Genomic DNA, 72,089 nt, shown 5'->3' on the forward strand with positions numbered 1-72,089 from the left:
GCAGGTTCTTTTCTGATCAATAAACACATTGCATTGCGTTCCAGCTCAGCCATGAGAGTTCCTGGTTCCTCTCCCGTGTTGCTGAGTAAGCAGCAGCCTAGGTTGGCTCCGGTTGAATTCTCTCCAACCAAGAGAGCAGGTGCCCGGGAAGAAACACCCTCAGGCTAACCCGGCATCCTTCCACCAGGGTTACCACAGGGGCTTTGTGCCCACATGAAGACTCCTCTGTTCCCAGTGGCCATTTTTTATTCCTTTTTCTTGATAGATACAGAGAGAAATAGAGAAGGAGTAGAAAGAGAGAGAAAGAAAGATACCTGCATCACTGTTCCACCATTTGTGAAGGTTCCCTTATAAGAGGGGACCCAGGAGAACATCTAATGTCTTAGTCTCTGATATGGAAGAGGTGTGTCCGTAAGCTTCTGATAAACAGCGGTTATTCATATGCTGACTTTAAATCTACTATTTTGAGATTCAGTTACCACACCCAAAATTTAAACTATTTAATCATTTATTCCCCTGCTTGTTTTGCTTCCTACCCACACCTTTTCATTTTATCTGAAATTCTTGATGTTTTGTAAACTTTGTTAATACAGGGACCATGGCCCCACTGGGAGGGCTTTTTTCTGTGTCATTTTGACTCCTATAGTGGTGTGTGTCTAAAAGAAAGTGACCTCCAGGTAAAACTCCTCTATTTCTGAGTAATCTTTTGAGATTCTGCAACTCTGGATCTGACAACACAGTATTTAAAATTTTAGACTAGCTAATCATTTCAAATTCTCTCTAGTCTAAAACTCTTTATTGAAAGTGTCTGCTATGTAAAAGATTGAATGATTCTGAAAATTATTAGTCTAGTGAGGTAGAAATCTAAATTAATGATCTTAGTAAATATCTTTAACCTGTATTAATTTATCAAAAGATCCTATTCAATAGATCTTTGATGTTGTCCATTTTCTTTTTATATGTTTACCCAGATATATAAATAGATCCAGTTATATAAAATAGACTTTGGGGGGGGGTCAGGCGGTGGCATACAGGGTTAAGCACACATGGTATGAATTATAAGGAACTGCACAAGGATCCTGGTTCAAGACCCTGGTTCCCTACCTGCATGGAGGTGACTTCACAATCAGTGAAGGAGGACTGCAGGTGTCTTTCTTTGTCTCTCCCTCTCTGTTTTCCCCTCCCCTCTCAAGTTCTCTCTGTTCTTTCCATAAAGTCAAAAAAGTAGCTCCAGGAGCTGTGGATTTGTAGTGCAGGCACCAAGCCCCAGGGATAACCCTGGAGGCAAGAAATAAAAAATAAAATAAAATAAAATAGATTTTGTATTTTAGTAATAGCTTGTAGAAAATGGTACAGATTGGATCATAATACTGACTTGAGAAGGGAATGTTTATAGATTATTCAATGAATTAAAACAAAGTTCTCATCAGCTTAATTTCATTTCGTAGTTAACAAAAATTTAAATAAAAAACAACCTAAAATAGTGTTCAATTTTTGTTTTAATTTCAGATTTCTTACACTGCACAATATTTACAAGATACTTATTTTAATAATTTTATAACTTGAGAACAGAAACACACTTATTCTGGGTGATTAAATTCACTCAAGACTCTATGTCCTCATTTACATGTTGAGAACTGTAAGAAATTTGTAGTATCAGTCTAAATTCTAAATAAAACCGAATATCTTGTTTTGCTCTCATGCTAAACATTCAGGATAACATAGCAATGACAACAGAAAAAGAAAGCTTTATTACTAAGTTAATACTGTCTTGAAATCATACTTGACTATAGGAAAACTGATAAATTTATTTACTAAAACTGAACTGACAAAAATTAGCTATCCTGTAAACTATTTTTTCTCTTTCTTTTTTTTCTTTCCTTTCTTCCAGATATATTTTAAGAGAGCAGTCATACATAGATATGTTTAAGAATAATTGCCCTTGAGGAACAATGGAATACACATGCTAGACAAAAATAAGAAAGAACATGCTGTATGGAATATTTTATCATATAAAAGTCTTAGACTGTTGAGACATATTCAAACATTATTCACTGTGACCACTGCATTGCAGAAACTAAAATAACAGTATATATTTATTTACTGAAAATTCCAGAGTTCAGAAAAATAGCAACATACACTAAATATTCACTGTCAGAAAACAAGTCAAAAGACTTATGAGTTACTAGTTCAGTGAACTGAAAAGAAACAGACATGGCAACTAGTTGCTGAAATTTAGTACTGAAATTTTAGTTAGTACCTTCCTTTAAAAGGGTAGCCACCCATGGAAGTAGTCTCCTTACATAATGGCATTGAGGACCAACTATATGGCATAGTCAGATCATTTTATAAAGGCTAATATGAAGTTGGAATTCATAACAAACCAGGAATCGTGTCTGATCTATCAATTCAGATAGGGTAAGTCTTCAAAGTTTTAACACCTATTTTGAGGTCAAACTCTCCTCTGATGTTTACTTATTTGTCTTTGAACTGGCAGGACCTAAGCCCTAAATAAAGTGCTTTTTTCCAATTTCTAGATTTAAATCTTATTGAAAAGTTATACCTTAGGAATAAGTTTGGTGTTAAAGAATGTTTCAATTCAAGTGAATTGGATTTATTGACATTACTTTCCTAACAATATAACTAAGGACTGTAAAAAGAAACTAAGTCCTTATAAGCACAAAAGGTGTGTGTGTGTGTGTGTGTGTGTGTGTGTGTGTATGCAGGGCTGGTGTAAAGATCAAAGTTTCATTATCCCATAATGGCTCACAGAGTTCAGTTTTCTTTGCCTGGTCCCTCACTGCTTATAAATCAGGGAAATCAAGGAACAAAGTTATAATTAATTGGGAAAATATCACCTTTCTTAAGAGACTTAAGGAAAAAATGAACAAAAAATGTGTTTTTACATAGTAATGTCCAGCTTGCATGGCTACATTTCAGTTTGAAAGCTCCTTTTATTTGTATTATACCATCGTGAATCTTTTTAGCCATTTTCTGATTTCCTTGCAATAAGCACCGGACTCAGGAATCTGGGAAGGCCTTGATGATGGACTCGTAGGCGGGTGGGGGTGGCGGTGTAAGGCCGAGTCGAAGACTGTTACTGGACCAGTGGAAATCTGGGCGATTCAAACTGTGGGAAGGGTTGATGGTGGAAGAGAGACTTGTAGAAGGGAGAGTCATCAGGTGACTGTCAGTTTCTACCGGAAGTGGTGGGCTTTGCAAAAATGGATGGAAAGTTGAAGCCCGGAAGCTTGATTTTCGTGGGAAGGAGTTTGCTAGTTCCATGGAAGCTTGTCGCTGGAAAGTGAGACTGGCCAGGCTGAGGTTGCTTCGGCGTTCACAGCCACTGTGGCGGTAAAATCCAGTTCTGTTGAGGCCATGGGTGTAAGAGGACCTTGGTCTCCGATGTGAACTCCACTGTGAGATAGGGGCACTAGCTCGTCTCCGAGACAAGCAAACCAACAGAGCCCAAATGAATCCTCCAATAACAAGCCCAATAGCCATAGACACCGTAAAGGACATGATAAGATCCTCTGAAACAAAGAAAACAGATGGGTAATCAGAAGCATTAAGAGACCTTCGACCAAACCCACAAGCCAGAGTACGGTTAGTAACTATGGTATACGTGACTCATTCAAACCTATCTTGAACTAGTGAAATAAAAGAAGGAACTAGGTGAATGTGAATACATGACAGCTAAGATGGTTCCATTTATTAAAACAAAAGGATGTAAAATAACATTTTCAGGAGTCATAAAAATGGCACAGTGACAAAGCCCAGGACTTTCAAGTTCATCACCAGAGCTACATATGCTCCAGTTTTCTTATGTTTTTCTTTCTTTTTCAAATAAAAAAAATCTGAACTGTGCTACTATGAACATAGATGTCCATACATCTCTTTGGATGGCTACGTCTGTTTCCTTGGGATATATCATCAGGAGAGGAATTTGCCAGGCCATAGGTTAGGTCCATGTGGAGAGTTCTCCAGACTGTTCTCCCCAGGGGTTTAAATCCATTTTAAAACAAACTTTGTTTATTTTATTTGACAAGACAGAGAGAATTTGAGAAGAAAGGGGTATAGAGAGGGAGAGACACAGAGAGATACCTGCAGCACTGCTTCACCACTCATAAAAGCGTTCCCCTTGCAGCTGGGGACCAGAGACCTGAACTTGGGTCCTTGGCATTGTAACATATGTACTTAGCCAGGAGAGCCACTGCCCGGCCCCTAAATAAATCTTTTAACATAAACCTAGTAGGGGCTAGTTGGTAGTGTATGTGGTTGAACACACATATTCCAGTGGGCAAGGACCTAGTCAAGTACCTAGTCTCCGCCTGCAGGTTGTAAATTTCTTCATCTCTATCTTCTCCTTCCCTCTCAATTCCTCTCTGTCTCTATCAAAAAAGAAAAAAAATTAATAATTAAAATAAAATTTAGGGCTGGAGAGATAGCATAATGGGTATGCAAAAGACATTCATGCCTAAGGCTCTGCGGTCCCAGGTTCAATCCCTAGTACCACAAAAAATCTAGAATTGAGTAGTGATCTTAATCATAATAATAATAATAATAATGTAAGACTAAATCTAGACCCCCAGAGCCACTATAAGTCAGAGCTGAGCAGTGCTCTGGTAAAAAAAAAAAAAAAATCTAGAAAAATTAAATCTTTTAGTTGTATTCCATATTGTGCTATTATATGACCTTTAAGAAATAAACAATGTCTTAAGGCTTTATTTTAAAAGGCCATCCTTTTGCTCATAAATTTTATACTTTTGAAAATATAGTCCTGGGATGATTTTTCTTACTGAGTTACAGCTGTGACGGGTGTGCTAAAAACTGATAAAGAATTTCAGAGCACGTAGACTTTGCTTTTCCCTCTGCCTTCAACATCCCCTCTGATGTCACCCACCTGCAGGCGTCTTGATGTCTCACTTCCGGTGCTCACTCTGAGATCAGAAATACTGGGCTAGATCCATCTGGTGGGCTGACTGATTTATATTATATTTCCTGAATTGTCACCTCTACCTGACTCATGGAGGGCATGACCCATGCAGACGACTAAGTTCTTCCATGACCCTGTTTCCAGGTCATGCTGCTGTCCATCCTTGTGACATGAAATTCCTGCAGCAGTATCCTCCAATTCACAGAACCTGTTCTTTATTCAGATTTCCTGTTCTAGGGCTGGAGGGAATCCTTTCCTCAAATGGAAATTCTACCTACTACTTCTGTTTGTGAACTAAAGGCATATTCTTTGAATGACCTGGGCCCCAGGGTTTTTTTTAAAATAAATTTTATTTACTTATTATTGGATAGAGACAGAAATTGAGAAGGGAAGGGGAGATAGAGATGGGGAGAACAGAGAGACATCTGCAGCCCTACTTTAGCACTCATGAAGCTTCCCACCCTCCCCCCCTTCTCAGGTGGGGACCAGGGGCTTGAACCAGGGTCCTTGTGCACTATAATGTGTGCACTTAACCAGGTGCACCACTGCCTGGCCCCCTGGGTAGCAGTTTTTAAATAAAAATATTTTGACTTGTAGAAAACATTTCCAGCTTCACCAGCCACCACATTTTTCCATTCTCTGTTCCATGACATATTCTAGTCACCATGCTGATTTTCTTGCTATCAAAGTTTACAATTCATTTCGAGTGTTGCCTTCCCATATATTTTCACTGCATATGTATATAACTTTATTTTTATCATTCTTTTACTTTTGAGGGACTGAGAGTCAGGATGAGGAGAAACATCAAAAGTACCACTCTATCACCTTTGGTTCTTCTGCTGTCACCCAACATATTCCTGTGTGGTGCTGGGTTCAAACTGAGGCCCTTCCTCTGATAAGGAATGTACTTGACCAAATAAACCATCTCCCAGCCCGTCTGTGTGGAATTTTTAAAATTTATGTCTGGAGAAACTCATTCTTCATGATCCCTTTTCAAGTATGACATTTTGATAAAGATTTCTAAATCTGGGAGCCAGTGGCACATCCTGTTAAGTGCACATAGTACTACGTGCAAGGAGCAGCTCAAGGAGCCAAGTCCGAGCCCCCACTCTTCACCTGCATTGAGGAAGCCTCTCAAGTGGTAAAGCAGGTCTGCAGGTGTCTTATCTCTCCCTTTCTATCCCCTCTCTGCTTTCAATTTCTCTCTTTCCTATCAAACACAATGGGAAAAGAAAAGAAGAGAGAAGGAAAGGAAAGGAAAGGAAAGGAAGGGAAAGGGGGAAGGGGGAAAGGGAGAGGGGAGGGGGGAAAGGGGAAAGGGGAAAGGGAAAAAAGTGGCTACCAGGAGTGGTGAAGTTGTGGTATCAGCACCAAGCCCTAGCAATAACCCTGGAGGAAAATGTTTTTCCTGAATTTCATACACCAAAATTAACTACTATGAAGTAGTGATAGAAGTTATCTTATCTAGTTTTTATTTGTATTGATCATACAAATGAATTATATTATTATCTCATATTGAGAATGGAGAAGGATCATCAAATACTTTGAAGTTTCTTTCATAAAAAGTAGAGTGCATCGCTATCTCTTGAGTCAAGACTAACATCTTGACTTCCTTGACCAATAGGATGCAATGGAAATGAAGCCATGCAAGTTCAGTCAGTTCTAAGACTGGAGAGGTCTTTGAGCCTCCATTCCTTTCTACAACTGAAACCCCGTAGCCATCAACATATGAGCAAACTTGTACTAATCTCAATGATCAACAGAGCAAATGGCGTAGTAACCCCATCTGTCTTGCTAACTAACCTCCAGATGTGATCATCCTAGATAATGCCAATAATAGTCAATCCAACAGAAAATTAATTACACACTGACCTCAGGCCAAACTGTCAGCCCACAAAACTGAAAACTAATTGAATGATAGCTGCTAATCAGTTGTTTTGTGGTGGGTGGTTATACAGAAATCAACTACAAGAATCTCAACTCAACTTTATTCCTCTGTGTTGTGTGTTTTTCAGGAAATCTGCTTAGATTGTTAATATAAGAGTTAGAGTTTATGCTTTCCAAGTTCTTTCCAGTTTATTGCTGTAATTGGGATACTATTTAAAAGCTCTGTAGTATAGAGATAGTACAGCAAATGGTGTTCATAGATAACACAGAAATAATTTTTGATTCTTAATTTTAGAACAGAATATCCTTTACCTGATGTTTATCTCCTGTGGAAAGACTGTGTTTGTTTATATCTTCACAAATACTTAAGTACAAATCTTTCAAAAACAATTCTTCATTCTAAAACTAAGAAATAATATGTTTTCAGAATAGGAAGGTGAGTTCTGAACTACAGGATGATTCAGGACAGGTCTATAGACCTACTTTTGCTTCTTTTCAAACTTATGGATCCTAACAGTAATTATGAGTCATAGCCTTAAAAGTTAATCTGTTGAGCTAAGGGTTACAAAAAGTTAGATTCTAGTTGAAAAAGGCAAATAAGTACAATCAAAATTCAAAATTAGCCTTGTTAGTAATATAGAAAATTCCAACTAAACTTAAAAATACCAAATCCCTGTATATTTGAAATCTGAGGAAGTGTTTGAAACTCTCACTTGCTAAAACAATGGAAATCATGTCAGTTAGAATTTCCTAAAACTCCTTTCATATAGACAATAGGGGACAACAGGATAAGCAAAACCATAAAAAAAAAAATGCCTTCAACATATTAGAAAAAATAAAGGAAATCTGAATTTCAAGTCAAATAGAAAAGGAACAATGGAACCTCCGCACCTTGGGCATCTAATTTTTGATAAGGGGGCCCAAACTATTAAATGGAGAAAGAAGGGTCCCTTCAATAAATGGTGTTGGGAAAATTGGGTTGAAATGAGCAGAAGAATGAAACTGAATCACTTTATCTCACCAGAAGCAAAAGTAACTCTAAATGGATCAAAGACCTGGATGTTAGATAAAAAAAACTATCAAATACTTAGAAGAAAATATTGGTAGAACATTTTTCCATCTAAATCTCAAGGGAATCTTTGATAATACAGACCCAATTGCAAGGAAGACTAAAATAAAAATAAACCAATGGAACTAAATCCAATTGAAAAGCTTCTACACAGCAAAAGAAACCATCACCTGAACAAAGAGACCCCTCACAGAATAGGAGATCAGATATCTGGCTTATGGTGATTTTAGGGACTGAACCTGGGACTTTAGTGCCTCAAACATAAAAGTACCCTAGAAAATTTACGAGTTAATTATACTATGAGAATCATTTTATTTTAAAAAAATCTAAAGTACTTAGAAATTCTGTATCCTTCATATTTAGAATAAATGAGCTGAAGATGTATGATAGTCCTTCTAGATGTGGTTTTGAATAGGAAAATCATGCATTAGGGAGTTGGGTGGTAGCACAGCGGGTTAAGCGCAAAGCGCAAGGACCAGCAGAAGGATCCAGCCCAGCTCCCCACCTGCAGGGGAGTCGCTTCACAGGTGGTGAAGCAAGTCTGCAGATGTCTGTCTTTCTCTCCCCCTCTCTGTCTTCCCCTCCTCTCTCCATTTCTCTCTGTCCTATCCAACAACGATGACAACAATAATAACTACAACAAAAAACAACAAGGGCAACAAAAGGGAATAAGTAAATAAATAAATAAATAAATATAAAAAAAAGAAAAATCATGCATTAGGGAGTTTGCTGGTAAACTGTAGATTCCTTCTAAAGTTGAATAAAGGACATACTTCTAATTTATAATGTATATATCTGATATAAAGTGCATATGCATTATATGTTATGTAACATAGCTGACTTTTACAGTGTATATTCTGATATCAGAAAACAAGAGTACTATCCCCAGATTCAAAGGCTGTGGAGACTCACTGGGTGGAGCACATGCCTTCCACGCATGAGACCCTGGATTCTATCACTAGCACCACGTGGGCAATAAAGACAAATGAGTGCCACTTCATGGATGGTGGGGGTGACTGGCACTTTGGGATCTTTTCTTTCTTTATTCTCTTTCATAAAAATATAAAGTAAGGGGAGTCAGGCGGTAGTGCAGCGGGTTAAATGCAGGTGGCACAAGGACCGCTGTAAGAATCCCAGTTCAAGCCCCTGGCTCCCCACTTGCAGGGGAGTCGCTTCACAGGCGGTGAAGCAGGTCTGCAGGTGACTATCTTTCTCTCCCCCTCTCTTTCTCCTCTTCTCTCCATTTCTCTCTGTCCTACCCAACAACAATGACATCAATAACAAGAATAAAACAACAAGGGCAATAAAAGAGAAATGAATAAATATTAAAATATATATATATATATATATATATATATATATATATATATATATAGTAAGAATTAGGCCAGAGTGGTGGTTTAGCATTTGAGCACAGTTTCAAGGCTCTGCATTCTCTTCTCCACATTGAATATAAGTATATTTCTGTATACTTATGTATATTTGACATCACATGCCAGAATGCTGCTCTGGTCTCTCTCTCCGTGTGTGTGTGTGTGTGTGTGTGTGTGTGTGTGTGTGTGTGTGTGTGTGTGTTGGTAGGGTGAGTGTGTATGTTGTGTGTGTATACAACCATCAAAAATTTTCTTAAATGAAAACTTTTCAGGTTTGTGCTCAAAATATTAGTTTAGTGTCACTAAAGCTTTATAGATTTAATTATCAGTATTTGTGAGGACAATAATTTGACAATAAATCTATTGCAACTGTTTTTCCTCTATGGCTTAATATCTATTAATACCTATATTATGTGTCAAAAATATGGGAAAATGGCAAACAAAACAGATAGTTGTTACTCAAAATGTTAAATTACTATTATAAACAGAAGATTATATAGTGATAAATGAAAAACTTAAAAGAATTAATAATAAATGTCAAATGTATGTACAATTTTAACACAGAATCAAGTTTCCAGTAAGGCTAATCAATGACTCAATGCTTTCCATTAAATACTAAAGTTTAGTAGAGATCTCCATCTAGTGGCCTGAAGTTGAATTGTTCTAATGTCTGAATAGTGATTTTGCCAGTATCAATAGAAGAGAACATTGATCTCATCAATAAATCCCCCAAGCCTGTAACAATTTATAAGAATCAAAAATCCAGATTTTTCCAAAGTGGTTTGTACTGTTCTTTAACTTCTAGAGTTTAAAGAGTAGTTCAGTCAAGAAGGTGATTTGGGCAATACCCTTTTTTTTTTTGCCTCCAGGGTTATTGCAGGGGCTTGTACTATGAATCAACTGCTGCTGGCGACCATATTTTTCCTTTTTTTTTGTTGTTGTTGTTGGATAGGACAGAGAGAAATAGAGGAGGGGAAGACCAAGAGTGGGGGAGAAAGACAGACGTCTGCAGACCTGCCTCACTGATTGTGAAGCGAACCCCCTGCATGTGGGGAGCAGGGGCTCAAACTGGGATCCTTGAGCACATCCTTGGCTTTATACTCTGTGCACTTAGCCCCAGCAATAGCTCCTTTACAAAGAATAACTTTTAGGGCACAAAAAGCTTAATTACAATAATTTAAATGAGTATTTTTCTAAGTGTATCTCATCTGTCAAAAAAAAAAATCCTATTTAATCTATGTTCATGATATATTCAGAGTTCAACTTTCTAAAAATATTTTTTAAATATTTTCTTCCTTTTTGCCAGTTTATTGGAGGAATGGTTGTTAGTTTACTATATAGGTTTTGACACATAGATACAAACTCTCAAACTCCCCACCATAGGTGTCTACAAGAAATTCTGTCCCCCAACCTAAGTCCTTTCTCACCATCATGCACCAGGACCCCATGCCCCATCATCCTATCTTTTTCATTCCTTCCCCAGAACCCTTTACTTTGGTGCAACATACCATGCCCAGCTCAAGTTTCAACCTATGCTTTCTCCTATTGTTTTTGCTTCTTAATTTCCACCTATGAGTGAGGTCATCCAGTACTCATCTTTCTGGTTCACCTCACTCAACATAATATCCTTGAGGTTCAATCAAAATACAGTAAAGGAGATGAGTTCATCATTTTTAATGACTATATCATAGTTTTCTTATCAAATGCCTAATAAAAGATACTTATTTTTTTTATGAGAGAGATGCCAGAGCTCTGCTCAATTCTGGCATTTAATGGTACCAGGGACCTAACATGGGACTCGTGACATGCAAATCCTGGACTTACCCACTGAACTACCTTGCTGGTCCCAGAATTCAATCTCTCACTATCTGGGAACTTTGCTGCCTCCCTTTATTCAAAAGGCTCTCATCTCTGACGTAGAATATCACAATAGCTTTTAACCAGTCATCCTGTTTCTTTCCTAGGCCTCCCAAGTACATTCTATTCTTTTTTCTTTTTAATTGAAAAAAAAATGGGGGAGGGGGGAGTAGGGCAGTAGCACAGCGCATTAAGTGCACGTGGCACAAAGTACAAGGACTGGCATAAGGATCCCAGTTTGAGCCCCCGGCTCCCCACCTACAGGGGAGTCGCTTCACAGGCGGTGAAGCAGGTCTGGAGGTGTTTTTCTCTCCCCTTCTGTCTTCCCTCTTCTCTCCATTTCTCTCTGTCCTATCCAACAATGACCACATCAATAACAACAACAACAACAATAACTATAACAACAATAAAAAATAGCAAGGGCAACAAAAGGGAAAATAAATAAATAGGAAATGTAGGCATATATTAGAACAGTCTCAGATTGTATTAAAATTGTCTGCCATTGACTAGATTCAGAAGGAAAACTAATCCTTTCCAGAGAAATAAAAGTTTGCTCAGGATCTTAAATAGTTTTTACAAGGACTAAACTAGCACTGGTCATAAATAGTAAATTACCAATCATTCCAAGGATAAGGTCAAATGATAAAAAAAAAAAAGAGAGCGATATATACAATAGAAGACTTGTAACAAAGCATTGTTAAGATACCGTTGTTAGGCATGCAAATATTAAATAACTATGTTAAAGGAAATAATAATAAGCTGGAAATTTTCATCAGGTAATAGAGTATAAAAATAAAAAATGATAAAAGTAGAATGTATTTTAACAGAATTGTATTAAGATATGAATAGCAAGATATTTGAAATATATATGAAGTTACATTTAGAGGATTGAGGCACGTAGTTAAACAAATACAAAAAGTGAAAGGCTTAAAAGAGAGAGATTGATGCTTCCATGACAAAAATCTGAGTAAAAAGGCTAAGTCATACATAAGTAAAGTAGGCTAGAGGATATAAAAGATTTAAAAATTTGATATAGGAAAAAAAAGAAATAGAGAATTATGCAAGTCAAATGTAGTTTCTAGGAAAATCAATAAGGGCAGAGTGAAGGGGACAGGATTAGAGAGAAGGAAAATTATTGTTATTCTTCGGGGTGAAAACATAACAGTAGAACAGGTTACATGCACAATGGGAATCTGTGAAACAGATTCCCAACATAGCTATTATTAGCTGATCCTTCTGGGTCTAATGACTATAAACACTGGAAATTAAGTCCACCCAGCACTCCAAAAATAAATCCTGCATACAGGCACTAAGGAATCATCAAAAGTCAGGTTCTGGTGAGAAACATGTTTCCTAATTTTCAGATCACTTCCTTCTCATTATGTCATCATATGACTTTTTCCATTTCTTCCTTTTCTAAAAAATTTTTTAATCTTTATTTATTTACTGAATAGAGACAGCCAGAAATCAATAGGGAAGGGGAAGATAGAGAGGGAGAAGACAGAGAGACACCTGCAGCACTGCTTCACCACTTGCAAAGCTTTCCCTTTGCAGGGATTGAGGGCTTAAACTTGGGTCCTTGCGCACTGTAATGTATGCTCAACCAGGTGTACCACCACCTGACCTGTTTCTCCTCCTCCTCCTCCTTCTCCTTCTCAGCATTATTTTATTTGACAGGACAGAGAGAAACTAAGAGGGAACTAGAAGAGAGAGAGAGAGAGAGAGGGCTGCAACACTGCTTCACTGTTTGTGAAGCTTCCTTCTGTAGGTGTGGACAAGGAGGTTGAGCCTGGATCCTTGCATGTGGTAACACATACACTTAATCAGGTGCAACGTTGTCCAACACTTTTTTCTTCTTTTTATAACATTCTAACCCCATCATGAAGCTAATTAATTCCCAAAGGTTGCATCTCAGAAATATTATCACAGTGGGTGACTAGTGGGTGACTCCAACATAGGTATTTAGGAGTGGAGGAGATAAAACATCCAGTCCAAAAACCCATCTAGCAGAGGATAAAGATGGAGTTTTGGAGAGAGAACTACAAAGTGTGTGACCAGTGAAGGTCATGATCCCTTGCCCATGATGAATTACAGGATGACTTAGGGAATCCCAGAGAAACTGCTATTTATTCCCAATTTTCTGAGGTCTGGTAGTGGAAGATGAAAAGCTCCTTTGAGAAAGCCTGGGGACTTAGGCGCAGTGAAGGAGTCAGGGTAGGGAGAGTGTCCATTAGTAAGTCTAGACCTTTCCTGACATCTAGTCCAACCTCAAGAGGTTTCCACAGTTCTTTGGGCTAAGTGCCACACACACAGCTAGAAAGGTGTTTGCTTGGGAGTCAGCCAGTAGTGTAGCAGGTTAAAGCACAAGGACCTATGTAAGGATCCCAGTTTGAGCCCCTGGCTCCCCACCTGCAGGGAAGTCGATTCAAAGTGGTGAAACAGGTCTGGAGGTGTCTCTCTTCCTCTCCCACTCTCTGTCTTCCCCTTCTCTCTCCATTTCTCTCTGTCCTATCCAATAATGACATCAACAACAACAATAACTACAACAATAAAATAAGGGCAACAAAAGGGAATAAATAAATATTAAAAAAAAAAGTGTTTGTTTATGGATCAATAGACCAAAAGAGACTGAAAGGAAAGCTATAGCATTAACAAATACTGCATAAACAAGCAAGGTAAGAGTTCCCATCAGTAAAAGAAAGGAAAAAAGGCAATGCATCTGGTGTGATTAGAAACCCTGTCAGTGAATGTCAGTAGAGACTATTACTTGGTTAAGAACCAAAGGCCAACTCCCTCTAAGACTCAAAATAGTGTATAGCCCCAAACCCACTTCACCCCTTTCTAACTTCAGAAGAAAGTGCAAAATGGCTGGGGGGAAGTACCAAGGCAATGCACCAGACTTCCTTCCATGCCTCCTCTGAAGGTCACAGGTTCATTCCCTGGTACCATTATACGCCACTATATGAATAATGCTCTGGTTTCTTTCTTTCACTTAGGAAAATGAATAAGTAACATATTTTTCAAGTAAACTGCATGTTAAGAGGAAATTCAGGAGACTTAAAATCACTGAATTGAAAAGTAAGTTAAATTAGGGCAGGCTTTTATGCTGATATTAATAATAATACAGAAATCTGCCTGAAATCATTCATTTCTCTCTCTCTCTCCCCCTCCTCTTTATTTGTTGGATAGAAACAGCCAGAAATTGAGAGGGTAGGGGGAGATAGAGAGGGAGAAAGACAGACACCTGCAGCAAGGCTTCACCACTCACAAAGCTTTCTCCCTGAATATGGGGACCGGGGATTTGAACCCGGGTCCTTGCGCATTGTAACATGTGCCACCACCTAGATCCAAAGTCATTCATTACTCTACAAATGGCTGGTACTTATGCACACATGCTGATAAGTAACATTTCTCCTCAATTCCCTGAAATTCTCCAACTCTGCCTTATTTTAAATACCACACCTAACATGTAGATAGGCAATACATGTCTACATAGATACATACACATATGTACATATGGAATGGGTGATCGATCACTCAGCCTCTGATAAAACTAGTGAACTGGGGGGGGGGGGGACTAGTGAACTGGAAAGACTAAGTCAATGTAGGGAAAATGAATGACGATACTGATACTGTATATTGGGGGTGCTAGGTGGTGGGGTACACCTGGTTAAGTGCATGTATTATCATGCACAAGGATCCAAGTTTAAGCCTCTGGGCTCCCCACCTGCAGGTATAACAGTGCTGCAGGTGTCTCTCTGGGTCTCTCTCTCTCTCTTCTCTACCTCCCCTCTATCTCCCCTCCCTCTCATTTTCTCTCTGTTTTATCAAATATAATAAAGTTTAAAATTCTTTTAAAAAAACAGACATTCATTTTTTCTAAGGATTTAGGGATGGCTTCTGCCTTGTTTGAAGCCCACAACATGCTATCAACCATGGCCAGTTACACCTATACTCTCTGAAGCCTTTGTGTAACCACTTAGTATATTTTGGCAGGAGTGTGGACACATCATCTCTAAGAATACAGTATTTGGCAGACAGGTATTAACGTATCGGTGAAATGAGTAGACATAGATTTCAAAACCAGTGACTCCTTCAAGTTTCCACAATGCTTGTCAAAAGGAAATTAAAGACATGATAAGATAGGAAGAACAGGCAACATTTTATCTCATGTAGGACTTTAAGCACATGTAGGATAACTAAGTTTGCTGACTAGGAAAATCATTTAGATTCAGTATTTTTTATGAAGCTCACATGTGTTACGTAGAGGAAAGTTATATGATTAAATGTACGAGTTGTTTACCAAGTCTGTTTTTTAAAAAACTTACTTTAAAACTGTTATATTTATTTTCCCTAGCTAATTTTTAATTATCTTAGTTCAAGATAGCAAACAGATGCTTGATTTTGAACGCTATAGACAACTGCACTTTGCAAGATGTTCAAGTCAGTACATATTTTTAGATCAGTGATGAAAATAGATATTAACTAACATTCAAAAAAAGAAAGAGAGAAAAAGATGGTCATTTATCCTTTATGAGTTTTTTTTAAACTTTATGATATTTAAATTTTCTGCATTTTATTTTTTTACTCCAAAGCAAGAAACAATATGATCCTTCACAGACTTCCCCAAGTCATCAGACATTATATCTGCACATTTTTGTACTTGTTTTGCTCATGGTTATCAAGGTAACCCTTCCCTTCCTGGCTTTCATTTTTTTCCATCTATTTTCCATTGTATTCACATACTAGCACATAGAAAAATACCACCAAAAACTATTTCAGAACAATGAGTTTGAATTACCTCTCTGAATATTCTTGTGTTTAAAAAAAAAACACCAAAAACCTGTGTTTTAGAGTTGGTAAAATAAACTCCAGTTAAACATCCTCTTACTGATTGAGATTTATCTCATTATTCTTCTTCATGTTTTAGTCAATAAATAATGATCTATTTTCTTTACATAAATGTAAAATGCAACATTTTAGATCTGACTTCTGCACGTCACTTTATGTAATCAGTTACTACACAAAAGCAGCTACTTATATTTCTTAGTACGTTAGTTTAGACACACTTGAAGATTTTCAGTGTGTTTAACATATACTCTTTCTTTGTAAATGAGGGCTACCAATGTTATTATAGCAGCCGTACATAATTAGACTCCCACAATTTACAAGCTTATTGTGCATTGATGTCCAACTGGAACAGTTTTTTCCCCAAAGCCATTCTTCATATGTAAACTTGATTAGTTTTCCTCTTCCTTTGTTAATGATATTAAGATGCTCACTAATCTCTCTCCTTTTCAGACAGGAACCAAGCAGAAGTGGCCGATGGTAACAACTGAACTGATTCTCTTTGTGTAAGTTTCCATGACCCTGTAGAGTGAACTGACAGTGAGGAAAGCCAGTCTTGCTGCAGACGTCTCACCTAAGAGTCTGCAAAACCTCCCTCAGTCACAACACAAAATCTGCACTTCTGTGAAAGAATTAAAAACTTGTTCTGGACTTAGAAGTAGGGTTATAATTATTTTCAAATACTCTTTTTCTTCCTTTCTTTCTCTTTTTTCTTTCTTTCTTTTAACTCAAAGGCCTCTTTGCTTTTTAAAAATATTTGTTCATTCTAGAGTACACATGAATTTGGCAACTTAGCCTTTGTCCGTGTACCCATAACTGTGTGTAGTGGGAATTCTGTCCTCAGTGCCAGACAGCTGCTAAGACTGTATCTCAACTCAGCCAAAAATCACTTTTATATTGTTCCTTTCTCTTCCCTGTCATAGGGCTTCCTTTGTTGTGACATGTGCTATTTCCACTTTTTTTTTCTATTTATAGTTTTTCTTCTAATTTACTTTCCTGAACAATCACTCTAAATTCATTGATTTAAGTCCAGATTTGCTACTTAGACCCACTTCGGGTGTCAAATAAAAAGATGGCATTTTCGTTAAAACAGCTTGTAATAACAGCATGTCTAGAAATTCTTGGTTTCATGAAACAGAATGCATATTTTATGACCTTAAACAAATAAAACTCAATGTTTCAAAAATATTCAGTTTATTCCAAACAACTGCTTTCAAAACCTTTTCCCATTTTATCCTCATTATTTTCTAATTATATTTTGTGAAACCAGCTAAATTATTATACTGCTTGCCTAAATTATTTCAGAATGTTTTCCTAGCTCAGGCCAGAGACATTTAATGTAAATACATTTTAATAACAAAGCTATGAACATTTTTAAGTAATCATCTTATGATAAGAGAAATGTCTCTGATTTCTAATGTTACAATACATTAAGCAGTACATCATAATTTCCCATAAAAAGTAGTTAAAGTAAATATCTTACCCCAAAAGTTTTCTGGCCATGGACTCCCTAAACTTGTTGTATTATTTGCCATTATATCCACAAGAAATCGTAGCTAGATGGACAAAAGAAAGAGAAGTCAGTATGTCTAAAACAAGTACTTTGATTCTATGTCCTTGTGGTTCAGCAAGAGAAAAGAATAATTTTCATACAACCCCTCATATACTTGTGTTTGCATAAAAGGAAATAAGTGTATCATGTTTCCTGCTTTTATACTCAAATTAGCAACTGTTTTTCTTATCTTGGAATTCCACATGGTTCCCGAGACACAAAGCAATTTCCTTCTCGTCATTTCCTCAGTTAAATTATTAAGTACCCTCCTCTTGGTCACCTCCAAACTGCTTTTGGGATAAGTTCTTTTTCTGATTCTTCTTCTACTGGCATAGAAAATTCTAAACTCTCAGTGATAAGGTTTTGGGTTAAACTTATGTGAGATAGAGACTGCTTCCCAATGTTTAGAAGGTGTATCAATATTAAGTTAGGGGGAGAGAAGCTATTCATAGTCCAGCACAATTAATTTTTATCTAATATTCATTCTGTAAAAATCTCAGGTCCAGTGGTCCAGGAAGTGACACAGTGGATATAGCACTAGACTCTCAAGCATGAGGTCCTGAGTTCAATCCCTGGCAGCACTTAATACCAGAGTGATGTCTGGTTCTTTCTCTCTCCTATCTTTCTCATAAATAAGTGAATAAATAAAGTATTTAAAAAAAATCTCAGGTCCAATAAATAAATAAAATCTCAGGTCCTTGTTAAGCACTTTTAACTCTTTCTAGTTGAACAAATTAATTTTGAGAAGTTGTTCTATTATTTTATACATATGTACCTATTGCTTTTTAAGTAATCCATTTGTTATTTGAACATCCAAAAGACAATTACTGCTCTGTACAAAAAAAATTAAATTAATTTTTCCAAGTGGAGTAAGTCATACGATAGAACAATATAAACAAAGGAGAAGCATTTCACTTCACACCAGTTATATTGTAAGTAAAACTCTAGGAAAATAAAACCAAAGGAAAGAGTTACATGGAACTTCTCAGAGAGACAGTTTATTGAATAGTTAAAACTACAAAACACTTTTTCTGCAAAGTTAATAAACTAGATCTTCTGAGCATTCAGAAGCTCCAGGAAATATTGATGGAAATTGCATTAAACTGCATTCAGTGATCTGACTCCCTCAATATTTGATAAGCTTGACTTAACTCTCTAGAACTCTTGCATTCACCCCAAATGGCCATTATGTTTTTTTAAACTCATATGTATGTATGTGTGTATTTACTTACTTATTTAAATCAGATCGTTGCTCAGCTCTAGTTTATGTTAGTGCTGGGGATTGGGACCTAGGCGCTCAGAGCCTCAGGCATAAAAGCAATTTTGCATAACCATTATACTGTCTTTCCAAACTCTTAATTGCTATTCAAATGTGATTTAGTGTGAGGCTATAATCAACTCCTGTGAAGGCTATAGAATACTCCTGAGTCTCTTTGGGAAGTGGGGAAAAAGAAGAAGAATAAAGGGTATTTATTTTAATCATTACAGTTTTAGTTCTCTAAAACTAGATTATCTCTACTCTATCATTTTTTTAAAATTAAATGAAGGTACATTTAAGTATTATTCCTGGGTATTTGCCTCGATAAATGCAAATTTCAAAATCAGTTACGATTCCATGAAGCCATGCAAAGTCCATTTGTCTTAAAAATGACTAATCAGTTTGGCTTTGTCAAAAGTGCCTTCTTAGCAGAAACAACTCAGTCCACCTCAGGCCAGGGATTCTGCTTAGACGTCCTTTCTTTGTCCCATGTGCGATCGTGGAGATTTTCTCCTGTGCGGTTCTACTTTAGCAGATGTTCAAAACCCACCCCCAGCCCGTATCCATTTATGACCTAAGTGTATTTTTCTTCCCTGTTTCGAAGCTTGTTGAGAACATTGGTCCTTATCTGTGTAGATGATTTTGTTTGGTAAGGATTCATACTTTGCCTTGGCAGAGATCCATATGAATGAGTGCTTATGTCTATGTGATTTTCAAGTCCTATGACTTTGTGATGACAAAACAGGAAGCTGATTTTTATCTTTGCGAAAATGTTGTCTGCTGTTCTGCAGTGTATTATTTCACAAGTTGAGTCTTTAGATCTAGATGGTCTGGGAGCTATTCAACACACTTGGGGTTTTGTTCTATGCTTAGTCACCAAAGGTCTTTCCCTTTATTTAGTTCTCTGCCCAGAAGTTACCTCCTCACCAGACATTTGCTGATCACCTAGTATCAAGTGTTCCTGCTTGAACCACTCTCTTAACCCCACAGTGTCTATTATTATTATTATTACTTATTTGGCTCCAGGGAATATCACTAGGGCTTGGTGTATGCACTATAAATCCACTGCTCTTGGTGGCCATCTTTTTTTTCTTCATTGTATTGGATATGACAGAGAGAAACAGAGAGGAGAGGAAGATAGAGAGGGAAAGAGAAAGATAGACACTTGCAAACCTGCTTCACTGCTTGTGAAGCATCCCCCCTACAGGTGGGGAGCCAGGAGTTCGAACCCAGAGGCTTGTGTGGGTCCTTGCACTGAGCACTATGTGCTCTGAGTGCACCACCCGCCCCTGCAGTGTCATTTCTAAGAAGGTTGTGCTCCCCAACATCATGGTAGACTTGCTTTGGCCTTCAGTACATGCACCTAAGGTCAGGTTTTTGGTTTTTTTTCGTCTATCAAAGATGAGCATATTATGTATGTCAGTGCTTTCCAAAATGATTTATAGGCTTAATAAAATTAGAATCAAAACCACAGCAAGTTTTTGTTAAGGATAATATTACTCTAAGAATTATGTAGACAGGCACAAGTTAAATTAACAAGTTACAAAATAACTAGAACAATCTGCAAATGTAGAGTGAGAGGAATTGCCCTACTGAATATTAAGGTTTACTATTAATTATAGCAAGGGAAGACAGTGATTTATGGACAAGGAATAGGCACATAGATGAATGGAGAAGGGCAGAGAAAGCAGAAACAGAGCCATATAGATAATTCTAGTTTTTTTTGTGTTTGTTTTTTTCAGGTGCAGATACATTTACATAAATAAAAGACAAATGGTGCTGGGAATATTGTACATGAAAATTAAAAAAAAAAAAGTAAGAAAAAAACTAAATCTGAGTCTCACATTTTACATAAAACTAAACTGAGAATAAACCACAGGCTTGAATATAAAGTTATACAAATTTAAAAATATATTACTGTTAAGCATACTTTTAAATATATATATACGCAAAGGACAAAATTAAGACTGATTAAACACTGAAAATATAACTCATAAAAGGCAAACCTTGCAAATTAAATCTGATTAAAAAGTTCACGTGAGTAAATTTGAAGATCTAGTTGGCTTTACTATTAAGTATTATTGAGTTAGTCAATGTCCCATGGAATATACTGAAAGGTACTTCAAGGATCGAAACAGAAAAGAGTTATAGGCAGAAATAAGGGGTGGAGGGTAAATTCAATAGAAAAATAAAGGATTATGTAATATAGCATAACCATCTTTGAGGGCAATGGCTGGGATCTTATCAGATAAAATGACCTTACAAATATTGATAAGAAAACTGCAGAATGATTGGCATAAAATTCCACTCCAGGGAGAGGTTGAAACCGCAATTAGATCAAGTTAATTCTTAGGAGACTTAGCTTAAGTGAGACCACTCTAAGTCTGTTATCTCTTTTTCAACAGACCACATCAAAATTTAATACTCTTTGAAAAATCCCAAGACAAGCTATGGATCCAGAGAAAGAATTTGCAACCTACATATCCACGTAAGGATTGGTAGTATCCTACGGTATGTAAAGATTCTCAAAACTCACAGGTAATATATATACTTTGAAAGTGAGCAAAAGATGAGACTAGTCATGTCAATGAAAAGGCTCTTCAGATTACAAGTAATTACATGGAAAAATGTCTATTGTTATTGTGATTATTATTAAAGATACCCAAGTAGAACCACAGCAATTAGTAAAATGACTTCACTTTAAAAATAAGAATTATTTGAATGTAAACCATTAATCCCCCCAAAAAAGAAATAAAAAAAAAAGAATTATGGCAACACCAAATGGATGTTGAAAATATGGATTGCCAATAAATGTGTATTAAAAATGATGAAGTCACTTTCTTCACCTCATCTTAATTTAAATTGAAGGAATCCTGTTAATTGAGATTAGCCAGAAACAGGAGGATGAATGTGAGTTGATCTCATCACTCATGGGCAGAACTTGAGAAACAAGAACAGAAAGGGGAAACAAAGTACAACTTGCGCTGGTTTGGTGGATTGCTCCAAAGCAAAAGACTCTGGGGAAGAAGGGGATAGAGAGGTACAGGAGAGGGCTGGGGTCCTTGTTCATGATGGTTGAAAGAAATCTAGGCTGCAAGTCAGAGTGTTTTGCGGGAACCTATCATGGTGAGAGGAGAAACTGTACCCACGTGTCGTCAGTTGTCCTTCTTCTAGCGTTTGCCTTTCTTCCATAGCCAGTTCATGGCTTTGAAAGTGACTGGGATCCATGTGGATTCAGTCGGCTAGGAAGGATCGTCAGTTTCCCCAATGAATGGGTACTCACGGGATGCACCACGGGAAGTCCTGTAAACCATTAACTCCCCCAATTGAAGACAATGGCCAGAGGAAATAGTTAATGCTACGGCCATTCTGAAAGTCACCAGTGAGTATCTCTCGAACATCTTTGAGATGGGGGCAGAAGGAGGCTGGAGTATCCAGAGCAAACCGATGAGATTCTGGGAGAGTGTGTTGACCAACCTACCCCTCCTCCCAGAAGCATGAGAGAACATGGCTACAGAATGTCCTAGTTTCCTATCAAACCAGCAGAAGACCAAGACATGGCCTTTCGGATCATTTCTAATTTGATAAGTAAGCCATTCTGTTCCCTTGATGATGAAACATTTTTGTCAGAGGTAAAAAGTACAGCCATTAATTAATGAATTTTCTGGCACCAGTCACTCTGTATTAATTTTCTGTTATCTTCTCCCCCGTTTTTGTTTTTTACGTACTGCAGATCCAGGGTCTCACACATGCACCATTTACTATTCTCAGGCTGCTTTTCCAGTCATTGTGTATGGAGAGATAGATACAGACGCAGAGTGAGAGACAACAGAGTGCACAGGCTTCTTCCAGTGTCATTGTCCCTCACGGAGTGTCGGGTGTTGGCCTCTGGGTCATAGGCATGGAAAGGCAAGCCCCGCCCTTCCTGGTGAGTGGTCTCTCTGGCTCCCGTTTGTATTCATAGTCTATTGGATTAGCGCTCTCAAAGTGCTGATTCAGAAAAAAGGTAATTTGTTGTTTTTTTTTAATTGGGACAGAGATAAAAATAGAGGTAGAGATATTGGGAGAGAGACCTAAAACAGTATTTCCTTGCTCACGAAGCATTCCTGCTGCAAGTATTAAACAGGGGCTTGAATCTGGCTACTTGCATATTGTACCAAGTACCCACTGTCTAGGCCATGGATTAGTTCTATTGTAGAAAGCCAGCAAGTGGCTTAGTATCCCTGGTTTTTTGCCTGCTCCCCTACTTTTTCTTTCTTTCTTTCTTTCTTTCTTTCTTTCTTTCTTTCTTTCTTTCTTTCTTATTTCTTTAAAATTTTTTTTATTATTATTTATTTTCCCTTTTGTTGCCCTTGTTTTTATTGTTGTTGATGTCATCATTGTTGGATAGGACAGAGAGAAATGGAGAGAGGAGGGGAAGACAGAGAGGGGGAGAGAAATATCTTTCTATCACACCCGCAAACCTGCTTCAAGCCTGTGAAGCGACTCCCCTGCAGGTGGGGAGCTGGGAGCTTGAACCGAGATCCTTAGGCCTGTCCTTGCTCTTCACGCCACGTGCACTTAACCCGCTGCACTACTGCAGACTCCTTCTTCTTCTTCTCCTTCCCCTCCTTCCCCTCCTCCTCCCCTCCCCCTTCCCCTCCCCTTCCCCTCCTCCTCCCCCTTCCCCTCCCCTTCCCCTCCTCCTCCCCTTCCCCTCCCCTTCCCCTTCTCATCCTCCCCTCCCCCTTCCCCTCCCCCTCCTCCCCCCTCCCCTTCCCCCCCTTCCCCTTCCCCTCCCCTCCTCCTCCCCCCTCCCCCCTTCTCCTCCTCCTCCTTCTTCTTCTATTTTTTTTTAATGTCTTCCAATCTTTTACCACTCTGAACTTAAACCTCTGCACGTTGACTGCAGGCAATCATACTCACCCTCCAAAACTGTGAAACAATTTAATCAAAGAGACTGCAGAGCATTTAGGTATGGTGGTTGGTGAACGTAAGATAGCAATCACTAGCAAATGACCTATGTAAAGACCTGTTATTAATATCTCATAAAGCAAGGTTAGGAACTCTCGAAAAACTAATCTGACTATTATACTTGACTGATTTTATGATGATTCTTTCCTAGCTATAATGGGTTCTTATGAATTCTGATGATATCTAATATGTCATCATGTTTTTAATGTGAGGCTATTCATTTGAAAAGAAAACAAAATAAAGCCAAAACAAAGCTTGTAATAGGCTAAAATGAGGTTATTAGATAACATTTACTTAGCAAGTATGCTTTATAAAATAATTGAAAATTTAAATGACTGCAGGAAGCATAAAAGGAGCTGTAGAAAATAATTTTCCGGGCCAGGGGTAGATAGCATAATGGTTATGCAAAGAGACTCTCATGCCTGAGGCTCTGATGTCTCAGGTTTGATCCCTCGCACCACCATAAGCCAGAGCTGAGCAGGGCTCTGGTGTTTCTCTCTGTGTCTTTCTCTTCATCTCTCTCACAATAAAATTCTTTAAAAAAAGAAAATAATTTTCAAAGAATAATAAATCCTAAACATAGTTTGTTGTTGTTTCATACATTGTAATAATGGTAAAATTTTATAATTCTGCTAAGTTTAAAATAAATTTTTACCCAGAGAAATGTACTTTAATAGTAAAGAGGAAAGATAATTTGTATTTTTCCCCACAGGTGGAAAAAATGTTACATCTACTATCTCAAGGGACTTCACAATACAAAGAAGCTTATGACTAACCAGCTAAATAAATCGTCCTATTCCAAGACATTCTTAACAGTGTTCTATACAAAATGCATTTATTTTTCCATGTAAGTAAAATTATGTTTAAATTTTGAATGGTGTTATTTTATTAAGATAAATACAACACTTTCAATAATTTTGTTTTAGTCTTGTCCCTCCGTCTCTGTCTTTTCCTATCTCTAAGAAAAAAAAAAATTGAAAGCAAAAACCAACCTAGCACAGGAGCAGTTGTTTTTAAGTGCTGTTAAAGACTCATTTCCTCTAATTGGGTTCACACCCTAGGAGAAGAATTTCAGGGTAGGGAACAGTAGAGAAATGTCCTTGAAAATCTATGTATTATCAGTGGACTTGAATTTCACTGGGAGTGACTCTGTTTTTATGACCAAGTTTATGACAGAAGATAACAAATGCCTGTTCACTCAAAGCCTTCTGTGCCTGATTGCTTTCTTGAATCTTGCAACTGAGCTTGTGCTATATAATCTGAAGTATACACTTTGCTTGATGAATCTCTAGCTTGTTATATCATACAAAGACAATAACAGATATGCCCCTTCCAATTATCTATTTTTATTTTAGTTAATTAGTTAATTTATTGCCACCAGAGTTACTGCTGGGGCTCTGTGCCAGCACTATAAATCAGCCACCATTTTCCGTGGACAATTTTTCCTTATTATCTTTTTTCTTTATTTTATTTCATTTGATAAGACAGGGAGAAATTGAGAGGGGAGGGATGATAGATTGAGAGAGAAAGAGAGAGACCTGCAGATCTGCTTCACTGCTTGTGAAATGTCCTACCTGTCTTTACACATGTACGTACTCCACTAGGTGTACCACCAACCACCCTTTTATTTATTTTTAAATTTTTTATTTACTTTATTTTAATGAGGGAGCAGGAGCTAGATAGAGATAGATAGACATATACACCAGTTTCTGTGAGGGAGAGCATATGTTCACACGTATCCGTAAACTACTGCAAAATATATACCTGAAAGCAGAAGTACACTAGAGTTTGCAGTGAGTACCCCCCTAACACTTCCTCTCCACTATTCCAAGCTTTGGGCCCATGATCGCTCAACAATTTGTTTGGCTTCCTATGTTAACTCTCTTTTCAGTCACCAGGTTCCAGATGTCATCAGGATGCTGGCCAGGCTTCCCTGGACTGAAGACCCCACCAATGTGTCCTGGAGCTCAGCTTCCCCAGAGACCCACCCTACTAGGGAAAGAGAGAGGCAGACTGGGAGTATGGACAGACCAGTCAACGCCCATGTTCAGAGGGGAAGCAATTACAGAAGCCAGACCTTCCACCTTCTGCAACCCACAATGACCCTGGGTCCATGCTCCCAGAGGGATAGAGAATGGGAAAGCTATCAGGGGAGGGGGTGGGATATGGAAATTGGGTGGTGGGAATTGTGTGGAGTTGTACCCCTCCTACCCTATGGTTTTGTTAATTAATCCTTTCTTAAATAAAAAAGGAAAAAAAAATAAAAGAGATAGATAGACAGACCAGAGCATTCTCGGCTTATGGTGGTGCTAGGGATTGAACCTGAGGCCTCAGAACCTCAAGCATGAGAGTCTTTTGCATAACCATTATGCTATTTCCCCAGCCCTATTTTTAATAAAACCTAGAAGAGTCTATAATTTAAGGAAAACTTCATAGAGTTATTTCGGTCAAATGATTTGTTTTATAATGTGAAAAAAGTCAAGCAAGAGATGATATTTTTAAAACAAAAATAGACTGGAAGTCCTAGCTTTGGTCCCTGATACTGTCATGGGCCAGAGCAGCAGCGTAGTGTTTGAAAGTTTCTTTCTGTCTTTTTCTATTATGAAAATAATTAAATCAATCTTAAAAATAAAGTTGACATTGATTATGTGGACCCACATTGTATCATCATATAACTACCAGTTTTCATTTATTTCTAAAGGATGTTATTACATGTTATGGCTTGTTAAACCAGCATATTTTTGTGAAGAAGACCTCTAAAAATTCTTCTTATGTGATGAAAAGCCTGTCTCTAATTCATCTAGAGATTTAAAAATGTGTTGGTGCATGAATTCTATCACATTTGAGTGATTTCCTAGTGCATAGAAGCTGACACCTCAGCCTCTTTGCACCTTAGGTGCTGAATAAATGTCCTTGTACAGGTGTACAGTGAGCAGGGATGGAAACTGTGCAGCAGAGAAGCTGCGAATCCCTGGTGTTGCAGGAAAACCTTTATATTACACGTGGAAGCTAATTAAGCCCCCATTAAAGACAAAAGTGTGAAGCTCTTAACAGTCATTGAAAAGAAGCTGGGCCTGAGTAAAGATTGACTGTGATGGAGTTTCCTTAGAAATAAACATTTCCAAGTAGTTTCCACTAACAATACCCACTACCAAGATAACTGATGTTTTCCCTTGCCCTTCTTACAGTGATTTCAAAGTGACTGAATGAATCAGAAGATCTAAAGGTGGACAGGTAGTGTTTTCAGGCTGGTAGTGCAGGAAGCAACTATAAAGAAGTCTTGGGCATTCTGTTGTCACATGATTTAAAATGATAGCCACAGTCGACTTTAAATTCATTCAGAGTAAATTAAATTCAATGTTCAGTCTGTGAGTCTTTCTAGCCACATTTTGTGTGTTTCACAATTCCATGCAATGGCATCCATAATGAAAACTCCAGATACAGATTTCTGTCATTCTAGAAAGTTCTATTTTATAGCCACCAGGTTTCGAACAGATATCTGTGAAAATGGGAATTATTTTCAAACACCTTTGGGAACCACTCCAATTTGGAAAGCAATAGTGAGAGAATAGAATTCTGGGGAGGAGGAGCAGTGGAGCATCCAGCTAAGCACACACAGTACTGAGGGAAAGGACCTGTATAAGGATACGGGTTCAAGCCCTCACTTCCTACCTGCAGGAGTTGTGAAGCAGGTTTGCTGGTGTTTGTCTCTCACTCACCTTTTCTATCTTCACCTCCTCTCTCAATTTCTCTGTCCTATCCAATAAAATGAAAAGAAAAAAAAAAAAAAAGAATGGCTGCTAGGAGCAGTTGGATTCATAGTGCTAGAACTGAGCCCCAGTGATAACCCTGGAAGAAATATGCTTTTTGTGGCATCAAAAGTTCACCTCTCCAGAGCCCTGCCCCACTAGGGAAAGATAGAAACTATCTGGGAGTATGGATCGACCTGCCAACGCTCATGTTCAGAGCAGAGAAGCAGAAGCCAGACCTTCCATTTTCTGCACCCCATAGTGATCGTAGGCCCATGCTCCCAGAGGGATAAAGAATAGGAAAGCTTCTACTGGAGAAGATGGAATATGGAACTCTGGTGGTGGAATTGTGTAGAATTATACCCCTCTTATCCTATGGTCTTGTTGATCATTATTAAATTAATAAAAGAGAAAAGAAAAATTATCTAAATTGCATAGATAACACTTCTTGAGTCAATTTACTAAATATTTTAAAAACAAAACAAAAGGGAATCGGGTGGTAGCGCACCAGGTTAAATACACCTGGTGTGAAGCACAAGGACTGGCTAAGATCCTGGTTTGAGCCCCCGGCTCCCCACTTGCAAGCAGGAGAGTTGCTTCACAAGCGGTGAAGCAGGTCTGCAGGTGTCTATCTTTCTCTCCCCGTCTCTGTCTTCCCCTCCTGTCTCCATTTCTCTCTGTCCTATCCAACAACGACAACATCAACAGCAATAATAACTACAAAAACAATAAAACAACAAGGGCAACAAAAAGGAAATAAAAACAAAACAAAAAAGTGAAAATGCTTAGAAACCCATAATTGAAGAATAAATTATTTTTCTGACTTCACAGAAAACAGATTTTCCAAACATTACATGTATGTCTTTGGTAGAGGTATCCACATAAACTATAAGACTATCTCAAAACCAGACTTACATTAAAGAAATATTATGTAAACCACTCCCCCTTGGATTATTAGAAGAACCGTTCTGTATACTTAAAGTACAAGAGGCAAGTTTTGCTTGGAAAAAAAGAATTTCCAAAAAAAAAAAAAGTTTATTTCATCTCAAGAAGATACCACAAACTTTGACTTCAGATAATTCAGGGTTCCAAAGTACATACTGGATCATGGTAGTCATTGTACTAATTAACAAACGAAAGGAGAGTAGATGGTAAAAGGACGATTCTACTTTTGGGAGTCTTGATTTTCTAGAAATAGTCTCAACCCATTTCTGAAGTTTCACACCAAAAGGGTTTGTGATCATGATATTCAGAACAGTGAAGAAATGATCAAGTTGGGAGAGGAGAAGATATGATCACAAAGGATTCAATGAGTCAGGTAGAAGAGGGTGGGCAGATAAAGTGTCCTGAGAAGGAAAAGAGAGACGTGATAAAAGAGAAAGAAGGGTCCACACATCCACCAGATGAGTAGTAAAAGGGAAACTGAGGAGTCCAAAGCAGAGCAGCATAATCAAACAGGAGAGAGAAAATTATTTCCTACTACAAGACTGAGTAAACAGTTTTCTCCCCCTGCAAAACTACTTTTTCTATGTAGAAATGCAACTATGCCTAAGAGATTCAAGAGAAAAAATGTGGTAAAACTGCTGAAGAGTATATGCTCCTGGCAGGCTCTGTAGTTTTGAACAAGCCATTCTAAACTACTGTGCCACTATTTTGTTATCGATAAAAGACACACACACACACACACACACACACACACACACACAAACACACACACACACACACACACACACACAACACACACACGTTAAAGACAGAGAAGTTGAGAGGGGAGGGATGGAGAGAGATTGATCCCTGCGGCACTGCTTCTCCCCTTGTGAAGTTCCCCCTGCAGGTGGGGTCCAGGGTCTTGAACCCAGGTCCTAGTACACTGTAACATGCCACTGTACTGGGTGTGACACCACTCAGCCTTCTATTCTGTAATATATAGAATTCATAGAGTGGACTAGATGATGTTTAATCCTTCCAGAGTTACTATGTAATATGTGTGGCTATTCAGCCCTGAAAGCTCCTCTCTGAGGTCATTTGTCAGGAAGAGATATCCCAGAAGACACATGGTTGTATTTTGAAAGATGTGTATAAAATATGCATGGGGGTGGAAAACAAAACTGCCACTTGTCATTATGACTAGACTTTTTTTTTTAAATTTGTGATTTAATACTGATTTACAAAATTAGGAGATAATGGGTATAATTCTATACCATTTCCACCACGAGAATTCTTTGTTCCCTTTTCCCCCATAGGAAACTTCATTGGTTCTTCAAAGGTCACAGATATTGGTTGACTATATCTATACCTATCTATATTTTTATATACTTGCTCATTTTTTCTATGGCCCTGCCTTCTCACCTACCTTTATTGCTACTTTAAATGTTCTTCCTTTTTTCTTCTTCTCTCTCTGGGTCTTGATGCAATTAGAGTTCAGAGCCCTCTGGTCATCTTCCCTTAACATCTTCTCTGGGAGTATGGACCAAAATTCTTTTCAGAGTACAGAAAGTGGGAGTTCTGGCTTCTGTAATGGTTTCTCTGCTAGAAAACCATTAGGTGTTGGTAGGTCAATCCATACCTCGTTTGTTTCCATCTTTCCCTAGTGGTGTAGGACTCTGGAGAGTTGAGGTTCTAGGACACACTGGTGAGGGCATCTGCCCAGGGAAGTCAGGATGGAATAACAGTAGCATTTGCAACTTGGTGGCTGAGAGGCAGTAAAATATAAAACAGGACAAAACAATAAAATCAAATAGTAAACAGAAACCAAAGAGTAGGAATAAAGCAGATGAGAATAGAGATCTTAGGGAGGAGAGAAGCTAGGAAGTCCATTTTAGGTAAGTTCCATGGGGCCCATGACTTTAGTATATATATATATATATATTTTTTTTTTTTTGCCTTAGCCCAATAGCTGACATGTAGGTGGACTAAAAATATTGTCTGGGAAGATGGTGTTGGAACTGAGAATAGGGCTAGAAAGCTGGATTAGGAAAGAAAGTAGATCCCAGGCTTAAAGTGACTGCTTACCCCATCGATCTGACCCAGGACCCATATATATTAACATTTAGCACAAGGGCCTGTGTGACCTCTGAGTCCCTGTTGGTCTGAGCTCACACTCCATGATCACAGCTGGGAACAATCCAGGCTGCACTCATTTCAGGACCAGTCTTCCTCAAGTGGCAGAGCAGGCTGACCCAGCCTTTCTTGAGAGAGTGGGCCGGTCCTTCCCATGGCTGCTTTATAGTGAGGGCAAGGTGCTGGAGGGGTCCATAAGAGAGCTTCTGACGATGTTCTTGATGGAAGTGACTAGTGACGGTGGAGAGAGGGATCTATCCGAGGTCTAGGCCCACCATATCTATGTGGGAATCCAAGGAATTGCTGACTAGGGCTCCAGATGATGGGGTGGCTTGGCATTAGATTCAATGAGCTATACCTTCAGAGTTGGGAGCAATCTCAGGGCAATTTCTTGCTATGTACATATTCCACAAGGAAAAGTTTAGATACCTGAAATTAACCTGGAAGAGATGACGAGACACTTCAGAAAAGGAAGAAAACCACCCCCTTTCTTAGAATATTATGAGCCCCCCTCCATTCTCCCCCAAAGGAAGAGAAGAACAGTCTTTAATGGCAAGAGACAGTTGCAGAAGCAATGCCTAGAGACAGCTTCACCCTCAAGGGAGAACCACTTTGCCTTCTCCTCATGAAGGATACTAGGACTTTGTATTTAGAAGTGGTAAGGGTTGGGAGTCGGGCTGTAGCGCAGCGGGTTAAGCGCAGGTGGTGCAAAGCACAAGGACCGGCATAAGGATCCTGGTTTGAACCCCGGCTCCCCACCTGCAGGGGAGTCACTTCACAGGTGGTGAAGCAGGTCTGCAGGTGTCTATCTTTCTCTCCTCCTCTCTGTCTTCCCCTCCTCTCTCCATTTCTCTCTGTCCTATCCAACAACGACAACAACAATAATAACTACAACAATAAAACAACAAGGGCAACAAAAGGGAATAAATAAATAAAATAAAGAGTTTTTTTTAAAAAAAAGAAGTGGTAAGGGTAAGTTGAACAAATCAAGAAGCAAGGTGAAAAATAATTACATTTTGAAACAGCAAAGAAGTCTTAGACAAGGAATCAATTTCCATCTGATCCTGAAAAAAAGGCAATTGTATAAAGATATTTTTTCTCCATTTTCTTTTATTATTTTTAAATTTTATTTAGTTGTTTATTGCATAAAGACACCCTGAAATTGAGAGGGAAGGGGAAGATAGAGAGGGAAAGAGACAGATATTTGCATCCCTGCTTTACCACTTGTGAAGCTTTCCCCCTGAAGATGGGGACCAGGGGCTTGAACCTTGGTTCTTATGCATTGTAACATGTGTGCTCAAGCAGGTGCGCCACTACCCGGCCCCGTATAAAGATATTTTGACATAATCTATTCTTACTATTTGAGATACATATTACGCCATCAGTAGAGTAAAACATTGGAGGTAAAATAATAAAACAATCACAATCATTGTAAACTTAAAAATTACCTATGTCTAAGAACAGGTCATTCTAGTTCAAGTGCAATATACGCTGTCAATTTAATTAACACACATATTTGTGTTGATGAAAGCATGAGTTTGGAAAAGTCAACCATGTTGAAAGTCTCCTGTCAGCTTTCGCCACTCTCTGATTAAGTACAGGAGGAGCTGATGTGTCTCACCAGCAGGTGGCAACACACAGCTCTGCATCTCTGCTACAAAAATGGTTGCAAGTGGTAAAACCAGAGACTGCTTTTATGTAGCCTTGGAGAAGTCAGCCCAGGTCCCCTGAGGCCATGGGGGCTTCCAGTAGCTTCATACCACAGGAGATGAAGCCTGCCCTCCCCCATTTCTGCCTTTCTGTCTCTGCACAAGTGGGGAATCCCAGTCCTCCAAGGCGCAGGTGTGCCAGACACCCCTTTGCAGCCTGCCAGCATATATGACCATGTATTTCATATATGCCTGTCTATATACATTTGATCGGGAGGCAGTATGACACTGTCAGTTTTATGTTTTTTTTATTAAATATCTTATATTCATTTTATTTTGATGCAAGAGTGATACAGAGAGAAAGACACAGAGAAAGAACCAGTGCACTGCTCACCTCTGGTTTATGGTGGTACTGGAGATTGAACCTGGGACCTCAGAGATTCAGGCATGAAAGTCTCTTGCAGAACCACTATGCTATCTCCTCTTATTATTATTATTATTATTATTATTTTGGTGCCCAGATACCTAAAAAGGATAATGTGATAAAATGTCCAGGTCTGAAAAACAATAGGCAGAAATATCCTACTCAAGTCCTTGCTTGCTTTATTCACTTCCTGTTTTCAACAATAAGTGCATTAAGATTCATGGTCACATACTAGACTGCTGAAAAATAAGTCTTCATAACTGAGACTTTATACTTCAAGTGTAATTTTAAATTAATATATTATAAAATAAAATTTAACTATATTTTATTTTCCCTGAAAAGAAACTCATTTTTATCTTTCATAGTTTTGCAAAATAGATTTCCTGCTATAGTTGAAATCTTAGGTAAAATATTTGATAGTTACTTCCTTTATTTACTTATTTTTACTTCCTCTAGTGTTTAAAGAATCAGTTAAGGATGTAAGTCATGTTTAAGTCAATTGGGCTATACTTAATGTGGAAATAGCACTAATTAAAATTATGAGTGAATCAGTCACATTCATAGACATGTGAAAAAAGCTTGCTATCAGTTAAGGCAGGATATAAATCTGAACGTTATTGTAGTGGAGAACATTTAATGTGATTTTTAGAGCCAGGAACACCGTGTAGCCGTAATGCATGGAAACCGTGAGAAATTCAACACTGGGTTCAATGCCCTGCACCACTAATAGCCATTAGTATGCAATACATGAGTTAAAAATAAAAATAGAGTGGGTTGGTTGGTGGTGCACCAGGTTAAGTGCACACAGTACTATGTGCATGAATATGCACCAGGACCCATGTTTCAGTTCTGGCTCCCCACCTGCATAGGGGGATGCTTCACAAATAAAGAAGCAGTGCTGCAGGTGTCTCTTCCTGTCTGCCTTTCTGCTCTCAATTCTCTGTTTTATTGAATCAAAAGAAAAAAAGAAAGAAAAAGGCTCCTGGGAGCAGTGGATTCATTGTTCTAGTACCCAGCCCTAGTGATAACCCTGGAGGCAAAATAACAACAACAACAACAGCAATAACAAATGAATGAAAATAAAAATAGCCCTCAGCCCACAGACTCACTTGGTGCCTAGGTCCCATTGTTGTACTAGTGTTGATTGCAAGAACTTGTGTTTAAGTGATTAAGAAACACATCAGAGGAATATGGCTCCACAAATTCCAGAATCTGATCAGATGAAACAATCTAAAGAATTTCTTGGAACCTACAATGAACTTACAGAAACATGCTTTCTGGACTGTATTAATGACTTCACACCAAGAGAAGTTAAACCTGAAGAGACCACCTGGTCAGCACATTGTTTAGAGGCGTCTTTAAAAATAACCCTAAGAATGTCCATGAGATTTCAGGAATATTACATTCAGCAGAATGAAGTGCTAGCAGCCAAAGCAGGACTCCTCGGCCGGCCACGACAGAGAAGTCCTGATCAGTAGACAGTGGATGAGAGGTTGCCATTAACTATTGCACTGGAAATGAGGATTCACCATGGAGTCCCTGAAAACAGTTGTCACAGTGTCAGGCTGCCTATCCTGACTATCTGGCAAATGGAAACTTCTGGAGTAACAAAATTGCTGTCTACCAGGAATAATCAAAATTGAGGGTCTTATTGCTTATGGGAAATAAACAAAGGAAACATTTGTTGAGGCCTTAAGATTTGTCAGCTTGGTCATTTGATTCATTTGAGTTGAAAAAAGAAATCATTGTTTCTTCGAAAACAAAACAAACGAATAAAACCCTAGAATTCATAACTAGATATTTACTGTAGTCATGCCTCAGAAAAGAGATGAACCCATACCTAAAAGCTGGTCCACAATCCCTGATGATGCTCTCCTCCCACACATCAAAACTATGGGAGATTTTTCTTATTTTATTTTTTTTATTTGCAAAATGAGATTTTTTTTTTCTTTAGGGAGATTAACACAAGCTTACCAGGCACATCCAAAAATATTTAAAGAGTAGATACAGGAGGCAGAATCGGACTGTTTGATGGTTAGAGCCTCAAATAGGATCAGCATTTGAGGGTTTCTCTTGAACAGGAGCTCTTAGGGCTTTAAGCTTCCCACAAGAAAACAGATGACTAAGAAAGCCAAGCTGTGGTATATATGCACGACGGAATACTTCTCAGCTGTTGAAAATGATGAAGTCACCTCTGCTGTCTCACCTTGGATAGAGCTTAAAGGGATCATGTTAAGCGTGATAAGCCAAAAAGAAAAGGATTGATCTCATAGGTGGAATTTAAGGACAGAAAGTGAATATACAAAGTCAAAGTTGTACTGGGTATATGTATTTCATCAAATCAAAGGACTCTAGAGGAGGAGGAGGGTGGGGCCTTTGGGCAGAGACCTTTGGGATCATTGTGCACGATCCCATGATAAGTAAGGGTTGAGAATGTTTTGCAGACACCTATAACAAGAAGATAAAAAGTTGTGCCCATGTGACAATAATTGTACTGTAAACCATTAGCACTTCTCCAGCACTACAAAGTTAAAAAAAAAAAAAAAAAAGCTTCCCATTAGGATTGAAAGGAGGAACATGAGCTCTCTATTTTCCAGGAGAAGAAGAAGGAAGAAAAGTGACAGAGAGCGGAGTAGAGAGAGTGCGTGTGTTTGCCACAGTGTGAAAGAATTAACCAACCAGATACACCACTCAGGAATAGCACCTTTTGGAAACAGCTACTTCTAGAGTTGGGGGAACAAAGAAAGGAGGTTAGAATGATTGAGTTTGGATCCTTCAGAGAGCAGCTTTGTCCTCAACCTGGAATAAGGACTCCAGATCCCAGGCTGAGAAGAACTGGTGAGAGAGTGCTATGCAGTGAAGCCCTCTGTAAACAACTGTCAATTCATGCTCCGCTGAGATTTCTCCGCCGTTAAAATGCAGGTGATATATGATGAATGTATGTTCCTTGGATGAACATGGCCATCTTCCCCTCTTATAACGTGCATGAAAAGTCTCCTACCTGCGTGCAGGCAGTCATACCATCATAACTCTACTCTGTAAACCCAGACCCCACCCTTCCTTGTCCCTCAACCTCCTCCTCTTTGAAGTTTGCTTTTTTTTTTTGAAGTTTGAAGTCTGTGCTGTCTGGGTAAGTTTCTCAGCTTACATTGTTTTCATGTCAATAGGCCTCTTCTTTTTCTATTTAGCTATTTCTGTTATTTTTCTGACGACACTAAAAATTGGAGAGCCAAAGTAGAGATTTACCTGTAGGCTTCAAGTATGGATTCTAAATCCAGAATATTTATTTATTTATTTATTTATTTATTTATTCCAGTCACTCTAGGAAATTAACTGTGCAAAGACAGTATAATCTTGTATTACTTGTGCAACTTTCTTCCTTAGAAGAAACTCACCTCCCTTTGCTGAGATGGTATTCAAAAAGACTTTGATAGCCAAGGCTCCAAAGTTTCAGGTTCAATCCTTAGCACCACCCATAAGCTAGAGCTGAGCGGTTCTCTAGTCTCTCAATCTTTCTCTCTGTATTTCTTTCATTAAAATAAAACAAAGAAAATATAGTTTGTTACAAGATTATAAGATCACAATATATAGTCCCACACCACACCTACCACCAAAGCTCTATATCCCTACCCTCCCAGCCCACAAAGAGAGCCACCAGATTTCTCACAAGTCTTACAGTTTGCTTGCATCTGTTTTGTTTGGATTTTTTTTTTTTGGCAAGTTCATGTGAATCAGATCTCCAGATTCCATATATGAGTGAAACCATCTGGTCTTTCATCTCTTTACTTATTTCTTTAAGCATAATCACCTCCAGTTCCATCCATTTTGTCCCAGAGAGCACAATATTATCTTTTTTATTGCAGAATAGTGTTCTATATAATATATATCCCATAACTTCTTTAGTCAGTCATATGATGATGGACACTGAGGTTTCTTCCACTCTTTGGCTATTGTGAATAATGAAGCTATAAACATAGGGGTGCATATGTTCCTTCTAATTAGTGTTTGACACGGGGTAAATGCCCAAGAGTAGTATTGCTGGGTCAAGAAGTAATTCTGGTTTTATTTGTTTAAGGACTGTCCATACAGTTTTCCAGAGGGGTTGTACCAGTTTGCATTCCCACCAGCAGTGAAGCAGAGTTGCCTTTATTCTACCATCAGGTTTTTTTGTTTTTGTTTTTGTTTTTTAACCAGGGCACCGCTCAGCTCTGGCTTATGATGGTGTGGGGTGGGTGGGGGAGGAATTGAACCTGGGACTTTGGAGCCTCAGGCATGAGAGTCTCTGTGTAATCATTATGCTACATACCCCCACGAGTTGCCTTTTATTTCTTTTTTTTAAATATTTATTTATTCCCTTTTTGTTGCCCTTGTTGTTTTATTGTTGTCATCGTTGCTGGATAAGACAGAGAGAAATGGAGAGAGGAGGGGAAGACAGAAAGGGGGAGAGAAAGACAGACACCTGCAGACCTGCTTCATTGCTTGTGAAGTGACTCTCTTGCATTGGGGAGCCAGGGCTCGAATCAGGATCCTTACGCCAGTCCTTTTGCTTTGCACCATCTGCACTTAACCCGCTACAGCCTGAGTCCAAGTTGCCTTTTCTCCACAACCTCTCCAACACCTGTCCTTTCCTAGCTTGTTGATGTAAGCCGTTCTCTCAGGTGTGAAATATTATCTCAGGATAGTTTTAATTTGCATTTCTCTAATGATAATTGAAGTGGATCATTTCTTCATGTGTCTGTGGGCATACCTATCTCTTTATAAAACTGTCTGTTTAGTCCTTTGGCCCACTTTTTTTGGGGGGGGGGTTGTTTTTTGCTTCTTTTGTAGATCTAGCTACAGAGACTTTTTCAAGTTGGCCTTGGTTCACCCAAACTGGACTGTGGCACTCTATTTTAGCTCCCCTTTCTGTGTCTTGTTTTCCCTGTAGTTGCTATATTGCTGGTTCTAATCTAATCCTGATCATCATATTAAAAGTTGGGATTTTTTTCCCTTTCTTTTCAAGTTGGACTCCTCAGAAATTCTTGCAAGGCAGAGTTAATAGTGGCAGATTTCATCAGTTTCTCGATGTTTGAAAGGATCTTTATTTCTCCCTCATATTTGAAGGACACAGAATTCGTGGCAGGTAATTCTTATCTTTTAATACTTTGAGTATGCCATTCCACTCCCTTCTTGCCTCTAGTGTTTGTGATGAGAAATCTGATGAAAACATGATGGCTCTCTCTTTGTATGTTACTTTCTTCCTTTCCCTTGTGGCCTGCAATATTTTTTTCCTTGTCTGTTGCTTTGCATAATTTGACAATATTATGTTGTTGGTATTATGTGTTGGTGTGTGTCATTCTGAATTAAACAATTTAGTTATGTGTTCACATTCTTGGATTTCTATATTTTTGAACATTGCTTGGGTATGGAAAAGTCTGTTAAATTTTCTTGGATTATGCTCTCTACTTCTCTTTCTCTCTTCTTCCTCAGGGATCTCAGTAACTATGATGTTCATATTTCTGATGGAGTGTGCTATTTCATTGAGATGGGCTTCCTTTTTAACCAAACCTTTCCTCTCCAAGAGTTTTAAATTCAAAGTATGATGGCTATGTTTTCTATTGTTGATATTATCTCCTGCACCTGGTTAAGTCTACTTCTGAGGCCTCTTATCTCAATCTGAACTGCATTCAAAGTATCCTTTAAGCCCTGCAGTTCTGTTTGGAGTTTTTTTTTTTTCCTGTACTATGTAATTCTTGATAAAATGATCACTGAGTTCTTGAATTTTAACTTTAGTTTCTTGAATTAATCATAATGAATTTTCTGAGCTCTTATCTCCATCATTTTTTCTAGATTTGGTAGTTGTTCTAAGAGATCTCAGTCTTGGAATGATGTCAGCCTGTGGGTAGTGAAGCAGAGGAGAAACAAAGGAAACAAAGGAAATCAAAATCTTGGGGAGAAATTTAATCTTGGAACCCATCCTTTTGGACTTTCAAGAAAAACTAGGTCTTCTTGATCATTCTTGCCAGTTTGCACTGGCTTTTATGCTGCTTGCTTGCTTCATAGTGTTTATTGTTTTTTGCCAATTTTAGCTAGCTTCTCTGCTTGCATCATAATGAGTTTGAACTGACACATACTTACATGAAGAATTGATTGTGATGATTTCTCCTATTTTTTTCTTTTTCCTCCAGGGTTATTGCTGGGGCTTAGTGCCTGCACTATGAATCCACTGCTCCTGAAGGCTATTTTTTTCTCTTCAATTGCCCTTGTTGTTTATTGTAATTGTTATTATTATTGCTGTCATTGTTCTTGGATAAGACAGAGAGAAATGGACAGAGGAGGGGAAGAAAGAGAAGGGGAGAGAAAGACAGACACCTGCAGACCTGCTTCACCACTTGTGAAACGACCCCCCTGCAGGTGGGGAGCCCAGGGCTTGAACTGTAATCTTTACCCCGGTCCTAGAGCTTTGCGCCATGTGTGCTTAACCCACTGTGCTACTGTCTGATCGCCCCCCCTCTCTTTTCTTCTTCTTCTTCTTTTTTTTTTTGCAGCTGGATATAGAGATGAGGAACAACACGAACCAAAGAGAAGCAATTCGCAAGGGTCTATTATTGTCTCAAGGGTTTCTGGAAGTGTTTCCAAATGCCCAATAAAAACTGTGTGTACTAGCAAGCTTATTCAGGAGCTCTGAAAGATTCTTTGCAGGAATCTAATTAAGAAGTTCTTCAATTCACATGATCCTTTCCCACTGCAAGTCCATCTACAGCTTGATGTCATTACTGGCACAATTATCTTGTAAACAAAAAGCTTAGTTCAAAACAGACCATTAAAACTAAGGAAGGCAGAATAGTGACTAGGGTAGGAAGCTGCTTTCTATGTGTATAGGAGATGGTAGAGCCCATTTCAGACAGGGAGAAAATAGAGCAAAGAAAGGACATATGGTATAAATACTTACTGAAAACACTCCAGTGTCCTAGGAAGTAGCAGAAGCCCAAGGGAAACAGTAACTGCATAATGTTTCAGATATGAATTTCAGGCACCTTAATTTATCAGGAGGCTCTTCAGGCATAAAATTATGTATCTAAAGAGGATCAAATGCACAGTGACAGTTGAAATTTAGTTTTAAACATTTGAGTCAGGCTGGAAAGATAGCATAATGGCAATGCAAAAGAGCTTCATGCCTGAGAGCCCAAGTTCATGGGTTCAATCCCCAGCAGCACCGTAAGCCAGAGTTGAGCAGTACTTTGGTCTTTCCCTCTGTAATTCTCTCTCTCATTAAAATAAAATAAAATTTTGAGTTAGTAAGAAGAAATACTTAATGGATGAGTGGAAAAATATTATTTATGTATTTGTTATATTGCTACTTGGTTATAATTGGGTTTAGTGCCTGTAAGACACTGCTCTAGTTGACTTTCTTTTTTTTTAAAGCTTTTTTTCTTTTACTTGATAGGACAGAGAAAAACTGAGAGGGAAGGGAGATAGAGACGGAAAGAGAAACAAAGACAGCTGAAGTACTGCTTCTCCACTTGTGAAGCTTCCCCCCCTCACTGGTGAGGACAGCGGCTCAGACCTGGATCCTTGAGCATGGTAATCTGTGCAGTTTCACTGGTTCTTCCACTGCCATTTTTTGAATGCATGGAATGCAAAATTGATATACAGACCAAAAATCTGCCTCTAAAGAGCTTACGTTCCAGGGTTAGACAGAAAATAAGTTAAATGAATATATATGGTGTTGGTGTTGAATGCCAAGAAAAAGGAAACTAAATAAGAGAACATTAGAAACATTTAAGGTAGAGAGAATGTTTTAATTTTGCATATATGATAGATAAGAAAGACTCGAGTAAGTTATTTGATTAAAAATCTGAAAGAAAAGAGTAAGGTTCACAGTGATGATCAGAGTTACAGTTCTTGGCAGAGGAATAGTGCAGCAAAAGACCCTGAAGCTGGGGCTTGTCTAGTCACCTTCAGGGACGTCCAGGAAAGTGTAACCCAGGCAGTGAGAGGGAAACAGGGTCTCAAAGACTTTAAATAAGATCGCATGCTATTTGGAGGGTATTGAGCAAGACGCTTTATGCTCTAAAAGAGACTATATTTGGCCGATTCATTAAAATAGCCTGAAGGAGGGGGTCAGGCAGTGGGGCACCAAGCTTAGCTCAAACATTACCACCTGAGTTCCAGCCCAGTCCCCACCTGCAGTGAGAATTGTGTGGAGTTGTGCCCCTCTTATCTTACGGTTTTGTCAGTGTTTCCTTTTTATAAATAAAAAATAAATAAATACAAAGGAAGAAAGACCGTGAAAGAGACAGAGAGAGAGAGAGAGAGGAGAAAGAAAAGGAAAGATGGCCACTGGGACCAGTGGATCAGTTAAAAAAGGAAGTAGTCTGAAGATTTAGCTTAGCAGATAAAGTGAAGGACTTGCATGCATGAGGTCCTGGGCTGGGTCCTTGGCACTCACTACATATGTGACAGTATTGCTCTGACCTTTGAGTCTCTCTTTATAAATATTATTTTATTTTTTATTTTTTTCCTTTATTGGATGATTAATGTTTTACATTCAACAGTAAATACAATAGTTTGTACATGCATAACATTTCTCAGTTTTCAATACAACAATACAACACTAGGTTCTCTGTCATCCTTTTCCAGGACCTGTACTCTTCCCCCCGCCCCCCACCAACTCCAGAGTTTTTGACTTTGGTGCAATACACCAACTCCAGTCCAGGTTCTGCTGAGTGTTTTCTCTTCTGATCTTGTCTTTCAACTTCTGCCTCTGAGTGAGATCATCCCATATTCATCTTTCTGTTTCTGACTTACTTCACTTAACATGATTTCTTCAAGCTTCATCCAAGATGGGCTGAAAACAGTGAACTTTATTTTATTTTTAAGTGTTTTATTTTATTTTAATGAGAGAGAAATTACGAGATATCAGAGCACTGCTCAGCTTTGACTTATGGTGGTGCTGGGGATTGAACTTGGGACCTCTGCACCTCAGAGGCATGAGTGTCTTTTCATCACCAGTATGCTATCTCCCCAGCACATAATTTCTTAATGAAGAGTCTAATGCAAGAGATGATGGCCCAGTGTGTCATAAGTAAAGCCAGTGAGTAATGGATTTTGGATCACTTTTTTTCAGACTGAAGAAACATTTCAAGAATATTTTAAGGAACTCTCATCCCTTTCAAACACGTTCATCAGTTGTGTACAGTTGGCTCCATTTCCTCTCTGGAAATATCCTTATCTCTCATCATATTATTTTTGTTTATTTTGGAACCATTTGAGGATATGCTGGAGTCACTATGCATTATGACTACAGAATATTTTAGTTCCCCAAATAAGGGCATTCTGTAGGTATATTTTATTTTAAAGATAGAATCAGCATGATGTGCTGATTAAATTAAGGTGAGAAATGAGGAAAAACAGCAAATGTGATACTGAAGCTTGGACAAATGAGAAGGATGGAGCAGTCTTAAATTAACTGATAGAGGGACATTTGTAGGAGAGAAAAATTATACAGTTTTGGATTTACTTTATTTGGAATACCTCTGAACTCTCCAGTGGAAATCTGGAGAAAGTAAGTGGATATCTTAGTCTAGAGTTTAGGACAGTGGTCTGAGCTAGGAATTTCAATTTGGGAATTGATGTTATATGTATGATCTCTATCATGAGGATTCTGAATAATGTTTCCTAAGAATCAAAGCATGTGGAAGACAGAGAAATTCCAAGAATGAGGCCCACCAATATCAAGAGGTCAGAGAGAGGAGGAGGAAATTGTGACAGAGACCAAGAAAGTACAAGACTGAATTCCATTTGGATGGCAACCTAGGAAAGAACTTTATAGACACCTATCATCAGGAAGTAAGAAATTGTATCCATGTGTGCTGTAAACCTTAACCCCTCGATAAAACTATAAAAATAAGTAAAAGTACATATTAAAAAAGGAAAGCACTTTAAGGAAAAGAAATGAATTAAAATGACCAAATACTTCTAATAATTCAAGATAGGGACAGACCACTTAGCATATAAATAATTTGTCACTAAACAAAGTGGAGTGTTTTTTATTTAAAAATGAGAATAGAAAAGCTTGGCAAAGACTTTTGCTGGAAAAGAAAGAAAAACATTTGAAGTTCAAGAGAGTGATCAAGGGAGTTTTTTATTTTATTATCTTTTTGTGTGTATATTGCTTGAGATCAAACTCAGAACATCACACATGTGTATCTCTTTGGTATAATATTTATTTTTTTTGTTTGTGCTTATTTAAAAAAATTTATTAGTGGTTTAATAGTTATTAACAAGATATTTTAATTTTTTTTCCAAATGAAAATCATTTTGTATTTAAGCAGTGATATTATAAACTTTGGTAATAAGGGAAACTAAATTTACAACATGATTTGTTTCTGTAAATTTCATGATACATCCCAGATAGGATGTATATCAGATTTTACATCAATTTTTGTATGAAATCACATAGAGGCAGCTGCTTTTTCAATAAAATTGGCCAGTTTCACATCTCTTTTGGTCAGTCCACCATAGTCAGGTAAGAGTTATCTGGACCTTGTTGTACACATTAAACCATTCTGGGTGATGATTCATCTTCTCTGCTTGTAGAGCAACTCTAGACATAAAGCCAAATGCCTGATTAAAATTTTTAAAGATGAACTCTTTGTAGACAGCATCTCTGTCACTTAATTCCAACCAACCTGCTGCCGTAAGGTCAAGTATAACTTGGTTCCTCTCCTCTGCAGTCAACCAGTGAGCATCTGTTGACATGGCTGTGAAGCTCGGGCTGCGACCCCGCAGCCATATTTTAATTTTTAAAAAAAAATTATTTATTTATAAAGTGGAAACACTGACAAGACCATAGGGTAAGAGGTATACAATTCCCACCACCAGAGCTCTGTATCCCGTCCCCTCCCCTAATAGCTTTCCTGTTCTTTAACCCCATGGGAGTATGGACCTAGGGTCATTATGGGGTGCAGAAGGTGGAAGTCTGGCTTCTGGTTATTTTTTTAAATATATATTTATTTTCCCTTTTGTTGCCTGCGTTGTTTTTCATTGTTGTTCATTGCTACTCCCCGACTCCCTATGGATGGATTAATTTCATGAGTGGAGGAGTTGGCCTCAGGTAGAAGCTTACAGATTTCATGTGTAGCAATAAAAGACAAGTATGAATATTATGTAGGGGTTCTGATACATCTTAAAGCATAGGAAAGTGTGCAGATTCTTTTCATTGCTTAAAATGTCGAGTCTAACAGAAAAGTTATCAACTGAAAACTTGGAGTTGGGGAGAGATCTTAGCCATTTGAGATGAGAAGGAATGTGTACAATTTGGGAAATTTTCAGTTACTTTGACTGGAGTATTCAGAGTTCTTTGACTTAATGATAATGAATGCAGAGACTAGTTATCATGCTTGGTATTTTCCTCTGTAACATTCAGTAGTGTGAACACAGATATTATGTAAGCAGAATTGAGTAAGGAATGCATTTGGCTAGGAAGATATAATAAAGTGAAGGTAATTGTTGAAGGTAAATACACATTTGTGAATATGACAATGAAACAAAATTTAAAGCAGATTAAGAAGAATTAACATGAAGGAAGAAGCAGAAAAGTGGAAAAAAAAAAGTACATTTATGTAGTTTGCAATAGTTCACCAAGTAAAGATCTGCCCACCATGTGTGAGGGCCTTGGTTTGAACCTCAGCACTGCATGAGAGCACCAGGGATAGCATCCAGAGAAATCTATGGATGATGAAAATTTGTGTTGTCTCTCCTTTTATCTCTTTCCTTTTCCCTTATTTCTCTGGTATGATGAAAAAAAAGAAGATCTGGAGAGTCTTTTAGTGGTGGGATTATGTATGGGTGAGGCCCTAGAGCGTTATAAAAGTAATAAGTAAATAAGAATAAAAGTGAGTCTTAGAAAGCCCTTGTAAGAGCTGATGGTGACCCTATATGATACACATAAAGTCCAATTCACTTGATGAAATATTACCCTCAAGTGTCCTTGGTAGCTTCCATGAAATTCTGGGGGTCTATTAAGGCCTCAACTATGAAAGTGTTCACTCTACCCACTGAGTCACCTCCCCTGATGGCCTTCATTTCCTATTAATATGGAAAAATAAATAGTAACATGTTTTCTACACCAGAAGAAATAGGGCTTTATAATTGAGGGTATCATTACTAAATAGTTGTCACTGTTGATAATGACATGGTCAAAACTATGATCAAGTGGCCAGGTGAATAAACTAGAACAATGATAATGAGAGTCTTTGAAGGAACTATGGGAAGAAAGGGACACCATTACACTGGGGATTTAACATTCTAAAATTCATTGGTCGTGCTATTGTTGGACTTTGCCAGTGTTTTCAATATTGTTATTTAGTTGCTTACTTTGAGGCTAATTTTTTTTAATTTTTATTTTCATGAGAGAGGACAGAACACTGCTCAGTTCTGGTATATGATGGATTAAGGATTAAACTCTTGGGCCTTAGATACTTAAGTAAAATGAATTATCTCTGCATTATTTCCTTAGCTCCATTCTTTCCATTTTTGAAAGATGAGAGATAGAATATACATATATATTATTATATGTATATTAATTATTATTATATATACATATATATTATATATGTCCTATATGTGTGTATATTTATATGCATATAAATGTCACAACACTGCTGTGCAACCTATGGAGCTTCCCTTGGTGCTATGTTATTTCCATGTGGTGCCAGAATTTGAATTTGAGGCTTGAACTTGATCATGTACACACTTTTACCAGGAGATAGTTACCTCTTGCTCCCAGTATTAAAGGTTTTGTATTCTTTTTAAAACTATAAAAAATATGAGTTAAAAATGGATTGAAAACGCTCAATTTTTTAACGATAGAGACAGAGAATAGCACTGAAGCTTCATTCAATGCACTGCGGACCAGGCTCCAACCTGATTGTTGCACGTGCTAAGGCAGCACACTATGCAGGTGAGCTATTTGTCTGGCCCGGCTCTCAAAGGCTTGACTGGAATTTTCATGAGTTGTTGAAGAACTTTCCTCATCTCATATTTCTTGACATTTGTTGTTAGAAATTCTATATTGATTTACGTAAAGCCTCCATGTTTACAAAACATGTCTGCTTGACTGTTAACAGGTGCATCCCTTTATCTAACAACAGCACAAGGCCTGCCCAGCAAGAAAGGCTTCAGGCTCTCCTTTGTCACAAGTGCCTCCCCCTTAAGGCTGAGGTCTAGAGAAGTGTCAGAGCTAAAATAACAGTCCACAGGCCTAGAGATAATGCAAAAGTGCATTTATCTGTAAATCTGGTATTTGGTTCCTTCACTGAAGGGTTTCAAGTTTTTGCCTAATAGGGTGACCTGAGAATAAACAAATATTTCTTGGGACATCAAATAATTACACCTGACCAATGACATTCAGGCTGACTAATGTAGTTGAGGTCTACTACCTTCTTGTTATCTCCCATGCCTTGAAAGTAATTTGTGCTTTGACAATTGCTTCTGAAGTGTGTTTGCCTAAAAATATCTTTGACCTTCCTGTTCCTTTTGATGTAATGCATAATTTACCAATAAATATTCTGTGCAAGTTCAGGATGGTATCACACACTTGACACTGTTAGAACTTGGGATGTCTGCTGTGTCTCCCTCCAGATTTCTTTATGTAAATTATATGGTGACTGAAGTTATTTTCTCTCAACCCTGAAACACATTGGATCTCAGGGTCCTGGCATCTAGCTAAGGTTCTCCACTCATGTATCAACCATAAGTTGTAATTTAAGTAAATGTTTGCATTATACTGTTCACTCCAAGTCTATATTTCTACTGAGAAATGTTGGCAAATAATTTTCATTCACCTATTCTTTTTAATTTTTTAAAAAATATTTATTTACTTATTCCCTTTTGTTGCCCTTGTTGTTTTACTGTTGTAGTTATTGATGTCATCATTGTTGGATAGGACAGAGAGAAATGGAGAGAGTAGGGGAAGACAAAGGGGGGAGAGAAAGACAGACACCTGCAGACCTGCTTCACCGCCTGTGAAGCGACTCTCCTGCAGGTGGGGAGCTGGGGGCTAGAACCGGGATCCTTACTCCAGTCCCTGTGCTTTGAGCCAGGTGCGCTTAACCCGCAGTGCTACCACCCGACTCCTTCATTCACCTATTCTATGCCATCTCCTATACTTAAGGGCTGAATATCTGGGGACTATATTCCCATGCTCTCTTTCCTAGAAAGGATGAATGCAATTTTTATTTTGTCGGTGTCCCCACATAAAATCTGGAAAGCAAAGGACACACAGAGAATTCCACCTCCAGCATCAATGCCAACGGTTTCAGTGGCAAGACTGACTTCAGAACAGAGGTACTCTACCATTTGCTGACCATTTGCTGTGGTATCTTGGCCTCTGGGTGGCAGCAACAAGTTGCTGAGTTCTGAATTACACCTACAATGGTGTCCCTGAAAGCTAAAATCAGACACACTAATAGTCACTTCTTTAGCCTTACACCTGCTTTTGAGTAGCTAGATCTCTTTGTCAAATGATCACATTGCTTAGACTTTTCTTTAATGAGTCCTGATTAACATAGTACTTTGTGGTAAGACCGGTTCTGTACCTCCAAAGAGGGGAATCTTGCCTTGGTTCACTGATCTGGTTGATATTGTTTATAGTGATGACCTAGCCCCAATGAGTAGTTAGCTCAGTGAACTTTTGTGATTCTCTGAAAAGTAGAGTCTCTGGAAGAGAATTTAGAACAAGTTGACAGCTATTGTAGATTTTTTTAAAAAAATTTTTTAATATTTATTATTTATTTATTTATTCCCTTTTGTTGCCCTTGTTTTATTGTTGTAGTTATTGTTGTTGTTGTTGGATAGGACAGAGAGAAATGGAGAGAGGGAGGGGAAGACAGGGAGGAGGAGAGAAAGATAGACACCTGCAGACCTCCTTCACCGCCTGTGAAGCAACTCCCCTGCAGGTGGGGAGCCGGGGTTCGAACCGGGATCCTTCTGCTGGTCCTTGTGCTTTGCGCCACCTGCGCTTTGCCCGCTGCACTACAGCCCGACTCCCGCTATTGTAGAATTTTAGAACAAGGATGTGTTAGCTAGTTCTGATTAGACAGAAAACAACTAAGAGGGGAAATTTCAAACTTAGGAACTTTGAAATCTTATGTCAAAGCATGAGCAGAGACCAAGATAGCACCAAGAATTCCACTCCTGGCAGCCACATTGTTGAGATTGTCAAAACTCAGGCATAGGGGCATCCACTGTAGGTGACACTACAAGGTCCCCTCTAGGTATCTAATGTGAAAATTACAGCCTCTACTGTAGAGAATGGATCCTGGGAATGGGGAAGGAGATGATTTGAAGGATATGGGTAAATCTCTATATACTGAACTCCCAGTCCACCAAGGCTTTCTTTCCAGGAGTATTAAGTCCTTCCTTTCTGGTCTACTTTTTCTCCTCAAGAGCAGACAAGACTGACTTTACCAGAGGTAATTAAGAGGTTGCCAACGTCTGAAATCCCAGCCACCCTGCTACTGATTGCCACAAGATCTTGACTGATAGAAAACCCTTTTACATTAAAAAGTAAGAGCCTATTTTGTTTAAGAGTTTTCCTGTACTGTGCGTGGAAGTGTGATTTGAAGAGCCAAGATTAGTCTATAGTCATAGCACAGTGAAACAAGCTCAATCTCTCCTGAAAGCCAATATTAAGAGAAAGAAATAGAAGGAGCTGGGAATCCTTTCTTAGCTCATCCATCTGGCTGGTTTTGTTTATGGTGACGGTCTATCCCTAATAGCAAATAGAATGCTTAGGAGGAATGGCATGTGGTGTTGATTAGGTCAATGAACACCGACAATTTCCTGAAATTCAAGGTCTTTACAAGAGGCTAGACTGTTTTGTTGACCCCTTGTCTGACTTGTTGAACTACTTTTGGAAACATGCCAGCAAAGAAGTGCCCTTGGTAAGAGCCTAGGCTTATTACTTTTTGACAAATCAGCAATGCATTCATTTTATTTGATAATTGGTCATTTCTTTTTGTTAATAAATTAATTTCTTTACCTTCCTTTTTTTAACAGATGTCACATTGCATTATAACATTGTATATATTTCTCATAAACATCATATGGAAATCAACATGTAGCACCACATTTTAATTGCAGAATATTTTTTCCAATGGTCTTAACATAAATACATAAAAGAAAACTGATAGAAATACAAATGATGACTTGATTCATAGGGGCTCCAGGTCTCATTTTACAAGTATGGAGAACACAAGGATACAGGAAAAAAGCTGAACTAAAATAAATCAGCAAATTTGTGCTGTTGTTCACCACTTCTTATCAATGCAGAGGATATTGTGGTCCCAGCAGAAAGTGGTGACACAGGCGACCAGGATTCTATAGAAGTTGAGCAAGTGAGGGGGTCAGGTCATAGCGCAGCGTGTTAAGTGCACATGGCACAAAGTGCAAGGACCGGACTGGCGCAAGGATCCCAGTTTGAGCCCCAGGCTCCCCACCTGCAGGAGGGTTGATTCACAAGTGGTGAAGCAGGTCTGCAGGTGTCTATCTTTCTCTCGCCCCCTCTGTCTTCCCCTCCTCTCTTAGTTTCTCTCTGTCCTATCCAACAACAACATCAATGGAAAAAATAATGGTGCTCTTTTATTTCATAATTTTGTGGGTCAGTGTTGTCACTAATAAAATTTTTTAAAAAGCTATCTTAACCCAATCAGCCCACTGCAAAGTGAAATAGAGGCATGTTGCTTTTCCCTTATTTGCCCACTTAAGAAAAATCTAGAATAATAGTAATAATAATTGTAACTCTAAAAATTATGTTAATTATAGTGTATCTATTTACTGCATGCTAGACACCAAAACATAAAGTGCTCTCCAGGGTCTAGCTCATTTAGGCCCTGTGACAACACAATGAAGGAGATACACTTTATACTTTGAACTAGAGTTCTGTAAAATCTGAATCTAAAAGAGGTTAAATTACCAGCTAAATATCACAAAAGTAGTTCATAGTTGAGAGTAGTTCCTGCCAGGGTCTTTCTTCCTGAAAAGTCCAAGTCTTTAACCACTAAATTGTTTTGTACTCCTTGTGTGTTTGTTGCTTGTCCATTAAATATCGTTCAAACCTGTTTTCCTTTTCCACCACTGACTCTAGTAAAGAATGGTAAAGACTTTCTAAGACATTACTCTCGTAGTTTCGGAACCCTTACTCATTCTGGTCTCACTTATGATCAGATGTCTTATATTATAGTCAAAGGGAAGATTTCAAAGCATAAACCCAAATATGTTAAATCATGTTGTATCCACTGGCCAAAGTCATTTTAATGGCTCAGTTTAAACGGTCAACTTTTCAGGCTTTCAACATATATATATATATATATATATATATTGTTTTTTTAATTATTTATTTTTATATTACAGAATTACATGTCGACAGGGGTTTTAGTTCACACCATTCCCACCACCAGAGTTCTGAATCTTCAGTCTCCCCACTGCAATCCACCACAGTTCCCCTAAGGTTGTAGACATGGGCCAACCATCTTCTCTATAACTATCTGTCCACATTTATACATAGTTGCCCCTTCTTTTTCTGATTCACTCCTCTCTTCCCCTCTAAGACACTCATGACAACATAACTACCTCCATACCACCTCTCCTTTTCCTTCCCTCTCTCACTCTGGGTGCTAATGAAGCTGGAGTTCAGAGCCCTCTTATCTTCATCCTATCACTTTCCTCCTAGCATCTCCAGAGCTCTGGTCCACTAGGGAAAGATAGAAACAGGCTGGAGGTATGGATCCACTTGTCAGTGCCCATGTTCAATTGAGAGCAATTACAGAAGCCAGAACTCCTATCTTCTGCTCCCGTAATTTTTTTTTTTCTAACAGAGACTTGGTGATTATACAGTTCCACTGCTCCTGGTGGCTTTTTTCCCCCCTTTCCTTTAGCTAGAAGGTGAGAGAAGAAAGAAATAGAGACAGAGACAGAAGGGTGACCACTCCAGCACTGTTAGGTCCACCACTTGTCAGGCTTCCTTCTGTGGGCACTCCCACTGAAGCGAACAATCTCTAGGCTGCTGGTGGGCCCCACATCTGCATTCCAGCATCCTGAGTGGGCGGGAGGCTCTGATCATAGCCAACCTGCCCTCACCTTTATTGTCCGCACCTTTATAAACTCTGTTTGTGACCAATCAGCTTGTGCTGTGCCCAGTTGGAAACTGAAAAAACCTGGGTACTGTGGTACAAGCGTGTGCAGGTCTCGAAGGAATCAGCCTGTAACCTGTTAGAGTAAAAGAAACATGACTCCTCAGGTCTCATTCTTTGGTTACTTTGAGCTATAATACGGTATTTTTTTTTAATTGTTATTACACCATGGGACTAAAATCTGGGTCCTTGAAAATGTTAACTTCTTTTTTTTTTGACATTTTTTTTTCTTTTTTATATAAGAAAGGATTAATTAACAAAACCATAGGGTAGAGGGGTACAATTCCACACAATTCCCACCACCCAATCTCCATATCTCACCCCCTTCCCTGATATCTTTCCCATTTTCTATCCCTCTGGGAGCATGGACCCAGGGTCACTATGGGTTGCAGAAGGTAGAAGGTGTGGCTTCTGTAATTGCTTCCCCTCTGAACATGGGCGTTGACTGGTCGGTCCATACTCCCAGTCTGCCTCCCTCTTTCCTTAGTAGGGTGGGTCTCTGGGGAAGCTGAGCTCCAGGACACATTGGTGGGGTCTTCAGTCTAGGGAAGCCTGGCTGGCATCCTGATGACAACTGGAACCTGGTGACTGAAAAGAGAGTTAACATAAGAAGCCAAACAAATTGTTGAGCAATCATGGACCCAAAGCTTGGAATAGTGGAGAGGAAGTGTTAGGGGGGTACTCACTGCAAATTCTAGTGTACTTCTGCTTTCAGGTATATATTTTGCAGTAGTTTATGGATACGTGTGAACATATGCTCTCTCTCACAGAAACTGGTGTATATCTAGGTTTTGGGACTTTGTTAGAAAGTGAACCACCTGAGATGGAATTAGAGTGTACTATAAAAGGAAAGGTCTCACCCGAGTAATGAAGCTGAAGGGTTGTCATTCCACACGTGAAGTCTCTGGACACAGTCTGGAGTGAAGCATGTTGAGGTGGCAATCGCTGCGTTGGTTAGGTTGTGATCGGCAGATGCAATATTATTTGATATGGATTGGGAGAGGCATACAGGAAAGTGGGCCCTATCCAAGGGTTCCAGGACTGGGGGAAGTAGAGGTTCTATAGTGGAGATGTGAGGTTCCTGCTGTCTTAGGGTTCAAAAATCGATAGTTAATGTTATCATCACATTAATTGGTAATTGGGTTAACTTTGAAAAGTCCTTTTGTTAGGGTTTGCTGTACAGTACCCAGTATCTTGTATATAGCTGTGCTATTGGTTGCTTCTGATCTACTTGGTCTAGGCTTTTGAGAGAGTCTGCATATCAATTACACAGCCTATATATTAAAAAGATTCAGTTTGTGTTTTGAAAAACTTTGAGACATACAATTAATTTTCCCCTGTGCTCTGTCTGGTGAGCCTATTTGTTAGCCTTCTCAGGCTGGTTTTTTTTTGGTTTTTTTTTTTTTAAAGCTTTTGCAATCTCCCTTTGTCTTGCTAAACTCCTGTTTCTAAAGCTCCTGCCTTTGTGTTTGCATTCCCTTGTAGCTTCACTGGTCTTCTGGTTCTTTCTCTCTCTCCTCTTATCTTTCTCATTAATAAATAAATAAAACCTTAAAAAAACTGATTAAAATAAAAAAGAACTTCCTCACCTACTGCCCCCTTCTGCAGTGCCCTTCCTCACCACTCTCCTCTTTTTTTTTGTTTTTTTTTTTTTATTGTTGTTGTAGTTATTATTGTTGTAGTTATTGATGTTGTCCTTGTTAGATAGGACATAGAGAAATGGAGACAGGAGGGGAAGACAGAGAGGGAGAGAGAAAGATAAACATCTGCAGACCTGCTTCACTGCCTGTGAAGCGACTCCCCTGCAGGTGGGGAGCCCGGGGCATGAACTGGGATCCTCAAGCTGGTCCTTCCTTGTGCTTTGTGCCACATGTGCGTAACCCACTGCACTGCTGCCCGACTCCCCACTCTCCTCTTTCATCAACTTCTGCATCCTTTCCATAGCAAACCCTGCTTGATCTCTAGATGAAAATAATTCCCATCATTGAAAGTTCTTGTAAAAACATTTGTGTTTTCCTGAAGGTTAGGGATTTTATAATTGTCTGTATGGTTTCCGAATGAATGTCCGTCTTCCGCGACACACTATACACTTTGTGAAGTCAGGAACTTGCTTAAATGGCAACCCAGCTGTGTAGGAGATACAGCAGGTGTTGAATGGCATATGGTAGGGGCTTTAAGTAATAGTGGTTGAATAAATGGAGTTCCAATACCTTTCCCCAAAATGCATATAAGAGAAAGGTTATTTGTTAGAAAAGTGAATGGTTGCACAGCCTTATAGTCCAGCACCTACATGTATGACAGTATGATCACCACTGAAAGCCTGGTTTCCTCTCACTGCCATTTTCCCATCTTACAAATTCCCATGCCCCTTCCCTTCTAGTAATCACTCAACTGTGACAGACTCTTTCATTTGTTTTAACACTAATTTGAGAAAAGAGATGTGCACTAAATATTTTCACTGCAGTGTTATTCACAGTAGCTAAGCTAGAAACAACCCAAATGTGTAAGGAAAAGTAGGTAAAGAAAATATGACACATCTACACAATGGGATACTAATCAGCTATTAAAAAGATAGACTTGTGCCATTTCCAGCATCACAACTAGGCCTTGAGGGGGTTATTTTCAGTGAAATTAGTCAGAAGGAGAAAGACAAATGCTATAGATTTCACTCATATATGGATGATAATAAAATAAGGCAAACAGTACAGAACACATATAGCATTGAGTCTGTGGAATAGTTTCTCCCTCTTCAAAAGTCACCAGTGTAAATTGGTTATAAGAAGATAAAGAGATTAGGACAGGGTCGTGGCTCACCTGGTAGAGTGCGTATGTATGAGGAGGACCTGGGTTCAAGCAGGTGGGGATGCTTCATGAGGGGGTAGAGTAAGTATTGTATATGTCTCTCCTTTGTCCTATTTTCTGATTACTTTTTAAAAAATTTATCTTTATTCAATAGAGTAAGCCAGAAATTAACAGGGATGGTGAGAAACAGAATGAGAGAGACAGAAGCCAGAAATTCCACCTTCTGCACCCCAAAATTAATTTTGATTTATATTTCCAGTGAGAGAGAAATGATAGGGAGAAGATGACCAGAGGGCTCTGAACTACAATTTCATCAGGACCTAGAGAGAGGGGAAGAAAATGGGAGGGAATTTGTTTGGATGTAGTAATAAGTATATGTATGACTTGGAAAGGAAGAGAAGATGGGACCTTAAGAAAAGGGCAAATATATATACACACATACACATACAGATAGTTGTAGAAGTAATAGCTAGCCCATATCTGCAATGTTAGGAGCACTTCTGTAGTTTACAGTGGAGGGATTGGGGATCCAGAGCTGTGGTGGTGTGGAGTTGTACCCCTGTTATCTTGTAATTTTGTAAATCAATATTAAATCACTAATAAATAATTTCAAAAAAAATTTTAGAGAAAGTCTTTGGTTGTGTAATCAGGAAGCTCTGGGCATCCATGAAGAGTGTGACCCTTAGGCAGAGGTGGAATAAGCCTTAAAAGAGACCCTAAATACTGTGCTTTCCTGGGTAACCTTCCTGCTATAACAAATTCTGCCACTAGAGAGATTCATTCATCTGTCCACAAAGAGTCAACACAAGGAGAGATCATACATGTTTGTTTCAGATATTTTAAGTTTGATTGGAATCCAGGAGAAAGAAAAGTTGAAAACAAGTTGAAAGCTAAATAGTGAAGTGTTGAGTGTTGACAAGGAATGTGTGTGTGTGTGTGTGTGTGTGTGTGTGTGTGTGTGTGTGTGTGTGTGTGTGTTGGGGAACAGAAGAAACTTGATCCACTGTATTAGCTGGTCCTTCCATTCAGCAAACTTAGAGAACAGAAAAGTTGTTCCCGTTGAAGATTGGAGGGGCTGATTATTACTTTTAAGATGCTTGCAACATAGCTGCCATTATTTTCACTGCCACAGTCTTGTTGGACTTGGACTTGTTGATAGAGAGAGACTATGTTTGACTTTGCTTGGAAACCAGAAAACCACAACAAAGCTAATTCTCTTGAAAGGTCCTAGGCAACTCCAGGCTGGCTCTCTTCTACCCTAGAAGGATTTTGATAGACAAATGTTTTAGGCAAAATTCAGCATGTATGTAGCACATATGAAACCACTAGAGGTGGTGGTTCTTCTTCTTCTTTTACATTTTTTTTCTTTTATTAAGAGATTGATGTTTTACAGTCACAAGTAAAATACAATAAGTATTCTTCTAAGTCACTGTCTTAATGTGTTCTCTAAAATCAAGTGTTGTGGCAAGCAATCTTTTTTGTTTTTACAAGCACTATATAGCTCTGGTTTAATTAATTAATTAATTGGGGGATTAATGGTTTACAATTGACAGTAAAATACCATAGTTAACATAAAATACCATGTGTAACATTTCCCAGTTTTCCTCCGGACATTTCAACCCCTACTAGGTCCTCCTCTGCCATGATGTTCCAGGACCTGAACCCTGCCCTCTACCTCAGAGTCTTTCACTCTGGTGCAATGCACCCAGCTCTGGTTTATGGTGGCACTGGGGCTTGAACCTAGGGCTTTGGAGTCTCAAGCATGACATTTTTTTTTCTCTCTCTCTCCCCAGTAAATAGGAAAAACAAAAAAACCCTACAAAGTCTGGTTCATCTCCCAAAAACTATTTGCTACAAGCCTTAAGGTCAGCCCAATGCTCTGTATTTTTGAAAGTCCATTTCAAAGAAGCCAGCAGCAAAATGTCCTCATTGAAATGCATCACTTCCTTCCTGGGCCCATCAGGGAACCTCCCCAGCCTTTCAAGATAGGTTCCAAAAGGTCAGGGGGGAAGGCAGTGGAAACCTCGGGCAAAAGTTAGCAGCTAGGGAGTGCATGGTGTCCCCTTCCTAGCTATCTGGGCCTTTTGGATTCGGATCGACCCCCCCCCCCCCCCCCCCCCCCCGGAGGCGCAAACGATCTCCTGGAGAGGGTGGATCCAAGCAGGACAGGGCGTCAGGGTGGGGAGGAGGCTCCTCGGGAGGCCGTGCATCTTTTGGAGGTAGGTGAGGGGCTTTGCCCAGGAGGCTGGGCCGTCTTCCAGAGAACAGAGAGGGGTGTGACGAAGCTGGGGTGGAACTGAAAAGGGGGATGAGAGTGGATGTCTGGACCGTGCAAAGAGCTCTAGCCAGCTGGTCGACCTTCCCCAGAGACTGGAGCACTAGGATTGAGAGGTGGAGGGGGTGGGGTAGGGACGCTTGGAAGCCCAGGGTGCAGCTTGGGGGAGGCCCCATTGCAGAGGGAGGGAAGAGTCTCTACCTCTGCCGAGAAGCGCAGGAGTGAGAGAGTGTGTGAGCGAGGCTGGATCCGCCCGCTTGGCCCGGCTTGTTGTAGCCAGTAACCAGGGCGGCAGGACTCCCCCCACCTTGCAGCCTGGCCTCTCAGACCGCCCTCCCGGAGACTCAGGCTGGCTGGATCCCCGCAGGAACCGGAGAGAGAGAGAAAGAGAGAGTGAGAGACCAGGTAACTGGAAAGAGAGCGAGGGAGATAGCAATCTGGGTGCAAAGCGAACAGATATGCAGGCAGCTCGTAAGCAAGTTTGCACTTGTGAGCTGGGGGCTGTGCGTGCTGTGCGTGCTGTGGAAGTGGAGGTGCTTGGTGGTGGTATGTGTAAGCGAGTGACATTCCTGAAATGGGGCGATCAGGAGATGGGGTGGGGGTGTTCTTGTTTCTTGCACGTAGATACCCCTATGAATAACTCACCCCCCTCCCCCGGGGTTGTCATTTCCGCTCATGGCACATCTCCGGGGCTTCCATGATGCAGAAGTAAAACAGCAGCCACCCTCTTATTGTGATGGTTGCAACGACAGCTTACTATCTGATGGGAGATGGAGGGCGTAGAACGCAATCTGGGAGCCTCCCTTCCTCCACCCTTGGCTATTTTAGGAAGGGCTGGGGGGTGTGGGGAGGGGAGGGAAAGGACGTGGGGAGCACAACCCAGGTCTGGAGGACCCAGCCCCGAGGTCAGGCTTCAGACTATTGGAGCTGTCACTGTAATAAGGCACCCGCAGGCAGACCTCTACGCTAGAGGGCAAAATAACTTTCATCTCCTCTCCAGAAAGACAGGTTTCAGACAGGATTCGGCACTGCTGCGGGCGGATAGTTCTGTGAAATGGAGGTCCACCCAGAGGCAGGTGCATAGCAAAGGACAGGGAAATAGCACAGAAGCAAACAGCTCTCCACTGCAAAGGCAAGGAAACCCCCCCCCCCCCCAGGGGAAATCTGGAACAGGCTGTAGTCTGGGATAACTGAGCTGAACAGGGATGCTTCAAGTTCAGGCCCTCTTCCATAAATAGTCAATTTCGGCCCGGGGAGAAACATCAGCTGTGCATCCAGCCATCGCATCCTGGAATGTTCATTTCTGAGCTTTTCAGTTTGGATGGAAAACCTGTATGTATATGACCCCCCCCCCCCTGTAAATGTAAATGCTAAGAAAGAATTCTTTTCCTTGTCAGTGTTTGAGAGTCAACTCATCTCTTTCAGAAACAGTACTTGGATACAAAAACCCTATCTACACAAGGAAAGGTATAATACTTTTCATTTTAGCAAAGATTATTAATATGATCTGTATCTGACTCAGTCATGAGTCAGGGAGGTAGTTTTGGGGAAAGCTTTCTGCTCTTTGTGAGAATAAGGGTTAATAGTATGGGTGGGTAAAAAAAAACCTTCCTGACAACTTCAGGACAGTATAATCTAATAAAATTCACTTCTGTTTTGTTTCTTTTCTCATGCGTTTGAATCTGCTTATTACTCTGTGGCAAATTTAGAACAAAATGTGTGGGATCAATGCTAAGTTAACAGACTTCATGCTGCAGATAAAAGCACATCTCCAGGCTGACTCAGATAACCCTGCTAACCTTTAAGAATATTTGCTCAATTTCTACATTTTAGCCTCTCTTGTATCTTCCTTATGCTTTTTCTCAAGCTGGCTTATTTCTGTCCTCTCTGATGCCGCAACAAGATTTCTTATCATTTGGTTCCTTTCTGCTAAGGAGAAGGGTTGGAAGAAAGGTATTTTGGCATTTAAGAATTCAAGACTTATCTGTGTTAAGGGTGTTGGGTGCAGCTCTCTGATAATTATGCAGTGCACACAGCTTCTTGGAAAGGAGAGGAGGTGTAACTGAAACAGGATGTCAGAAGCCCATTACGGGGCAAGGTTGGTAGCATTTTCTTGGTGGTTCGAGCTATAGACACTGAAGCTACACCTTGAGTATGACAGGCTTTCAAGACTCCCCCTGCATTTATCCTCTTCTTGTATGTGTTCTCAACATGGTCAGATCCAAGGAGAACTACTGCTTGACAATTGCTCATGTGTACTCTTGCTATGTATGAGAGAATGACAGATCTTTTTTGGGGGGGGTATGGTACATACTTTATGCTTACAAAAACAATAATGTAATCATGATATTGAATACTTTTTTTTGTTAACCAGACCTACATTTTGTTCTTTGATGAATTGTTCATAATTTACCCAGAAAGGATGATTTCTTATTTCTCATTCATAGCCATGAGTTATCACCAGAGCTCTTCACTGAGGGACCATACATGTTCATTAATAATATATTAATGTCATCATGACCCACTTTCCCCCCTACTATTTATTTAGTACCATCACTAGAGGGTGACAAGGGACAAAACAATACTTAAGTTTAAAATTAGCCATGTATATTACTCACTGTCTCCAGTCAAGGGCTAAGAAGGGGAGTTGGGCTATGTTCACTAGTTTTTAAATTTTTGTTTTGTATTAGTAGCTTTTCTTTGACATACTTAGGCATTTGATTAAGTAATAACCATATTCCATCCTTCTATGAATTAGTCAGGTTTAGATTCATCATTTTCAGTTATAAATGAGCTACACATCATCTCTGGTTGCAGTTTGTAATGTCCCTGCTATAGATTCCTAATAACTAAACATACAGTTCCGTGGCTCTAAGATGTATTCTCCTGGTCTAGTAGTGCTTCTTCTAGTGTTTGTTTGTTTGTTTATAATGTATTATTTTTAGGAGCACAAGCAAGAAACTGCTGTAGCAAATAGTGATACGAGAATTCAAGTTGACACGGCATTATTCAGACAGGAGGATCCCAAATAGCAGGTAGTTTGAGTTTCCTTTGCATCCTGTTGGATAAATTCAGGCATTGGTATCGGCTGGGTGCTCTGGCTGCTGTCACAGTAACCTGGGTTTCTCTGTGACAGTGACTCACCTGCTTTGCTGTCATGCTTTTTACATCACCTCTCCCTCTGCTACATAAATTCTGAGAGGAGCTTTAGTGCCTTTTATTTTTCACTGCTATTTATTTTATACGGTTGCCCTTTACAAATAATCTGACAATGCAGGTTTGGGAGTATGAAAGGATGAATTCGGGAATCTTAACTTTCTGCTAGATATAGTGGATATGCCCAATAGTGTTGGAATGTTGGTTTCTTCCCTGAAGGGGTACGGACAGTACACAGAGTCTGTGTTAGTTGGGACATTAAGTCACCAATGTCTACTTCGCTTTCTTTCTTTCTTTCCAGTCTGCCCGTCCCTCACTCTTCCTATGCAATATCTTCCCAACATCCTTTATCCAATTAAAACTCTTAATTACTCTGGGAATACTGAGCTCACTTGTGGTGTTAGACTACTCTCTGATGTTTCAATGCTATAGATTATGTCCACCGATTAACAGCTAGATGGTTAATCAGTTACAGAACTGAATTTCAAGATCTCATGATATTGCACCAGTCATCTTTTTGTTTGTTTGGTTTTTGCCTCCAGGGTTATCACTGGGGCTCAGTGCCTGCACTACGAATCCGCTGCTCCTGGGGGCCATTTTCCCCATTTTGTTGCCCTTGTTGTTGTTGTTATTGTCATTGCTGTTGTTGGATAGGACAGTGAGAAATTGAGAGAGGAGGGGAAGACAGAGAGGGGCAGAGAAAGATAGACACCTGCAGACCTGCTTCATCGCTTGTGAGGTAACTCCACCCCTGCAGGTGGGGAGTCCGGGGCTCGAACCGGGATCCTTACACAGGTTACTGCACTTCGTGCATGTGCACTTAACCTGCTGTGCTACCGCCTGGCCCCCCACAAGTCATCATTTTAGCAATTAATATATTAGCTATTATTTAGCCTCTTCTTTTGGAACTGGAAAGGACCGTTGAGACCATCAATTCTCAGACCCATCTTTCATATTGTCAGTGGAGATAGTGAGACCAGGGGATGGAAAAAATGAGGACCAATCTTTACAGAAAAATATGTAATACTATGTATAAGATATTCATCTAGGAATATTAAAATTTATCTTTTCAACATTAATTTATGTAGGATAAGACTGAACATAGTTTAACATAAAATTGCTACACCTTACAATTGAAGAAACAAGTACTCTGAAAAGTTTGCTTTTCTTAGTTAAATTCAAACCAATCTTCAGAGTGAGAGATTAAAGATTAAGTTCTGAGTCCTACTTAGTCTGTAGTTGGTGCATTTCCTGATACTGAACTCTCCAGGACAGCTGCTCTTGAGAACTTCCATGCATGGAGCCAGATCAGAATCAGTCAACTACTTAAACAATGCTAACCCTAAAACTCCTACCTCCTAATTCCTAGTCTTTTTATTATTATTATTTGTCCTGGTAATTAGAAATTTCTTATCAGATCATGTCTTCTTTAGGTGAATTATCAGTGGGCTGGAGAGGTGGTTCAGTGATAGAGAGTATATTTTATATGGTTGAGGCTCTGGGTTTGATCTCTGGCAACACATAAGATGGGACAGAGATCTAGTCTTCCTCACTCCGTATCTCACATCACAATTGTAGTTAGTTGATTAAATTGAAAATAAATGCGTCATTTTACCTCCCTGAACATTTAAAATTAAAATGATCAGAGCAAAGTAAGGGTACTGTCATTTCACAAAAGGGGAAATATGCATAACTGTGAAAGGTGAAAACATTTTGTCATGTATCTCAAAAAGGAAGGATATTGCACCATGTTTTCTTTTGCAGGAGGGAGGAAAGGGTTTTCTTTGAGTTTTTCATAGAGGTAAAAACTTGATTAAATAAGGCAAAAACGTATTGCAGACTGAATGTTCTCATGCATAGACGTGTTACCAATTAGTAGAATGTCAAAGAAATAGGTTCCACTGTTTATGCCTGTAAAATGTTTGATTATGTTGATGAAAATAAGACAAATCATACGTATTATAACTTGCTACCGTTGGAAGAATGCTGGGGTAATGGCTCGGTTGTGTGTTGGTCTAGTTCAGATATCTAGCCATCATTTGGTATTGTGCAATGGTTAGCTTCCTTCTGGAACCTTCTTCAGAATATTTGTGTTCCCAGTGTCTCTAGTTGCCCATAGTATTTATATCTTATTTTTCCTACATTCTATTCGTTACTATGTTTTAGGTTGCTTACAAATAGACTTGATGTTCTATTCATCTTAGCATTCCTAATGTTAAGTTACTCAGAATGTCTGGGGCATACTGCACAAGTAAGACTAGTCATGTATGTCGAAGTTGACCTCAAGCAGAGAACTTTTGAATTTAATATGGTAGAAAGAGACAGAGTTTGGATGCAGGATTCATCTAGCATGAATATGAAGTAAAAGGTTCCCACATGGAAACATGGTAATTTGTAATGTAATGGTTTACAGAAATCTCTTTTAATTTTGCACTTTTTGGTTACTGATGAGGCTCTTATCCTAATAATCTGTGGATGTCTGCACTAAACAGAGTGTAGGGTAGTAGGATTGAAATCAGTTTCTTTTATTAAAATTTAAAAACAATTCAGGGAGGCAGAGAGAAAATGAACGAGGCCACAGAACCAAAGTTTTCTCCCTTCAGTGCAGTGGGGACTGGACTTGACCCTGAGGTGTACATACAGCAGTGCAGCCAGTACTGCAGTGAGCTCTTTCACTACTGCAAAATCAATTTCCTTTTCAAAAAACATATTCATTCATTTATTTACCATTGGATAGAGACAGGGAGAAATTCAGAGGTGAGTGGGAGACAGAGAAGGTGAGAGACAGAGAGACACCTGCAGCACTGCTTCATCACTTGTGAAGCTTTCCCTCTGCAGGGGGGGGACCAGGCTTTGAAACTGGGTCCTTGGGGACTGTAATCTGTATACTTAACCAGTTGTGCCACCATCTGCCCCTCCCCCAAATCAATTTCTTTCTACATCTTTACTTAGTAGGTAGGTAGACAAAATAGATAGATTTCATAATGTATGTAGATTGTAATTTAATGTATTTTATTAATGGGTTAATAGTGGATTATAACACTACAGGGTAGAATAACACTTCTCATTCACCAGTAGTTCTCTGCACTCTCCCATAGCCACCATAGTTCTTACAAAGTCTTAGGAATAGTTTGTCACCTTCTTCTTTTCCTTCTTCATCTTCTTCCTCCTCCTTTTTGGCAAGTTCATATGACTAAATTGCCTCTGTTTCACAAATGATGAATCCATCTGCAATACATTCTTGCTTTTGGAAAGCCTAGCTTGCTCCCACATGAGAGGACCCATTTGTAGGCTTCCTCAGATATGCCTCACAGTTTGTCTTCAAATTAAGGTGCCTTTTGTATGTGGGCCTGTGGAAAGCTTTCTCCCAGGAGATGAAAGCTGCTAATGGGCACAGGGTCCCAGCAGGGCTATAGGCCTTCATGGATGGCAGGCCAGCTAGAAGTAATTCTTTCTTCTCTGACAATCTCTTGGAGAGCCTCCCACTGATATATATCTCTGTAGCCTCAAAGCTGACACTTATTGGGTTCTACTTCTAGTAAATCTAACCTGAGTAAATATCCTTTCAAGTTGCTAAGGAAAGTCTGTCTCTAGCTTCTTCTCAATTAATGCTGTTCACTGCACCACTGGCCCCTGAATTCACAAATGAGAGAACATTGTTTCTTGTTTCAATACATTTTTTTTGTCACCAGAATATTGCTCCACTGTGACTGATGGTAGTGTTGGGGACTGAGTGTGTGTGTTGTGTGTGTGTGTGTGTGTGTGTGTTTGCTTTTACACTTAGTTACCCAGACTCCTTGCCTGCATGATTCCATTGCTTCCAGCAGTATTTTTGAGGGAGGAAGGGAGGGAAAGAAAGAGAGAGAGAGAGAGAGAGAGAGAGAATATGATGGAAAGTCACCACAGCACCCTGCCATTACTCTTGAATCTTGTTTCCATGTGACGACCTGGACTTCTCTCCTCTGTCTTACACATGATGAAGTGTTTGCTCTATTTAGTGAGCTACCTCCTGGCCCCTCCAGTGTACTCTTACGGTTTGTTTTTGCTCAGAACAGTGCAATGCTTTTGAAATGATATTCTCTGAAAGGAGTTGTGAACATGGCGTAGGTGCAACTTAACCAGATACTAGTAAGTACTTGCATTAGTGATGTAACTTACCATTGGAGAAATAGCTCACTTGGGTAGTATGTTGCATTGCCATATGTATAACCCTGGTTTGAGCCCAGCTCACATTGCACTGAAAGAAGTTTCAGTGTTTCACACTCTCTGCTTCTCTGTTTCTAGCTAAAATAATAATAATGACATCATATAAAAATCTATAATGGTTTACAAATACACTCTTTTCCTTTATTCATCTTTCATTACTAATACTCCTTATGTGATCATATATCCAGATTACACTATAACTTTTGATAACACTTATAGACTTGTAGCTTTCTTCTTTTGATCCACAGGTGGAGTTACCTACATCTAAGTGCTGTGTTTTCTTTGCGATTTCACTTTTCCAATCTTCCTCTGCATGCCTTCCTCCAGCCCCATTCTTCTCTTTAATTTTTATTCTCCTAATCCAGTGATGAGTGTGAATTTTGTACTAAAGTTCCCTCACATGGGCCCTCGTAGTTTGGCCCCATGGTTATATTTCTTTCTCTGAGTGTATCTTTTCACTCCTCTCTTCCTTCTGCCTTCAGTTTTCCTAGTTTTGGCTAGACCTTCTCTTCAATGAACACTGAGGTTAGGAAATCCTTTTTCACAGTGCATCTCAATGTCAAGATTTTGTCAACGACTCCACTGACTCTTTTTCTCCTCTCCCAGCCCAGTCTGATGAGCTAAGTAACCAAAAAAGAGAATGTAGCAAGTTTTAGAAGGAAAGTGTGCTCTAGGATTAGCTTTCCTTTGCCCCAGTCTAACAACTCACTTTCAAGTCTTTTCTGTATGAGGCTGAGCACGCCAAACTCTTTCCGACTTTTCAAACTAGGATATTTTAAAATGCAAACTTTAGAATGAAATACATGTATGCAGTTACACATGCACACTACTTATTTCCTCGAGTTGCTAAGATACATTTTAAAATGCATTCCTGAAAAGTGCAAAAACAAAACAGAGCGAAGTCTGTGTCTGTGAAGCAGGCTAATCGAGCCTAGTTGCAAGAACCTACTGAGAACATGTTGAGAGGCAGTTCTGTTTTCAGCACAGATGCCTTCACTTTCATAGGTTAATTGCAAATGTTTGTAGTTTAAAAAGCAATGAGAACTAGAAATAAACATTTCTCCTACAGGCAACCTGTGTTTTTGTTTAATGTTCTACCTATGTACCTATTTTACCAAAGAGTAAAAGAATTTCCCACCTTTCACCTAGTATGTTAGAATTTATAGGTATTTTTCATAAGTTATTTCACGTGGCAGGGAGTCAATTCAAATTAAGTATATTTCTCTTAGCTCTAGAATAAACTGGGCAGATTTTTATTATTGTTCTTTTTCCTATTTGTTTTCCAGTTTCCTGAGTCCACTTAAGAAGACAGGCATAAAGCAAAAGGAAATAAAAGAAAAGCTGATTCAGTATTTGGAGTTTTATCTCCTTGCTGACTGATTTAAGTGCCTTGGATTTGTTTACAATTCCATAGACCTAGAGGAGTCCCAGGATGGTTTCTGGAGTGGTATAGTGCTGCACCACCTGGGAAAAAGAGACTCTGTTGGTTTCGTGCCACAGGAAAGAGCATGGCAGCCTCCAGGACGCCCTCACGGTCTCCTCGGACCCCGCGGGACATCGCCAACGTCATGCAAAGGCTGCAAGGTAAGATGCAGAAACATCCGGGTTTTAAAATTACATTAAGTTCCCTTTAGAGGTCAAGTGCCAATGTACTGAAAATCTTTACAGGGAATAGCAAAATGATGTCTACAAGTGCACATTATATTAAGAAGCTGTCTTACTTGTGTGACTTGAATGGCTATCCAATGTCCATTTGGTAATTCAGAGTTATAGCTCTGTCCTTCTGATAATACAATGCAGATAATGCCATACTGTTCTTCTGGTCATACAGTGCCATGATAGTTCCTTAATAAGGTTATCATGGGGACTGGGTGGTAGCACAAGTGGTTGAGTGCACATATTATAATGTGCAAGGACCCAAGTTCAAGTCCCCAGTCTCCACCTGCAGGAAGAAAGCTTCATGAGTAGTGAAGCAGTGTTATAGGTGTCTCTCTGTGTCTCCCTCTCTAAACAGCCCTTCCTCTCACTTTCTGGCTGCCTCAAATAAAGCTACTTAAAAAAAAAATTTTAAAAGAAAGACATTTAAAAACATAAGTAAGGTTATCATGACAATGCTAGTTTACTAGATGCTGTGGTTTAGTGAGTAAGCCAGTGGTTCAGTTATCACGACTAAAAGATCCCTAGATATCTTGAAAGTCCTTAAAGGAACCAAAGCAGAGATGCCCAGAGGGGAAAAATGACATTACAAAATTAATGTTTAGTGGCTACATCTTAACCACACTTATTTCCCCTCCAGTATTTTTTCCCTATCAGCATAGTATTTTTTTTTCAAAAGAGAGTGAGCAGTGAAATGCTATAACAACTCACAGATGAATTCCTAACTGTAATTTTTATTTCAACATGTATATTCCTTGAACTATAAAAAGGACCAGGAAGGAGTATATGAAAACACTGCTTTTTTGGTCACAACTCTAATGCTACTTCTCCCAAATTTCAAATAGGTATTTTTAAGAGATAAACATGTCTGCATTAACAGGGGTTTCCCCTAGTCTTTGTCACGAGAGCTAAAAATTATAATAGCTTAGCTATATTTCTAGAAACTCTAGAATTAGAGTCTCTACCACTCTGCACCATAGTTATCATAATGATATCTTTTGCAGCCCTAATGCCGTCCTTGGACATTGTAACATGTATGCTGAACCAGGTGCACCACCACCCAGCCCCCAAAGTTTTTTTTTTTTTTGATGTGTATGACAGCAATTTCTAGGAGAGCATACAACCCCAATACAACCCCAGCTCTTAAACCTGGATATTTATGGTCCAGAACACAATCACAGCTATAGGAAATCCAGTCAATAGGACTGGGTCAGAAGTGCTTTACCAAAGATCCTGCAGATATGTGACTGCTCATTTCAATAGCTAATGCTTGTTTTACATGTTGACAAAGCCCACTTGTCTTGCATAGATTTCCTTCACAAGACTAGGGGCTTCTTGAGGCCTGCCATAAAAGAGATCTCTACTTTAAGTTGTATGTCTGCATTTGGGCAGATGAAACCTTGAACTTGGAGTTCCATACTTCTGCTTTTGTCTGTCTGTCTTTGTTGTTGTTTGCCTGGGTGCAAATATTGGAAGCATTGTGGCCTTTGATGAATGCACCTTTCTCATCATGTGCAAGAAACTTAAGGTCTCTTGAAAAGTGTGAGGAAGATGATTGATAAAGTGGAGTTCCCTTCAAGTTCTTAGATATGAAGGTTCTCAGGATGAGATACACATGAACAATAAAGTTGAGTTGTAAACAGTAGAATTGAACCAAAAAAAAAAAGAACCTGCTTCTGGTCTTGCCACCATTTTTGATTCTTTGTTTGCAACAACAAAAATTACTCATTAATGTAATGGTTAAGGGAGGAAGGAGAGGAAAGAGTGCTGATGCGAGTCCTACAAGTTGAGGAAGGTATGTCAGTGTTTACATAGTCTATTCGGTGTAAAACTCGTAATTTCATTACACTGTGAAGTGATCAGAGTTACTATGTCTGATTTTTCCTTGACACATTTTGGGCAGTAAATCTTAAAATTTAGAAGGCTATACTATTTCTGAACACCTGATACTTAGCATTGCTTTTTTTTTTTTTTAAACTGGATTTGATTTTTTAAAAAAATTTTATTTATAAAAAGGAAACATTGACAAAACCGTAGGATAAGAGGGGTACAGCTTGCACAATTCCCACCACCAGGCCTCCGTATACCCACCCCCTACTGTTAGCTTTCCTATTCTTTAACCCTCTGGGAGTATGAACACAAGATCCTTGTGGGATGCAGAAGGTGGAAGGTCTGGCTTCTGTAATTGCTTCCCCGCTGAACATGTGCATTGACAGGTCGATCCATACTCCCAGCCTGTCTCTCTCTTTCCCTAGTGGGGAAGGGCTCTGGGGAAGAGGAACTCCAAGTCACATTGGTGGGGCTGTCTGTCCAAGGAAGTCTGGTTGTATTCTGCTAGCATCTGGAACCTGGTGGCTGAAAAGAGAGTTAATATACAAAGCCAAACAAATTGTTGAACAATCATGGACCTAAAGACTGGGATAGTGCAGATGAAGTGTTGGGGGGGTCCTCCATTTTGTAGATATCCAGTAGGCATATTTTAGTTATATTTCAAATGGTCTGTAGCTATACTAGTGTTTTTTGTTTGTTTGTTTGTTTGTTTTTTCCTGAGCCTGAAATCTGATATGCAGGTGAATCCTAATTATGGTCTGGGGAGGTGGTGTCATGGCTGGGAAAAGGACCAGAAAGCTGGATCAGGGAAGAGAGTAGCTCCCTAATATGGGAAAGGGGTATAAATAATATTGACTGTAAACCCCATCGATTTGATGCAATGGATTTGATTTTCTTTTATTATTGTGGGGTTCATGAGTTACCGCACATTTGTCTATCCATGTATATGGTCCCCCAGTTCTGTAACAGGTATCTGCTAATACTCGTATTATACCTTCGTCATTTATCTTCAGGTTCTTGAGATATTAGATGCTATATAAATATGAGATAGATAATTATTGGTTACAGAATGTGAGGTCGCACTTCCAGCTTTTAGCCTAGCTTTCTTGCATGTGGAGAAGCAAAATGAAGTGGCTGGAGGTACAGGTGATCTGGCGGACACTTCTGTTTAATATGTTGATTTGTTGGGTTCACTCTGCTGAGTCAGATGCAAGATGCAAGTCTACTAACTGTTCTTAGGTGTCATTTTGCATCCCATTGATCCTTTGAACTCACCCACAGTTCAGTCCCCTGCACGCCAGCCTTCACACAGAATGACCTGGTATTGAGGGTTTCTATTAATACTACTTGCTTACTGGAAGTGCTACAAACTCCAGGCCAGTGCAGCAGGTCTTAATGAATGGAGGATTGGTCATAATAAATGGAGGTATTTGTTTGGGAATAAATAAGTTCCTATCACCCAAGTAGCATCAGAATTGCCATTTATAGAGTTCAAATCCCCCCTTTTTATTTCAGTTATAAAAAGAAAACATTGACAAAACCATAGGATAAGAGGGGTACAACTCCACACAATTCCCACCGCCATAACTCGTATCCCATTCCCTCCCCTGATAGCTTTTCTATTCTTTAACCCTCTGGGACTATGGACCTAAGGTCATTGTGGGTTGCAGAAGGTGGAAGGTCTGGCTTCTGTAATTGCTTCCCGGCTGAACATGGGCGTTGACAGGTCGATCCATACTCCCAGCCTGCCTATCTCTTTCCCTAGTGGGGGCAGAGCTCTGGGAAATCGGAGCTCCAGGAATCATTAGAGGGGTTGCCTGTCCAGGTAAGTCTGTTTGGCATCATGCTAGCATCTGGAACTGGGTGACTGAAAGGAGAGTTAACATATAAAGCCAAACAAATTGTTGACTAATCCTGAACCTAAAGGCTGGAATAGTGCAGATGAATAATTGGGGGCGTCTCTATTTTGTAGACAGCTCGTCCCCTTTATTTGCCTGAATAGTCATTAATGGCCCTTTATTGCCTTATCAGATCCATACACGACTAATAAAAGTGACTATCATTGAATCGTGGTGATTTGGCTTCACTCTATCATTTATTTTGTTCACCACCATAATTGTTGACTCCCCCCGCCCCTGCTTTTAATTTTTATTTCTAGCGCTAGGCAATGAAAACTGCACGCACAGATTGGTACATCAATTATCTGCTACTGTGCCAGTTCAGTATTTCACCTTTGCCAATATTTGTGCTTGTTTGAGCATAAAGTTTTATGCTGGGATGTTGAATTATGGATGAGCAGACAGACTGCATTGCAGAATTGCATTCGCTCTTAAGAATGTGAATGTTTCTATAACTTTCATCAATTAAGAAATAGCCTTAAAAGCAAGTTGAGGACAATGGCATAATGGAAGGGCATTAAAATTTCAAGTACACATAATTAGAATGTACATTTTGTGCTTAAAGGCTAACTAAGGGAATTCATTTAACAGGTGGCTGATGGAGCTGCTTTAATTACACCTAAAAAAAAGGAAAAGAAACATCTGAACTATTCAGATGCTACATTTCTTCTAGACAGTGCCTATAGTTCAAGGCTTCTTGTAAATTTCATCTTGCTGCTTCACAACATTTGCTTAAAAATGCAGGTTGACGGCTAAAAGATACATCATTTTATTTGAAGGCAATTTAGTACTTTCAGTATTTCAAAATTAACATATCAGCATTGTTATTTTATGACACTGCAGCTTCAGTGTAATCTTGCAGAGAAGTAGTTAATACTAGAGTTTCAAATGGACATACACAAGTGTCAGATAGAGTTGAATTTAATTAGAAACGGATTATTGACTGCAAGGTCAAGCTTGATTTTATTTATTTATTTTTGCCTCCAGAGCTATTGCTGGGGCTCCATGGCTGCACTATGAATCTATTCCTGGTGGCCATTTCTTTCCCCTTTAAAAATTTTTATTGGATAGGACAGAGAAAAATTGAGAGAGGAGAGAGAACAGAGAGGGGAAGAGAAAGATAGACATCTGCAGACCTGCTTCACCACTTGTGAAGTGACCCCCCCCCCTCCTTGCAGTGGGGAGCCGGGGGATCAAACCAGGATCCTTGTGCAGGTTCTTGTGTTTTGTATATGTGCATTTAACTCGGTCAACCACCACCACCCGACTCCTAAGACCAAGCTTGATTTTAAAGCCTTGTGAATAACTCCAAAGGAAACTAAATAAGAAAAGGGCTAATCATTTACTCTTGGGACTTAGCTATGAAATTTACTATATGTTAAGTAAAAAATAATCTTGAACTTCCCCTAACCAATTTTAGACAGAGATAGAAAGGGTGGTCTGAGAGGTGGCACAGTGGATAAAGCATTAGACTCTCAAGCGTGAGGTCCTGAGTTTGTTCCCTAGTAGCACACGTACCAGAGGTACCAGAGTGATGTCTGATTCTTTCTCTCTCTCCTTCTACCTTTCAAATAAGTAAGTAAATAAATAAAAAATCTTAAAGAGAGAGAGATGGGAAAAACAAATCAAAACAAACAAAAACAAACCATAGCACTGAAGCTTCCTTTAATACACTTTGGGCCAGACTTGACCCTGAACTGCCCATCTAGCAAAGCAGCTGATTACCCAAGTGAACTGTTTTGTGATCCCACTCCCCTAAACACTTCTTACCAGCAAGTTTAAGCTTTTTCTGGGCTACATATGTGTTCTATGTCCTGTAAATCCATTACACTTAGAAGAAAAAGTCAGAGTAAGAAAAAAGTTGAATAAAAAAGTAACATAAACATAGTGAAAATATAATTTTTTTAAGTTTAATGTAAAACAAACATTGGAGAAGACAGAGTTTATCATCTTATAAAAAAAACTCCAATTTTACATAGTGACTTGAGATATTGAATTTTAAACTCTATTCTTCTCAGTCAATGACTTTTTTTTTTTTAATTAAACTAAAACAATGTCAAAAGAGTCATTTATTCCATCTTGGTGAAATTCTCCTTTAGTGAACTCTCCTTTCTTTCTACAGTAAATGAACAATGATAATATCTCAAATTTAAATCTCATTGAAACAACATAAATGTGTGATGCATAAATGGGTAAGTCGTGACTCCCAAATTAATCAAATTTGAATGAAATTTGTCAATACTATTTGTCCTCCCATAGCCAAGGACTCTAAAAACGCAAACAGGAAAGAAGTTGAAAGGGTGTTGGGACCAGATGCTTCAGCTGGTGGTGGCAGTGGCCCTCTGACACCTGTCATGAGTAGACAAAGACAAACTGGACTCATGGACAATGACTGTCCTGAAATCACTATTTCTCCCAGTGACAGGATTAAAAAAACAAACTGATCTGGGACTCAGGAGGTAGCATATAATGGTTATGCACATAATGACTTTCATGCCTAAAGCCCTAGAGATCCCAGTTTCAATCCCCCTGCACCACCACGAGCCAGAGCTAAGCAGTGCTTGGGTAAAAAAAAAAAAAAAAAAAAAAAAAAAATGAAGAAACAAAAACCCATCTGAAGTTTTTATATTTATATTTGTGTAGTTCTGTATTTAATCACAATTGATTTTTGAGAATAGGATCACTTTAGAGGACACACACCCTACATGAATGGGTGACTGTGTAGCCTCAACCCAGATCTGTGTGTTCTTTTGTGACCTTAGTGCTTTGATTATATTTTTCCTTCCTAGGGGTTCATTACATGCTCGTATAACTTTTTAATATATATATATTTATTTATTTTCCCTTTGGTTGCCCTTTTTGTGTTTTATTGTTGTTGTAATTATTATTGCTGTTGTTATTGATGTCATTGTTAGATAGGACAAAGAGAAATGGAGAGAGATAGGGGATACGGAGAGGGGGAGAGAAAGAGAGACACCTGCAGACCTGCTTCACTGCCTGTGAAGCGATTCCCCTGCAGGTGGAGACCCTTAGGCTGGTTCTTGTGCTTCGTGCCACCTGCGCTTAACCCGCTGCGCTACTGCCCAACTCCCGCTAATCTTACCTTTTAATGAAACTATTTCTGGTGTTACAAAATAGCTCACTTGGATCGTATGATGCTTTGCCATGCACAGAGACCTAGGTTTGAGTCTGGACCCCAGAACACTAAAGGAAACCTGGGTGTTGTCAAGTTGTAAAATACTACTAAGACACTTACACATTTTTTTTTATGCTTGTCATCACTAGGTTTTGCAAATCTGGGCTTAGATTGATGATAGGTAGGTAAGTAGGTAGGTAGATAGATAGATAGATAGATAGATAGATAGATAGATAGATAGATGATAGATAGGTGATAGATACCATTGCTCTGAAGTGTAACTCAGTGCTATTGAACTCTGATGAGGTCTACCAAGAGCATTAACCTAGGTGTGGCACA

General features: G+C 39.1%; 3 protein-coding genes and 2 pseudogenes across 3 annotated transcripts in view; 2 read left to right on the top strand and 3 right to left on the bottom strand.

Annotated features, from left to right (window-relative positions):
* Nucleotides 1-1,481: 1,481 nt before the first annotated feature.
* MYCT1 (MYC target 1) lies at nucleotides 1,482-17,639 on the bottom strand. Its single transcript, XM_007516072.3, has 2 exons — nucleotides 17,454-17,639; nucleotides 1,482-3,533 (listed from the first exon to the last, which is right to left on the bottom strand). The coding sequence occupies exons 1-2, from the start codon at nucleotides 17,503-17,505 to the stop codon at nucleotides 3,022-3,024; spliced, it is 564 nt and encodes a 187-aa protein (XP_007516134.2). The 5' UTR covers nucleotides 17,506-17,639; the 3' UTR covers nucleotides 1,482-3,021.
* Nucleotides 17,640-31,032: 13,393 nt separating this feature from the next.
* LOC132532611 (small nucleolar RNA U3) lies at nucleotides 31,033-31,168 on the bottom strand (annotated as a pseudogene).
* A 2,637-nt stretch (nucleotides 31,169-33,805) lies between these two features.
* LOC107522160 (mitochondrial import inner membrane translocase subunit Tim9-like) lies at nucleotides 33,806-34,093 on the top strand. Its single transcript, XM_060205121.1, has one exon. It carries the CDS (start codon nucleotides 33,806-33,808, stop codon nucleotides 34,091-34,093), a length of 288 nt encoding a protein of 95 aa, XP_060061104.1.
* Nucleotides 34,094-42,887: 8,794 nt separating this feature from the next.
* Nucleotides 42,888-43,394, bottom strand: LOC103107281 (pterin-4-alpha-carbinolamine dehydratase 2-like; annotated as a pseudogene).
* A 12,204-nt stretch (nucleotides 43,395-55,598) lies between these two features.
* SYNE1 (spectrin repeat containing nuclear envelope protein 1) overlaps nucleotides 55,599-72,089 on the top strand; it is a 606,430-nt gene continuing 589,939 nt past the window's right edge. The window contains exons 1-2 of the mRNA XM_060205315.1: nucleotides 55,599-55,812; nucleotides 64,517-64,814. Coding sequence (XP_060061298.1) covers nucleotides 64,739-64,814 — 76 coding nt within the window. The 5' untranslated portion in view covers nucleotides 55,599-55,812; nucleotides 64,517-64,738. The remainder of the gene's footprint in view (nucleotides 55,813-64,516; nucleotides 64,815-72,089) is intronic.

Source organism: Erinaceus europaeus, chromosome 13, assembly GCF_950295315.1.
Source record: "Erinaceus europaeus chromosome 13, mEriEur2.1, whole genome shotgun sequence".
Lineage (NCBI taxonomy): Eukaryota > Metazoa > Chordata > Mammalia > Eulipotyphla > Erinaceidae > Erinaceus > Erinaceus europaeus.

Bases quoted from the DNA above. Each gene is read 5' to 3' on its own strand.
- MYCT1 (XM_007516072.3), bottom strand. From the start codon at position 17,505: ATGGCAAATAATACAACAAGTTTAGGGAGTCCATGGCCAGAAAACTTT. The intron at 3,534-17,453 runs GTAAGATATTTA...TCTTTGTTTCAG, and splicing joins ATGGCCAGAAAACTTTTGGG to AGGATCTTATCATGTCCTTT.
- LOC107522160 (XM_060205121.1), top strand. From the start codon at position 33,806: ATGGCTCCACAAATTCCAGAATCTGATCAGATGAAACAATCTAAAGAA.